This window comes from Lepisma saccharinum, chromosome 26, assembly GCF_977018435.1.
Source record: "Lepisma saccharinum chromosome 26, izLepSacc3.1, whole genome shotgun sequence".
Taxonomy (NCBI): Eukaryota; Metazoa; Arthropoda; class Insecta; order Zygentoma; family Lepismatidae; genus Lepisma; species Lepisma saccharinum.
In genome coordinates this window covers 61851642-61923730 of record NC_139254.1, presented here as the reverse complement: position 1 = coordinate 61923730, position 72089 = coordinate 61851642, and the positions used below count along the sequence as shown (strand labels likewise).

The following is a 72089-nucleotide window of genomic DNA, read 5'->3' as shown; positions in this document are numbered from 1 at the left end:
CTGGCTCTGGCTCTGGCCGGTGTACATATTTAAATTGTAAATGCTCAATTTACGCCTCAACTAATTGTCAGTTGCCTAACAAAGTAAAATCCATTGTTGCTTAAGCCCCATGGCAGTTTACTTGGTCTTGGATTTATCATACTTGTCATTCCTTTGTCTGAAATCCGATTTGCTTGCGGTTGGCTTATGCACAGGGACATTTTGAAGTGCCGGCCGCTGCACGCATGGGCAATTTGCAGTTATGGCGGTAAATTATAAAATTTACAGCGTTTTGATCTACGTTTCGTCGTATAGCTAAAGATAAAAAGTGTATTCCAATATGTATTGCAAAAGGATTCTTAACACTTCCACATGCATGTTAACGTGAGGTTACTTAAACATGTAAATTGTTGAGTTGTCAAGGAAAATCGTGCTGTGCACAAAGGAACGGGGAAACGAGTAGTGGAACAAGAGGAAGAAAGTGGAAGAGGGAAGTGGTTCCCGCGTAATGAACGCTATTGAAAGCGCACCGGAATGAAAAAGTGGGAAGAAAAATTGGCGGGTTTCGGCGTACAGGCTTGAACTGCATGGTGAGGACATGTTTCCTTAGGATGAATAATGGCTAGTGAATGATACCACAAGCACCGAACGTTGGTGGTGACGGTTGAACTTTGTCAGCAGTGATTAAAAAAATGCAGGTAGTATGGAAATCGGAGATACGACTCGTCGCGGGACAATGGAGGTAAGCTTTATCTCAATCCTGGTATTGCATGAGCTCATGTGTAGACATTTGTAGGTAGATCTACAGATTATCAACGTGAATATTAGCATGCTAGCGTGTGTTCGTTTGCTGCTTAAGGAAAGATTATTTCTTCGCTTTGTTCGGCGTGGTTTGGCGTGGTTTGGCGAGATGGTTAAGGACGCCATTGTTGTTCAAAAATAGAATTTTGGTTGTCTTGAGAGTAAAACGAGTGAAATCAGACCCCAATGCTGTGATTTGGGTGTACTTAATATTGAGCGTTAATTTCATCACAAACTCACAAAGCATGATGTATGTTTTATGCTTTTAAATTCGTCAAGGTCACATGACCATATTTGGCAAGGCATATGAAAAGCTGGTTCACAGCTGTGTAGGCAAGTTCGGAGAGTGGTTGATAGCTTCATGCAAAGGCATTGCTCTCGACACACGGAACAGTTTGTAATGTAACCTTCGTTCGTCTTACCTTATTGATTGTCAAAAGAATATAACATTTAATAATTTCCCAGTTGCTATCTAAGAATTAATTTGTCAACTTGAAGTTGATTTCCAAATTCGAAGCTACGCATCTGTTAATTTGGTGGATTTAGTGTTAATAAATCTTCTAGTTCAATTACGAGACATAATTCTCAGAACTAAATATTATTTGTTATTGCCAGACTTGATAAGTTCATTTTGGTTATATTTATAAATCAGCTGACTGGCAATACAAACAATGAAACATATGTGTAAAATGTCAACTCAATAAATTGGCTTATTGTTTCTCTGTGTATATATTTCATGTCTATAACATTTTCTCACTCATGTATTCTGGTTAATCGCGACAGTGCATAGATGTTTAATTCTTTCCTTTCAGAAATGAGGGTATCCCGTATGTGTCTGTCAATTGGTATAGTGTTGCTATATTCCTAGAAATAAAGATTTCACTACTGTGGTAACAGTTTGGGTTAATATACAATTAATTTGGTTTTGATTCCTGGATAATCGGTCATATGATGTTTAACTTAACATGGACAAACATGACATTATGCAAATTGGTCATAATACATGCAGTAACATGTAGCTAATACATTTTAGAACATTTAGGTTAATTGTGAAGAAGTAAAATTTATTTTTACTTGAACAGGAATATTCGTAGGTTGGTGTGATATATTTGCATAAATATTCGAATATTGATAGTGTGTGTTGTTGTCTGTAAATTAAGTATTTTCAACCTGGCCTCCTAAGATATAGAATTTTCATTCCGTAGTAATCTGCAGGCGTTACTGGCGTTATCAGACAGGTCGTCCTGGAAAAAGGAAAGAAGGGTGGGTATAACGGATATAGCGGTATTAGGCATAATGGTTTATTGAAGGTTTCTAGCGACGTACAAGGGTTTTATATTCAAAGTGTAATTTTTGAACTTGAGCTTCACAAGATTGGTGAGAGTTGGTCTATGTAGCAGTATTCCGAGACCTGCTTAACAAGTTCATTGTGACTCAATGGTTGTTGCTGCTGCGAAAGATCATAGTCTCTCAAATCCTCTTTAGCTCTTCACACATCATGTAATTGATCTTCAGCAACAGATAATGGTAGTCTTGGTTTTGACACAGATAATACCATACCAATTTTCTCACTTCTTTTATTTTTTGGAAAAAGTGTTTGGCAGCATTAGGTCCTCTGTATATGTAAGGCTCATCATGTTTCAATAAATTGCACCACACAACTACATAACCATAACTACAAACCACATGGAGTGGATAAGGTGTAGTAGAAGATACTTCAGGATCAGGATCTGAATAGTTGATTGGTTTGAGACATGCCTCAAAATCTGCTATCGTTATAGCTGGATGCTCCAACAGAGCCTTGTGTTGTTTGAATTTCTCAACCTCTTTTGGTTTGGGCATAATCATACGCAGAGGCTTGTACCACAGTATAGTTTGTGTTCTTCAAGTTTCTGGTTAGCAATTTCTGGATTATTAAATTTGACATAGTTCTGTTGAACTTGATTATCAAATATGGTCAAACACCTATGACAAATCTTTATTTCCCCCTTAAGTTTGGTTATTTGACTTTAACCAGACGAGAGATATTACGAATAAGACAGTAATGGAAATTCTTGTCATCTGAAATAAGTAAGAAATCAATCTCAGTAGCATTATTATTGTTGTTGTTGCTTATTCTGAGAGGATATACAAAATGATTCTCTGTATAGCCATACACATTGATTGCTAAGAGTTATTTTGCCTGTTTTTCAAATTTTTTTGTATCAGATATAGCAAGGATACTGGATATTTGACATAATATGTTTATACTCTGTCTCATACTTCATATAATGATGAACTAGAACTGGATTACTATCAACTGGGTAAAGTTTTGCCAAGACACACCACAGAAAACACTTGTTATATTTATTTTTTATATTGACTACTGCTTTCTTATTTTGAAAATTCACGGGAATAGGGACATAAGTAGAAGCAGAAAAGGGTGAGAATTTACTTATTTTCAATTCTAGTTTATGTTGAGTCACTCATAATTTTCATCCAGATCCTTTAGCCTCAAATTCCTCATATTTTCTAAGTAATATGTCCATACGATGGGCATAGATTTGTTCCAAATTATCTATATCACTCAAATATAGAGTCTGAGTCTTGGAACAATTGTGATGTATATGATGTGTTTCATCAGGTTTCTCATATTCCGAGGATAGAGTAGTATTAAATTTGATAGATTTATTTTTAAGTTTATTTTTAGGAGTTCTATTATTAATGATTTTATGTTCTTCAAGAATTGTTTATATCACAGTGTTTCTCTGATTTCAAGGAGTAATCATTGAGACGACCAAAAAAGCTCTTGCATTAGGTGTAGTCAAAAATCTACCTTGTTTTGGTTTAGGACCATCAGTTAGAGATATATCTGCTTGTCTTTTTCTAAGATTGGTCTGGCTGGTTGATGGTTGAGATTCACAACTCTTCTTGTCTGTTTAAATTAGGTATGCTAATAAGATTTCCACAATTGGGACAGGGTTGGGTTGGTAATATAGGATTTTTGGGTTGACCAGTGCATATTGCCAAGTGTTTTGACAAATTTGTTTTAGATATGAATTTACCACAAATGTGGCACTTAGTTTTACAAGTAGGATGTACCATTGTTTTTATTTGGTACTTATATATAATTTTTTCTGGTATATCACAACTCTAGAGGGTTTCAATATTTCAATCTCACTTGGAGATAATATATTTATCACAAATACTTTTAGAAAATTGAATAGAAACTAATCTTTGCTTAAGTGTATCAAGAATAGTAAATTATTTTGGGTAATGGTTGAAGCTTAGACATTGCAGTTATGTTCAAAACAAAAATGTCGTTCAAATGTCCACCACGGCTTTGAACACACTGACGCACACGATGGCTCCAATTGTTAATCACTCTGTCCAACATTAGTGGCGTTATGTCTACGATAGCCTGACGAATGTTAGCCTCCAAATGCTCCAAAGTTCGTTGCTTGTCAGCATAGACCTGGCCTTTGATGTAGCCCCAAAGAAAAAAATCCATGGGTGTTAAATCACACGACCGTCGCGGCCAATTCACACATCCACGTTTTGAGATGATCCGTTCGCCAAACTTCTTCCTCAGCAAATCGAGCGTAGCATCAGATGTGTGGCACGTAGCGCCATCCTGCTGAAACCACATGTTTCCAATATCTATGTCTCAAGTTCTGGCCACAGTAATTCGAGTAACATGTATCTGTAGCGGTTGCCATTGACGGTAACGGTTCTTCTTTCATCATCTCGAAAGAAATAAGGTCCAATGACGACGCCACGCTATAAACCTCAACACACAGCGAGTTTTTTCTGAATGCAATGGCACCTCATGGGCCACTTGTGGGTTCTTCTCGCTCCAATATCGACGATTTTGCGTATTGACGAAGCCACTAAGATAAAAATGCGAATCATCTGAGAAGATGATGTTTCCACTGAAATCAGGATCAACTTCCAACTGCTGTACGGCCCAATCAGCGAACTCACGACGCAATCTGTGACCGTTTGGCTTCAACTCTTGAGTCAATACAACTTTGTATGGATGCAGGCCCAAATCCTTTCGCAAGATTCGCCAATTTGATGTCTCAGATAGCAGCAACCGTTGAGATCGTCTTGAAACTGACACATTCGGCTCTTCCTCAATACTGACCGCTACTGCTGCGATATTGTCCTCACTTCGTGCTTGACGTTGTCTTCTTGGTGGCTTCTGGTCGTGTAGAGTGAAATCCCTTTCAAACTGGGCAACAGTGCGGCGTATAGCATGAATAGAGAAACGGTGATGGCGACCCAATTCTCTGGTGAACAAGCGATGAGCACCCATAACAAAGCTTCCACTTTGGTATTTTTTTTAATGATTTCTAAACTTTCAGGAAGAGTGAGTCGCTGCATGATGAAACTGCAAATTGTGCTGGATATTTTCACACCTGGAAGCACACAAAAAAATATATTAGAAACTGGAAATTACAATTTTAAAAAGTATAACTCTTAATGAAAGACCGATTTTGCTACAGACACTAGTCTATGCTTAAGTTTATCAAAAATAGTAAAATATTTTGGGTATTGGTTATTATATTATTATTGGTATATATAGAAAAAGAGACCATACAGACCAATCTTGGCAATACTGGCATAACTGGAAGTAGGTAAAGCCGGAAGTAGTAAAACCGGAAGTAAATAAACCCGAAAGTAGGTAAAACCAGAAGCAGATAAAACCGGAATTGTGCATGATCATAAAATTCATGAGCTCATAAAATCTGCAAGTGTAGAGGGGAGGAGAAGAAAGAAGCATACTTATATATATATATAAGTAAATAAACCCGAAAGTAGGTAAAACCAGAAGCAGATAAAACCGGAATTGTGCATGATCATAAAATTCATGAGCTCATAAAATCTGCAAGTGTAGAGGGGAGGAGAAGAAAGAAGCATATATATATAAGTATGCTTCTTTCTTCTCCTCCCCTCTACACTTGCAGATTTTATGAGCTCATGAATTTTATGATCATGCACAATTCCGGTTTTATCTGCTTCTGGTTTTACCTACTTTCGGGTTTATTTACTTCCGGTTTTACTACTTCCGGCTTTACCTACTTCCAGTTATGCCAGTATTGCCAAGATTGGTCTGTATGGTCTCTTTTTCTATATATACCAATAATAATATAATAACCAATACCCAAAATATTTTACTATTTTTGATAAACTTAAGCATAGACTAGTGTCTGTAGCAAAATCGGTCTTTCATTAAGAGTTATACTTTTTAAAATTGTAATTTCCAGTTTCTAATATATTTTTTTGTGTGCTTCCAGGTGTGAAAATATCCAGCACAATTTGCAGTTTCATCATGCAGCGACTCACTCTTCCTGAAAGTTTAGAAATCATATATACACACACACTATCAACCAATCAACAGAGTGTCACTTGACTCTGAGAGTAGAATTTTCCCAAGCCAGACATTCAAGAATAAAACTCTTGTTAATCATCCTAGTACGAGGATTTAGATTTCGTAGCATGATTAGACAATTTGCTAAACTTAGAAATTAGCTACATCCACAAAAAGATATGAAAATATAGCTTAATTTTGGCCAAAATAGACCATATGTCAATTTACCTTGGACAAGGTCGTCCGCAGAATTCTCTCAACTCTTCTACTGGATACCTATATCCTGAAATGCTGGGTTCATTGTAATGCGTTATGTGTGTTGTTCAATTCAACGGCGATTAACCAACTTCAATTGCAACTTTTTAGTCGCCGTGGAGTTAGGCGACACACATAACGCATTGCAGGGAAGCAAGTATTTCAGGATCTAGGTGTCACATTTTCAATGCCGGTGACTGTACCTTACTGTGCCTCTACACTAGCAAACTCAGAGAGCTTATTTTCTAAATTCAAAATATAATACCCTATTTACGAAGTACTGTGAGTAGGGAACGTCTTAGCGGTTTGGCACTATTTTCAACTGAAAATGACAGAGCCAAAAAAATCAAGATTAACAAAGTAATCGATGATCTTGCGTAAATGATAGTAAATTAATAATAATGTAAGCATTTAATTTTAATTTGAAATGAGTAAAGAATGTATTTTGCAGTATCTATTTTATTAGTTACTAGCTGATTGCTAGTAACTTAGAGTTGAATAGGCATTGGGAGTGTCACTATTCTCTTCATCTCAGCGGATCCGAAACTATGGACTCCACACTAATATCGGTCGTTTTACATGTCACCCCTTCCCACCCCCACGCCCTAAGGGTGGCAGGGGTGTCTTGGAGTTGAATGGCATTGGGAGTGTCACTATTCATCTTAGCGACCCAGATAACTATGGATCCCACACTAATATCGATCGTTTTCGATTATTTTTACATAATGTGGGGTGTTTTATCCCCACATTATTTCTTTCGAGGTTACAAGTGATACGTGTACCAAGTTTGGTTGAAATCGCTTCAGGCCTTCGAGAGTTATTCCGGAACAAACACACATATATACACACATACATCCATTTTCACATACAACTATTATAATAGCAGTAAGAAAGTTAGAGTAAGAAAATAATAAATAGAAAGAGGATGGAATGAGAAATGAAAGAAGAAAGAAAAGGAAATAGGAATGAAAAATGGAAGAAAGATAGAGGGTAGAAAATGGAAAGAAAGAAGGAAACAAATGAATGTAGAAAGAGGGAAAGGGAGAAAGAAGTAACAAATTAAAAGAAGTAAAGATCATTATATTTTCTAGTGACATTAACATCACATTAATAAAGACCATTCAAGAAAGAAAGAAAGAAAGGAAAGGAAGGAAGAAGTAGGGAGGAATGAAAGAGAGAATGAAAGGAGGAGATAATGAAGGAAAGGGAGAAGGAAAGTAGTAAAAGAAGAAGAAGGAAATAGACAAGTAAAAGACATAGAAGGAAACAAAAATATTGAATTAGAGAATAGAAAGAAGAAATGAAAGAGAAAAAGAAAGATGGAAAGAATGATGAAAAATTAGAAAAGAAAGATGGAAGAATAGCAACGTTGAACGTAAACAAGAAAGAAATAAAAGATTTAAAAGAGAATAAAGAAGGAAAGAAAACATAAAGGGAAGGATGAAGGAAGAAATGAATGAAATATAAGGAGAATTAAAGCAAGAGAGAAAGAAAGACGGAAAGAAAGGAGAAATGAAAGAAAGAAGGAGATAGAATGAAAGAAAGTTAGAATGAAAGAAAGAAGGAGATAGAATGAAAGAAAGAAAGATTGAAGGAGAGGGAAAATGAAATAAAGAAGGGAGAAAAGAAAGACGGTGGTATCGGTATCATCTCAGCCCTAATATTTACTAAATTTTGACACGTCTTTCAGGACGTGTGGTTGACTGTCACACGCATGTCTCGCGAAAGATGGATGGTTAGATAAACACATTGCATATCATCTGTTATTACATTCTCCTCCCAACCCCTCGAGACATCATGTCGCACGAGGGTTTGAATTAGTAAACAGCTAGGGTAAATACAAATGTGCCCACGTGCTGTATCTATCTTATGTACGCATCTATCCCTCTAATCATCACCAATCGTTACTATTGAGTATATTTGAAACATGGACGAAATTTATGTCTTTGTAATCGGCAGTTGTATTATAACAGCATACGCCTTTTACCAAAGCGCAAATGGCTCATTTGCTCTAGTTATTCTGTGGACTTTGCGAGTAACAGAACAGAAGGGTAAGTCGAAAATTTCATAGAATTTCATTTATGTTGTTAATTCTGAGAAATTGAAGAAATCTTATCAGGCATAGGAGTTTCCGTCAGACAGTACATTATCCAGCACCTTTTAAAACATTCAATCAACATTCACAGATTAAACGAATTGATTCTTTCAGGGTACTTTTAATAACAATTACTGGATGTTCAGTAGTGAATGTTTCTCAACATGTAACAATGGTTCAACGTCTATTCCGTACAGCCTTGAGTGGAGTGGAAAAAACACCTCCGAAGTCCTCTCTAAAACAAAATATGCATTTCCTATAGTTACCTGTTTTTATGGATCATTAAATATTACACAACCATTATAATACAACACATTCTTTGCTCCTTCCTGCAGATGACTTGAAGGGTCAGCCTTGTGAATATCAGTGAAAATATTTTTAAAAAATGCAAGATGTCTCTAAAGACAAAAATAAATATTCATTTTTAACGTCATAAACTTTACGTGTTGAATTTTTGCATAGTATATATTTTGATCACAGACACATAAAGTTTATATTACTATAATTAGAAACTTGATTTTGGGACATATAAACATGGCATGCCAATGAAACTGCGGCAAGTTTGAGTTATCCGTGATTAGTAACACTGCCTACCATCCAGAATCACATCGTGACAGTATTTCCACCCGGCTTTGTTTATATTCGAGGAATATTCGTGGCGAAACACTATAATTTATGGGGGGAAATACCAAGAAACCTCTTGGCATGTAAAGTTGCACAAGTGCTGGGACGAAACCAGAACAGCGTGTTGAGAAAAACTGGAGTAGTTGGTTAGCGCATGCGGCGTGTAAGCTCAGCCTGGCATTTTCATCGACTACATGAAGTAGTATTCCACAAAACTCGATACTGCTCTCGACGTCGCTAGTTCCATTCTGACAAACGGCCATTGCAATCCTTTCCGGATTTATTTACTGTTTGCTTGATCTTCACTCTATCCGTGATTGTGGCATCTCCAGAACTGAATAGTATTTGTTTTGTGTATTAGGGTGCTTAAATAATATATGGAAACAAATAACTTTGAATTTTTGCTGATCTCACCCTCTCATTTCGTTTTAATATATATAAAGATTATTTGTGTAAATTTTCAGTAAAACAGGTTAATTTTTAGAGATCCCGCAGCCGCATTCAAAGGTAATACGTACACTTCACAACACCTTATTTCCGCAGCCCGAAATAATTCCAAGTCCTGAATTTGTAAACTTAGCAACATTGCACTTCAGCGCCAGCTGAGAGTAGGCAACTTTGAGTCGGTCCCTTAACTAGACGAAAAACGTTGCGGTGAAAACTTTCCAATTTAGTATATTTCATGAACTTAGAAACTATAAACTTCTAATAAAATACACTCAAACAGAAATAGTCAATTGGATTAAGAATCTTGAGGAATTTTTACGATTCTGCGTTATCGACCTCAAATCACCGAATTTCATCCACAGAACACTTGCAAAAGTCCATTCTTCTGAAGATGTTAAAAATCCAAACTCCTCACGAGAGACATAGACTGGCAAACCATATATTCCTGCATAAAATAGTGAATGACAACATCAGAACCACCTTCTTCAGGAATGCCCTTTCGAGTGCCTCCCCTCTCAACAAAAAGCACTTAACTTTTCGGTTCTTAGAAGCCAGGATTATGTTTCAACCAGCGTTCACTGTTCCAGCCAATATAAAAATCTAACAAGATTGTTGACTGTTGGCTAAAAGTATGCAAGGGTCTTAACCACATGTAAGTTCAGTTCATGTTATTATTTTTGTTACTTATGTTATTATTCTGTTGTTATTTTCTGTTGTTAATACGTTCTAATGTAAAATGGCTAACGCTGTATTTAGAATCATCCATTAAATAAAAATAAATAAATAAATGAAATATAACTTACGGAATTGCTGGACCTCTCACTGTTTCCTTTCACTTCGTCAAATAAGGAGACCAACTTTAATTTCCAAGCACGGTGGATAAACATTCGTCCAACGCTATACTCCAGATAAAATCTACCTCTATGTAGAATCGAACCTACGACCACCCTCGTCAGGAACAAGTACTCTACCTCTTCTCCAAGTAACTCACACTAACATTAGCTACCAATTTGAAGAAGCCAATGCACACATTATGTTTTATCTATAATTTATTCATGCCATTGTTTAAGTAGAAAGCATTCAACAAAAATCTAGAAACGCTGAAAGGGAAGAATGATAAATATTTCTATTGGTGTTTCGTCACATTTTGTAAATGGTGTGTAAATTCAGTGTTGTGAACAAGTAATCATTTAGTCACGAAGTTTTTCTGTTGAAAATACGATTTAGAAAGCGAGAAGGAAGCACTTGAACCAGACCCCGGTTGCCAAGAAACTTCAACCCGTGTCCAAAGACTGTAGAAAAATGAGAAATGTGTGAAATGAAAAGAATAATTAATCTTACAAGTGCATATTAAGAAACTACAAACTAGGAAACCTATCTTCGTGGTGGAAAATGTTATTAGTCTTCAAGTTACTTCCGAAATGTGAACCTGATTTTTCTGTACTAGAAAATGAGACGAAACTATCCCTCAGTAAGGAAAATATCCGTAAGCCTTCGCATTGCCTCGAACTTATGCAATGACCATAATATTTAATCCCACATATATTCTCCATCGATCAAACACCCCCATCCTAAGACTTTCTACCTCACACTACGCTACACCACTACATAAATGTGTATGTGTTCATCTCTCGAACAAAATGCTTAAAATAACGTGAGGTATGGTGCAGGGGGATCGTGTTTGCTTGCCAGATGGAAGGTTGTGGGTTCAAACCTCCCTCTGTGCAGAAGGAGTAAACGGATATGGACGAAAATGCTAAACTACATTTCTGGGATATATCCGTTGCTATTTATGCAATTTACATTCAGCATTTCGGGAAGGCATTTGAATCGTACTAAGCAAAGTGCAGCGTGGAATACGCAGAAACATGTGAGGTATATTTTAGGTGTATTTTAGGTCCGCAGTGAAGAATATTCTGTTTGTATGCATATTTGTATTGTTACGTCCACATTATGTTTTAACATACTACTGCCCCAGAGAAAAATAAAGCAAGCTGGGCAAAAGCATTATATTATTGCAACACTTCGTACCCTGTAAATAACAAGAAGAAAGAAACATTTGAAATCACGATGTTTTGTTCTTGACGAGAAGTATGTATAACAGGGCGACCGTATAACCAAATGTTCCATTTTTGAGGACCTGATCAGTGTTTCAAACTAAACATAAATTTCCCTATTTTCAATTTCAGAACGAAGAATTTTCAATACTTTTCAACAATATCTACTCACGAATTTTGTATTATATTCCTGGTTTAGGGTTACTAATTTCATGGAAAATGAAAGAGTAAAAAAAAAACAAGAGCTTTTATTTAGAAAGAAGAACTGTTCCAGAGTTGGTTACTGCATGTTGGCTCAGAAGTGCTATGTTGCCAAATTTTCGAATTCAGGATACTGAACTTTCTCAGACCTCGCAAATTAGGTGTTGCGAAGAGAGCAAAGGACGTGAAAGATACAATGCACACAAAACATTATACTCCTCCAGTACTATGTTTCTGTTTCAAATTAATGTATTGTAGATTTAATATAAACGTAAGCATCTCTAATTTCAGCACTTGCCCGACATCCATAACATCGAAACATGATTAACATGAAAGCATTCACCTTCCTATTCAGTGTTTGCTTTCAAATTAGTAGTTCTCTGCTCTTAACACCGACGGACACGGAGATGTTCGACCACATCCTAGCGACTGTGTCATCTGTATGTCAGAAGTACCTTCAAGAGACACAACGACTTTCCATCATAGATTCAACTTCCCAAATCACAGCAATCCCCCTCCTGCGACTGTTTCACGAGATGAACTTGGCTTCCCTTATTCACCAGCTATCCTCTTCGCCCGAATTCAAAATGACTAAAGACCACTACATGGAAAATGAAAACCTTGCAAAAAGTGAATTTGTGTTTGTATTATTGGATGATATCAGGTATATTGGTAAGATTTTCTTCAACGCACAGAAAGATTTTGACTGGAATTCAGGTGCAAAATTTGTATTCATCCTTATGGTGAATGAATTAAAGTGGAATTCTTCAGGTGAATTTCAAAATATTTACGATGTGTGTCAAAGTAAAAGAGTGTTCAATTTTATAGTTATTTCAGGAACCCCTTGTGTGAATTTCTACAATTTAGTGAATGGTAGTTCCAACATGAACTGCATTTTCGTTGCTCTGAAAGTGTCACCTATCGAAGTTGTATATTTTACAAGTAGCAATGTAACAGAGGTCAGTGACGTAATAAGGAAAAGAGGTTTTCCTACAGATATGATGCAGAACCTGCAAAGGTTTAACTTAATTGCAACTGGGTATCGTTCACAAAACACCTCATTATCGGGAATTGAGATGGTAGCTAATGAAAGGCATATATTTACCGGTCCTTACGGCTGCCTTTTTGAAGAGATAAGTCATCGAATGAACTTCACCACATCTTGCACGCATGTGCATAAGCAACTTGGTACGCGATTGCCGAATGGAACGTGGACCGATCTGCTGGCAGACATTGTCGAAAGTAGCGCTGATGTTGCATTAAATGGGATAGTAATGACTGAAGAGAGGTATCGCAACATGGCATTTTTCCACCCACTGAAGATTGAACCACTTATGATAGTCGTGTCGAAGCAGCAGCGACTGCCATTATGGAAAACAATATACTTGCCTTTCATGCCACACACGTGGCTATGGATTTTGGTTGTTTTCACTCTCATGTCAATAGTATTTTATTTGTGTGAGCGATTCCGCAAAGAAGAGAACAGAAGTTTCGTTCAGAACATTCTAACACTATTCTCGGTTGTTCTGAAAATCTCAGGCAGGCAGCCCAATTCTGGTACACTGAGAACGATGTGGATCTTGTGGGTATATTTCTCCATCGTAATAAGCAGTCTGTACGAAGCCAGTCTCTACAACTTCCTCACAGTGCCCCACTTCAGGAAACAGATCAACACCTTCAAAGATATGGCTGACTTAGGATATCACCTGGTTGGGAAAAGTGTTCATCAAACAATGTTGCAAGACTCTTCCAACTATTACCTGAAGAAGCTGTCTGACTCGTTTAAAGTTAGAAAGTTATACAGCATTCATGAAATGAAGACGGGAGGTATCGGACTAATAACGAGCTCCATATTCGTGGAAATAGCCTCAGCAAAAGACTCGTGCTTGAACTGTGGCAATCCATTTCACGTTTTGAAGGAAAACATGGGAATAACTCTAGTTTCAATGTTCGTCCCCAAAAGTTCTCCTTTCATTTCGCGGTTCAACACACTCACAAGGCGAGTGGTGGAGGCAGGAATCCTGCAGAAATGGTTTCAGATCCACAAAGACTCGCTCGTTTCCAGAAAATGCTCCGTAAACTGCAAGACAAAATCAGCTTTCACGCTGACTCAGGTTGAGATGCACTTTCTAGTTCTGGGTTTTGGTTCGCTTCTAGCACTTTTAGTTCTTCTGTGTGAACTCCTATGCTCCCGACGAAAGAGACGGCGATGTACAATACGCATATAGTTTACATTAAGTCTCTACATATTTAAATAATAGCCATACAATACTTGAATGTAGAAAAGAAACGTGGCGTCATACTAAACTGAAAAAATTCAATAGTAAAACCTGGTGAATGCAATATAGGTCTTCATTCCCATTCTTGATATTGCGGATTGGGGAACAAAATGACATCGAAGTCATTTTTATTTTTATTCATCTTGTCTAAAATGGGCGTTCTACTCTTCACCTGTCGTAAGAATGTACAAACAAAAGTGTACAAAAATATCACCATTAAAATATTTTTCTCTTGAGAAGTCTGTTCACAACGTAACTGACCTTATTTAATTATAGAAACCAGTTATCGTCGTTGGCTTGTAAGCAAGGGGTTCCGGGTTCGATACCCAGTGGAGGCACAAAGTGGTTCGGATCCCACTTTAAACTGTAGGTCCAGTTCCGATTAGCCTTACTGTGCATAAAGTGGACTTAAAACACAAAATCAATAAATCAATAAAAAATACAGTTAGCCACAGTGTAGTAGTGGACCTTCTGCGCGTGTGGTACAGACGGGATCAAATGAAATGTACTTCCCATTTCCTACCAACTCAGAAGCAAGTTGGAAACTCTTCATTGCTCCTGTATAGATAAGAAAGTGGGGGAGGGCAGTAGCAGACAAGGCCAGCACGCAAACTTGTTTCCAGCAAGCTTTCTGTTGGAGTCTTGGCAGTTTGTGGAAGGATTTTGTGTTCCTATCCCCCGGCCCCTCTCTCTCTGTCTCTCTCTTTCTCCTTGTGTTTGTGTGTGTGTGCGTGTGTGTTTGTGCGCGCGCCGACACCTGTTTCATTTTAAGTTTGACGTATTTTATTGCATTGACTAATTGCTGTTGTGACTGGGTATGAACCAGGTTAGCAATGGAGACATACTGAAGGATCAAAAATACAAAAATTCCTGGCATGAGTAGTTAGTAGTAGTAAAGGTAAGGTAAAGTTCGTCGTCCGTATAGAACCGTGCCATGAAGGCACATTTAGGGGATGTGTCAGTAGGGCGCCGCATATTCTCGAGTTCGGCCATTTTGGAGGTCAATGATCAGCATCACGCTCCAGCCGTTTTTACTCCCCAGGGATGTAGTAGAAACGAGAAAATAAAAATGTTTTACATTTTGCGTATGTGACAGTATTCTTTGGATATTGTCTTGGAAGTGTCTGTTAACATCCTAACGCGCAATTTTGTTTAAGGATAAAACTGGCTGAAGGCCGCGAGTGTTCCTGAGAAGTACTGAGCATATCACATAATGCGCAATAGTTTGGCTCGCGTTTTTCGAAAATAATAATAATAACAAAATATACAAATCAATTTTACGAATGCTTACGTCATTGTGACAATGGAGTGCATTTTGCACACTAACGAGAATCTGGCGTCTGAATATAAGGTCAGTATAATGGTCTGTGGGGTTTAGACTGTGTCCTATCCATCTACGTTTGTAGTTGTCCTTTCACAACTTTCATCTTAACACACCTTTCATTACCCAAAAGTGGAAGAAAAGCGAAATAAAATAAATAAATAAATCGATCATTGTGTCCCTGCGTTTTTCAATTTATCACCATGACCGAAAATTAATGTTTCACTGATGCAATGCATTACTATAATCATGTTTGATTTGATTGGAATTTAAAATTTTGGGTGCGTCAGCACCCGTCACATTATACGGGGTCCAGCCCCTTATCGTTACACATAACAACTCTAACGTTGCATAACTAAAATCATAAAATATTAAAATCTTCTGACTTTCGTTAAAAGCTGAGGCTGTAAAGGAGCACTCAGCACAAGTAAGGACAAAACACAGGACAACACAAACATAATTATACTAGCTATGGGTCCAGTCGCGAGAACCTCGTTAGTCTGCAGTCCAGGGTGTACTACGTTGACTATTGGGTGCACTACGTGGAAGAAACACCCCTTACACCCCACTATAATGATGTGAATTATTTTCCGTCATCATCGTGTGCTTAATCATTCCTTAAAGCATAGACTCCAATGCTGTTGTCCTTAGTGTAACTGATCTTATTGTGTGAAAGTTTTGATGTAGGCAAAATAATGGTTAGGAATAAATCTCAATTGATTGTTCGAAATTTAAAATATAATAACTCCGAGGTGACGCATATTAACTGTTCTTAGTTCGATGTCAAAGAACGATTTTTCCTATACATTAAAAAGGATTCCGGCCTCCGTGGTAGAGTGGTTAGCACAGCTTGCTTAATGACCGGCCTTGGCATTGTGTTCATTGTGAGTAATTTCATCATTTCATCGACCATCCTCATCGTCGCGTTTAGCCAAAAGTGGCACCAGAAGCAAATTAAAATAAAGCAAATCAATCAATCAATAGAACATAGGGTCTCCGGTTTCATAGAGCAGTATGCAAAGCAGTCAGTCATGAAGGCCCTCAAAATTGAAATAATAATTGCAACAGAAAACCTGATATTAGAGTATTTTAAGAGTTTAGGCATATTAAAAATTCAAGTCAACCAACAACAATTTCACCTGTATTGTGTGATGTATGGTTCTGCCCTAACAATTGATTGATTGATTTGCTTCTATTTCACTTCTCTTTTTGTGCCACTTTTGGCTAATTTGCGAAGATGGGGAAGAGTGATGATATAATAAAATTGATGAATGGACACTCAGAAACATCCATGCCCAGGCCGGGATTCAAACCCGGGATACCTGGTCTTGTGTATGGAACCGGTGGCCATCCATCGTCGTGAAGAAATTGGGAGCTACAAATGAGTAGCGTGACGTTGTCACGGAAACCTACAACGACTGAAGACTTGTCTTGCTGACAACACGTCACCCCATAATTCCCACCTCGGCAGGTGGAAGTGAGGCCGGCAGTCGGTAGGTAGGACCTGGCCCTCACGGACTGTTGCGCCAAGGGTTATTATTATTATTATTACCATCTTCAAATAAAGCTTCATCGTTATATAGTACCGTATTTCAGATAGAGGCGGGAGGGGGGGTAGGAACACAAAATCCTTCCACTGCCAAGACTCCAACAGAAAGCTTGCTGGAAACAAGTTTGCGTGCTGGCCTTGTCTGCTACTGCCCTCCCCCACTTTCTTATCTATACAGGAGCAATGAAGAGTTTCCAACTCGCTTCTGAGTTGGTAGGAAATGGGAATGATCCCGTCTGTACTTCCAATCTTCCCAGGTGAATCAGATGCTTCCCGCCGGTCAGTGTGTGTTGCTGTGGAACACTTGACTGTTTCATTCTCATTTCATGCAAGATGGTGGGATGCACTAAGTGGTTATAAATACTACATCAAACTTTGAGAAAACTTAGGAATACCAAAGCTGCAAAGTTTGTGGCATTCAACAGACGTTCTCTAATGATGTTATGATGGTTACACTAATTAAAGAATGGTTGAAAGGTTTACATAATATCTAAGAAACTAAAAGTTAAAATATGCAATGCAGTAATTTTTTCTGTAGTGTGGATCTGTAAACTTCATTACATTAAATTAACATAAATTATTAGGATTTGAAAATAAAAACCTTAGAAACATATTTGGACCTAAAAGAGATTAGGGGACAGGAGAATTTTACAATTTAGAAGTGCGTAATATGTATTCATGTCCAGATATTATTAGAATAATTAAATCAAGGAGACTTAAATGGGCAGGCCATGTAGCACGAATGGGAGAGGAAAGAAGAGTTTACAGGATCCTTGTTGGGAACCCTGATGATAAGAGACGTGTAGGAAGGCTAAGACGAAGATGGGGGGATAAAATTGAGATGGGCCTAAAGAAAATCAGTAAGGATGGAAAATATTAGATTGATCTTGCCCCGGATAGGAATAGATGGAAGGCTTGTGTTGCTGCAGCCATAAACCTTCTGGTTTAAGAATGTTAGGGAGCTAGTTAGTTAGTTATTTGAACGCTTTTAATAGGGCAAAAGTTTGGTTCTGTATTCCGGTAGGCAATAAATGCGCCGAAATCTAAATGTGTGGGAGAAAGTGCGTAATTGATGCTGTTGTCCAACCTCGAAATTGCTACTGGCACTGGGACAGTCCGAGCGACGCGTGCAGGTTATCATGTCGATTCGGTTAGGGAGGTTGCATTAATTACTGAGGGTTCGCTTCCAAGAGACAATTGTCGCTTGTCGTTTAGGTCTGAAAGCTCTCTTAAGGTAATGATAATTCTTCTGCATTCCGTTTGAAATCCTTAAATTGTATGAAAGTTGTCTTTGGAAGAATTAACCCGGGAGAATGGGCGTAGCGGGGATTTGACCGAAAATTTATTTCTTTGCTTTCCTTTTTGCACATGCGCGTTGGTTTTACTCCGTTTACCCCAACTTATTCATGCTAGGCATGTGCGAAACGCGCTGGTCAGCCAACAATTTTAACAGTGGGCATTTAAAAGGCACAGTTAATTTCTTCTGCAGAGTGTTTGACCGTGCACGCTTTCTGGTGTTATAGATTTAACGATAGATATTCATTGGATTTTCTTGTATCATTATGAACCTGCAAGAAGAGGTTTCTTGAAAGTATATAGAAGGAGGAGCAAAGTGATGAAGAGATTGGAAGGCGACACAATTTTGGCGGTGAAGAATGTGAATCAGAAAAGAAAAGAAAATGCATCCACTGTTCACTCTACATCTGCCGTGAGTACATAGTTTTTAATGTATGGAATGTGCAAATGGAAATGTAGATGGCGATGAAGAGGATGTGGAGTAAAGAGGTGAAATGAATTTAAAAACTGGAGTAGTAAACGTAGGAAACATATCTAGAATTGTAAATATCTTTTAGTATCATAATTTTGTTCTCTCTATAACCTTTGTATCAAACTTGTGTAATATTACATTTGTTTCATAATTATATTGTATTCTTTCAATAATAAAAATGATTAAAAGAAAAACAATTACCTATTAAACATTTGTACAATCGTGTTTCTCTTGCCTACTATATTCTTGCAAAAAAGAACAAAGCGTTTCAAAAAAAAGTGTATTGAACTTTTGAAAACTCATACCAGCTGTATATATTATACTAAAAAATATATGTAAGGGAAACAAGAAAAAATACAAAAAATTAATTAAAAATATGATGAAACAAGCATGATAGACCTAAAAATTCGAGACCGGTCATTTTGACTGTTCGGACCTCCTCAAGTAAGATGCCCTGCATCACTGGGTTCGCAACTTGAACCACTGGCAATGAAGTTTGGAAAGTGAACCTTGGATATCAAACCTGGGGTCCAGAACTTCGGGTCCGTCTCCATTTGGCCAACCTTACCCTGCAGTACACACACAATGGCTGGCACAAGACAAGAAATGAAGTTCCATGAGCGAGCAACATACGCAGCTTCACCACTGTCAATGCAGAGATTTATATCGAGGAGCGGTTCGTAACTTTTTTAATCTCTAATACTTTCCAATTGGAATTAAACTAATTTATAGGACTTGCCTATAATCAACCACAATTAAGATTTTAACTGCCTCTCTCTCATTCAGCATGTTCCAGAATAGCAATACTTAAATAATAATCTATGGCACAATTTTCTGAAAACATCAGTAAACATATTGAACAGTTATGTAGGAACGAAACATTCACTAGAAAATAACATTTTCAGCAAGGATATTTGTTTATATATTTCCCTATTTCCCTGGATAATAAATATTTGTTGTTAATATGAGAACATGTAGATATCATGCTGTTTACAAGCTAGGGGTGAAGAAACTTTTGAGAAGTTGTTGTAGAAAAACTGAGTGTTGTTGTCTGTGTTAAGCAAAACTCTTCCCTCTTCGCACCATTCTCAACTGACAACGAACCATCGGTAAATGTCAGACCTCTAAATTGTTGGATGTCCCATCATGTTAGAATAACGTCACCCTCTCATTCGTCATAATTATGTGTCATACAAAAATGTTTTTATGGCACAGTTGCTGTGATTATGTCGAAGCACCCTGCATAAAAGGAAAATTCACAAATAATTTACGGCAATGTTATATACGCGCTTGCGTGTGTGTGTATATTGTTACTAGGTAAATATCATTCCATCAAGCAAGCGTGTGTATTACAACTCGCATCTTCGTTCTGAGCTGGTATGTTGCAATGAGCTATTCCAACCTGTCATTAAACATATTCTTTAACACAATGTAAAAATATAAATGTATATTAAAAAGGGAATAAAGATATGAAAGTCATTGTTCAAGGAATTGTTCCTTAACAAGTAGGTACAATTCTCCCTCGCTCTCCCCAACACCCCTGTCTCCTCTCTGAACACATGGAATGAAACACAAAAACATAAGAGAACCAAATAAGGAATCAAACCAGAAGAAAACAAAAGCGAAGTAGAGCCCTGGCCTCAGATTTACGAAGATATCCTTTGCAGAGTTCATAATCGCTAAATAGCATATTTTCTACGAATAAACTTGTGAGGAAATCATGGCACATAATTCTGGCGGTGAGCTGCTAAAACATACTGTATCGGTAACCCAAATGTCAGAGGCTCGAATTACACCATCTGTGTTAAAGAAAAAGCATGAGAAGATATGTATCGGCAGGGAGGAACTGGGAATTTTAGAACGCATAATTAAGATTGCCTACAAATGGCATATATTAGCTTTATACTCGGCAAGCATTTTGGTTACACTGTTGTTCCAATCTAACCATATACCTTGCGAAAATTGGTGTAATTAAAATGAAATAATGTTTGACATTTCAAAGTAGAAGTAAAGGCGCCGTAGACATTAAAACATATCACAAAGTTGATAGTAATTGTTATCTTAAACCTGTTACATGTTTCTCGATCCCATTAAGACAAATGTTTTTCCCTTGCGTGATATGTAATGGCTTCGATCTTTATCTTGAAACAATAAATGATGGGCACGTTGCAATGGAGCTCATTAGTATTTCACAACAGACACGTGTTACTCGCAGTGAAAGAGTAAATTGTTCCCTAAGGGAGCTCTGAGTCATCAAAGCGGAGTTTGTCTTGTTAACAACTTCCTATTGCTGACAAAAATCTAACAGTGTGTTTGTCTGCAAACTTTGCCTGGCTGCCTGTGACGGTGAATCAGGCCAAGAAGTTAGATGAAGTTGGAAATTTTCTTCAGGCGGATTGGTGGTCCATTTTAAAGAAAAAATACAGTTAACAGAATCAATTAACAAAACACTTGCTTGATAGCATTCAGCGCTGATGTCTAGATTCTATGCATGTTATCCTTATGGGGAAAATAAAAACGCGTGGGACACGGCGGAAAATGTTCCTCGGATCCCAAATTTCGTGCGGGATGTTTTTATGTTCATTTTATTCCAGACTTGCTAAAACAATCACTTGAAGAGGAAATATTGTGAACAATTCTAGATGGAAACCGTAACTGGAAATTTCGAACATTTTCCGTCCTGCACACCTTTAGTTACTGCATGATTCTAATGTCTCTTGTGTAAACGTTCTCTCGTTCTTTTGTTGCACATGCGGTTAATTACTGTAACTCCCAGCCTATAAATCGCTAGAAACAATATTCTTTATAATAATATATCGCTACAATTTCACCATTCCAATTACATCAACTTTTTTTAGATATCTCGGGACGCCATTGGCCCTCTGAGTGGCTTATTTGTGGTTTCAATTTGGGAAGTAGGATTTTTGGTGTGCTAATTTGTATATATATTACCAGTCAGTATACTGCGTTTTAAGTATCTTAGACCATTGGTTGTAACCCTGGTCATTAAATTTTACTTAATACATTTATGACATAATTTAGAAACAGAGTATTTACATTCTAAGAAAACCAAACTCATACACAAGAGGAGCTATCGAAATAGTATCACCGAAAAATTTACCAAATTTCCATCCCCATAGACTTAATGTCTATTTAACCACCTACAAGTTTCTCGTGAATACTTGAATACATATTCGGTGAGGTTGGTCAGTTGCAGTCCTCCTTTAATTCTCAAGACTGCATATGTATCGCCATGGAAATCTTTGATGACTAGGTCTTAATGGGCATGAATGATTTTTCAGTTTTGTTTGTTACAGTTATAAAATGGTATTCTGTACGTTTTCCTAGCAGGAATAAAAAAATATTTTGCCGGGGATAAAATGTTTTGTGGGGGGAAATCACCGGCATCCCCCCCGTTACTTCCCACACTGCCTCTTGGGGAAAAAATGTAAAAAGTACATTCTTCCTTCTCAATTTTCTAATGTAAACTACAATATAAAAAATCAGTATAGACTGTTGTTTATGACACTAAAAGGAAAAAAGGTAGATACAATTGATTTTGCTATGAGTTGAATATATGTCAATTTCCATGTCCACAATTTGAGCTAATTTCTGTTTTGAGATAGCCATGGGAGTTGAATTACGGGATAATTTTAAAACACTGATCTAATGAACATAGGAGACTTTCTAACAGAAATAAATTTATAAATACAACATATATTACAAATTCACACATAGAAACTTAAAATAATATAAATCACGTAAACATCTTTAAAATAGTGTCCAAGTAGGAGCAAACACTTCTCAGTCGATAGAAAGAGCTCGGAAGCTGCCTTCCATGCCAAAAAGGTCATCATAGTTATTTGGTTTTCCAATTCTTTTACTTTCATCAGTGATCTTATTTCCCATATCCTTAATCCATTCTTTATTTTTTATCAATTCCTTGTACCACATGTCTGCGGGAGAAAAAATAGAAAACTGAAATATAATGTAAGGCAAAAAAACAAAATATTTTATTGTTACAATATAAATAAGTACTGTATCTTCGTTACTTTGAAATTTATCTTTAAAGAAATGTAATTTATTTGAGACAAACCCTCCCTCTACCGCTGAATGTGCTAGATTATGCATGACCTGTGTGCGAGTGTGAGGGTGTGTGGGGGAAGAGGGGTGTTTTTATTCTTATGATTTCTCACACATAACTAAGAGGCTTAGTTGAGTGTTAGTTATTGAAATTAACAGATAACATTAAGTCCTGATTTCTAATAATATCAAATTATTAATAACTTGCAATTATTATTTAAAAAATTACATGTGTTAGATAATTCGATTCAATTAAAAAGATTGTTATGTCGACTTTAGTCAAAACACTTTTATACATTTTCTGAAATTCACTTTAAAGTTTTAGAATATGCAAAAAGTTCCTTGAGTCCACTTTATTATCAGCTGGACTAATCGGGACTTAATGTGGAGTCCTAACCACTGTGTAATGTGCCTCCAACGAGAATCGAACCCGGGGCTATGTGATTAGATGCAACAGTGTTTTTAATAGAAAACACGTTTTCATTCCACTTTTGTATATTTTAAGACGTTTTTTCTACCCTTCTTGTTAACCCGCGATCGGTCGCGCTCACTCAAGTCATGCCATCGGTCGCGGGTGAGCGAGATGCTCACTCTTGCTTTTCAGGCATATTTCACCTTATTTTATTTTTCTCAATTTATTTTTTGTACTTGTAATGATCTGTTTATTATAATTCGTCTTATTCCTTACATTTTTGTTTCAAAATGTTTATTTGTTTCCAAACGTCAAAGCCAACAAGTCTCACCGTTAACAAAAAGCGCACGTTCCTTTGAGGTAGTTCCATCTGATCTCCAGAAATCTGATAAGATATAAAATTACTGCGACACTGTTCGAATTTTCTACTTACGACAAGAACATATAGGTACGAAAACTCACTAGAAACAGGATAGACCTATTGACTAAATAATGCACAAATGTAAATAAATAACGTAATCTGTTGCGTTATAGCTCTGCGCTCATTCTGACAACACTATTTCCACAACAATTGTCTCTCTAATAATGCCGTTTACGTCATCTCATACAAATGTGATCAGGTCGCTCGTGAAACTCTAAAAGTCAGATAGAGAGCACCACAGGCCAATATTTTAAATACTGTTAAAATGGCACTTCATGAAAATTTAAAGTGGGCACGGTGCTCACCCGCGACCGATCGCGAGTTAATAGTGTTAATCGGGAATAATAACAAATTCAGGAAGTTAGTAATGGAGCAAACACGACGCTCGACAGTATCGAACCTGCGTCTCCCGCCTTCGTTGCACGGTGCAGAGCAAAGAGAAGCTACAGTCGTCAATGCTCGAAAGATAGAGATTGAATTTCTCCGTAATACATCTCCTTACCATTCAGCTCTTCCATTGGTCCAGCGTCTCCACCCACTTCCAGAGGGAGATACTCCTTCGGAACAAGGTCGTAGAGACCTTTGTAATTGTCTCCAAAAATTCTTACCTGCGAAAAGGAAGGGCGAAATTTACTACGGTTTATATTCAAAATGTATGATACAGGGAAACATTAGCATTATTTTTAAAAAATCGCATGAAATTTCAGTTCCTTATAGAAGCCTTTCACTTCTCTGTTACAATATTAAGGCGACCGATGCAGAAAGATTATCAATTTCCCGTGTATTTCACCCACTGTGTGTGTGAAAAATGAGGTTTGACTTTTGTTTGTATGGGAACGTGGAATGAAACAACTTTACTGCATCTACACAGCACAGACAGTCAAGGCATCCATAATCATCTACCTGTGCTGGTGTGGTTTGAACGTCCGCCCAGTAGGGCAGCCAGCCTGAGCATTGTAAAGAGGTGAAACTTGCTTGCATAAGCTATCTTTATTCAATTGACGATCAGTTTCTGAGACCCAACCGAGTACACAGATTCTAATGTTCTGCTTAAGCGTGTGTTGAAGGGCCCGAGGGTACAGTGGATGTTCGAATAAGAAAGTGCAGAACGCACAATTTTTTTTAGGATTTGAAGCTACCGTGCCGAAGTTACGACGCACTTCAAGGTCCGCAAGGCACCTCACCGGTAAGTATGCGCAAAAAAAGAGAAAACTACCCGAATTTCGTGTTCAGGAAAAGATGTCTGCAAAATCCCATTTGAATTAAAGTTTAACAAAACATAGGAGAAACACATTCAAAATTGTTCTCAATAGCCGTAAGGAAAAATGACATATATGTTATACATATACTTACATCAAAATACATCTACATGTATTGCAAGGCTAACCATATTGTTTTGTCTTTTTGAATACCTCAATATTCAATCGGAATACCTTTCGTGGTATCTCCATTCTTTTAATAAAAGAAAAGATAGAAAGCATTGGTTCGAGAAATTCAAATTCAACAAATCGTTTATTCTCTCATACATTTGGTACCAACAATATTATCATAACAATTATTAATGCAATTCTCCTATAAAATTACGTGCTGAGATGCACCCACGCCTCAATAGATAACGTGCGTGTTTTATAACAAGTAACAACAATACTAAAGTTAATAATGAAGGAACAATATTACGTAAAATACAACATTATGTTCGTACAAAGAACTTTACTTCATAAGGTTAACGAATACGACAATGTGCAAGTGTACGGATTTATTTTACTTGGGAAGAATTTTACTGATGACAATTCAATACGTTAATATTCTCCACAACATTACTTTGACATATCACCCTAAACCATGGGCCAACTGTAGTTCACGTGTGTTTATTTACTTAACAGAGCTACCTGCCTGGAATCAATTTGTTTTTTGTATTTATTACTGGTTCTGTTTCTGCTTGAAGTATTTACATCCAGTACAGATTAACTGTAAATTCCAAGGCTCCTTTTAAGGTTTTTATACAAACGCTGATCGAATAACAATTAATAACAGTCTGTGTAAAGAAACGTACAATTATCAAGATGAATTTTACTTTCAATGTTATCATTTTTATCGTAAAACTTATCGCAAGTGTCAGCACCTTTCTACCAAAAACAAGGAAAACTTACAATAGTGTGAACATACGAAAAATTACCGCTATAATTATATGAAACTATATGAAAACTATATGCAGACGACAGCAACTTAAACTCAAACATGCGAATCCTGACGTCACATGAAACCAGAGAAGCCTTTCTAAGGTTGGAAACACTGCACTCGGCAGTAATCCATCTCGAGGAAATTGCTCTCAAGTCTGAGCCTAGACTCCCATAATTACGATGATTTTTTACCTGTGGTGAGAGTGAGGCCAGCAGCCGGAAGGTAGGCACTGGTCCTCAAGGGCTGTTAGTTCACTAGTTATATTATTATTATTATTAATAGTAGTAGTAGTGGTAGTAGTAATAGTAGTTGTTATCTCAGCTAACGGATTATGGTGTTTAATATTAATAATTTATTTCCATGTACCTAGAATTTATTTGTATATATAGAATAAATTTGCATATCATTAGAAAAATTTACAACTTCTGTATTTGTATATTTATAACTTTTATGATTATATAATTATTTATTTTATGAAAAAGGTAATTAGTGGTACTTAAAGCTGTGCATGTAATGTTATATTCATTACTTCAAGTAATGTTATATGGTTATAGTGTACTATGTAATAATAATGAATGGTATATGTTATGAAAGACGGAGGTCCAACACGCTAGACAGAAGACGGTGAACTCCGCACAGGTAGACGAGAAAGGAATTAGGGGGATGTGCGGTCAAGGTCAAATGACGTAAGAACTCCAGAACAAGGAGAAAAAAAACATTTGACCAATCAGAACCGGTTTTTCCAAGGTCAACTAGAACGCAAGAACAGGAGAGAGGTATGCAACGCCGTTGGGTAGGGGAGGGATTGAACCAGACACGGAAGGATGTCTGGGACTGCGCGGTCAAGGTCAAATCCCTGAAGCTATGCATCGCTTGTAGAACCGGTTTCAGCCGCCAATTAATATTCCGCTCAGGATTGCTCTAGGGCACAAGATAGTGCGGGTTTTAGGTTAGAGCACTTGCATGTCAGAACAGCTTTATCTCAAAGTAGCACCAATGTTACCGAGAACACAAGATAAAAGAATTTTGGGATACCAAACTAGATTGGAGCGAGAACTTTACTTTCAACAAGGAGAACGAAGCGTAAGGGTTTTCTATCTGTACTAGGAAGAAGGGAGAGCTATCTGAGACGGGGCATAAAGTTTTCACTATTTGCTTTCATCATAGGGTAACGAACCTAGTACCCCTTGATTATTCATTTGGTTAGTAATTTATGTTACTGCGTGTTCTTAACATAATATTGAGTTTATGTTTTACCAAACTTTGATTTTATGTCAAATATTTTACAAGTTTTATGTGTTTTTACTCAAATAACACAATTTCATCTATTCAGGCAACATTTTTTATTATGTTTTAGACTCAAAGGGATATTCTTTCAAATTTTAACTTATTATTTTACAAGTTTATTATTATTTTTACTAAAATAACACAATATCACCTATTCAGGAAACATATGTATTATGTTTTAGAGTCGCAGAGATATTTTCTCAAGTTTTAACTTATTATTTTAAAGTTTAGACCTATTTTTACTCAAATAACACAATTTCATCTATTTAGGCAACATTTTTTATTATATTTTAGACTTAGAATTTTTAACTAATTATTTATAAATTTATGTACATATAGCTTTCAGTATTTATTTTTATCACAGGGTGTTGATTATTGGTTTATAACCAACAGGATGTTTGTTTAACTAGTAAATCTCTGTTACTGTGTGATTTATAATATAATACTGAGGTTTTTTTTAGCAAACTCTGACTTTATGTCAAATATTTTCTCAGCTTATCCTTATCTTTACTCAAATAACACGATTCGAACGTGTTTCTTATTACATTTGGACGCACAAAGTGTGTCTTGTAAAGTTTTGTCAATTTATTTTACAAGTTTATAACTATTTTTACTCTAATAAAACAATTTAACCAATTCAGGCAAGATTTGTTATTATATTTTGGACGCACAAAGGGTGTTTTCTTAAGTTTTACTTTTTATTTTACAAGTGTTTGTATTATTTTGTATTTATTTCGTTTGGTATCCCACATTTACTAATTTTCAACTTAGAGTTCTTTTTTATTAAAATCTTTTCAAAAACTCTGAAGAGAAAGTAGTTTTAGATAGAAGTTATTTGATAGTTTACGGTTTTCATATTTTTTGCTATGCTATTTTTAGGTTTGTATTTCTATATGTATTTATTTTGGTCAAGTTATGCCTGCTACATAGGAAAGTTTGTTTATTTTAGAGTTTGCTGAGTACTTCGTTACTCTTATACTAGGTAAAAGTTTTCTAAATATATGCAATAGGGCTCTATATATTTTGAAGATGATACGATCAGCACTACTCTCCATCTGCTTTTTATCTCAGGTACCCAATATTATTGAGGCTTAGTGAATTTTAGAGCCTATTTATGCTGGAGAGAGGGCTTGAAAATTTCGATCTCAGATAACCCATAACTATCTGTCGGAGTATTTTAAGGATATTTTATATTTATTATGTGCCACTAGAGTATCAAAGCTTGCTTAATATTTATGTCTGTAACGCTGTTTATGTATTTGTATTTTTAGCTAAGTACAGGAAATGTTAAACATTTCGATTATTTGCCCTTATACGAGGCCAAACGTTTACTGTAACGAAAATTATTATGTGTCTATGAGGATTGATACCCATTTACCGAGACGCTTACTAAAATTGTTTTTTCCCTTAAATATATCAATTTAACAATATAATAACAATACGAAGTTAACAGACGGTTTTGGTGGCCTAGGTCCACTTTCCAAACCTTTCTTACTATCCTAGAATAATTATTTAGCCTTATATCTCTTTTCGTGGTACTTTTGAAGTATTACTGGCTTTTGTGAGTGACTGAAGAATTATTTTTGGTGCGTGAACACCTGGGTTACTCGCATTTGTTATATTATACGAATTTTTGTTTTTACTCTAAGATCACTATATGTCTGCGAGGACTAAAATACACTTACTGAAGTTAAAAGCTTAGGCTGTAACTAGGGACTTAGCACAAGACGAACCTTACAGAGGACCACACTCCAGAGCGTTGTTAACCTGCAAGAAGCACTTACAACTAATTCTACGGAAATGAAGTTGATTTTTTACTGTTTCACAAGAATGCTATCTTTTATACACCCAATATTTGCTTTTACAAGTAACTCCATGTACCAGATGCACTTACAGGCCAACTCTCACTTAACTTCTATTTATTCTTCATCAGGTGCTAAATTTATAAAGAACTATGATTGTCTATATTTCTGAGAAAGTACAAAAAAGCAGATTACCCAATTAAAGTATCTGAAAAACAGATTTTTCTATGTAAGTATATTTTTATTGACTGGATTGTTTAACATATTAACAGGAAGACTACAAAATTCATTAAATGTACTTCTATTGTATAGGTGGTTTCAGAGATATAAAAAGAACAAATGTAAGATTATGCATTCTTTGCTTCTGAGGCTAATCGCGACGCTAAAGGTAAGGCGAGGAAATGTAACGGAGAAGAAACACTCCCAAAAGTTATGGGCTGCATATAAGTTAATACCAGAGAGATATTACAATAGGTTTAGGTTCTACCACCAGAACATTTCTATCATAAAAATACTGGTTATGCTGTACTGTTAGCTAAAGATGCTGATATTTGATAAACTTAAAAGCTTATTTGCGAAATATGAAGATAAATAATAATCAGTTAGTCTGTAAACATATTTTATATCCATTCAGCACAAGATTCGATGACAAAATTTAAAAATTGTAATCGCCCAGATAGGGACTCGAACCCTGGACAGATAGGTTAAAAGCCTAACGCTATACCAACTAAGCTACTTACAGGCCAACTCTAACTAGAGTATTATTTTCGTGAAAAGTTAATTATGTTTAGAAATATATTGAAAGACTTGAGAACACTCTTGGTCTGGTTCGACAGAGAAGGAGACAACATTTCCAATTTTTTACAGACTTGGTGTATTTTACCACTATAGAGGCCTTCACTATATGTAATTCCAAACGCTAAAGTTCAGCTATCTTTCAAAATTGAGGTAAAGATTGTGTTTGGCGAGATTAACAAGTTACACTTATATGCAGTTACGGACAAATAAAGCTAAAACTCTCAGATTTACTGTAGTACTAGCCAAGTTTTAGTAACATTTTCCTTGACTATAGTATAAATACCAAAGAAATAGGTATTTTTGATTTATAATTTTACAAAATGGACTAGTATTTCATAAAGTTAGGTAAAATACAGTATTTTTAAGAAAATATTGTTACTGCCGTCAAATGTTATGTTTTTTATGTCATTTAGCCACTAACAACTGATTTAAACTGTTTGGCATCCTTTAAATAGCAAAAGAAAGAAAAATTGGTTAGTATTTTTACTACTTGATATTTATTTAAGAAAAGAAAGCTAATTATTTTTAGTTTAACTTAATTTTTAACAAATTGTTACTTATTTATATATCAAGGTTTTGTTATTTAGAGTGTGTGAAGGTGTATAAAGTTAATTTTTGTACCTATTAGTGCAACTAACAATTATATTTTACACACAAAAGATAATATTTACAGGTAAATAACTTGAATCAGACACTAATATTTTATAGTACTTGAATTATTTAACCCTAGTTAGTACTTTAATGCATCAGAAAATTTCTTAATTTTCTATTATGCATGCTATTTTGCGCTTTTCTTAAAATGTATTTTAAGGCAAATTGGTTTAATTTTCTGCTTATAATGCGAAGTTGACACAGTTACAAACCAAAAACTAATGCTTATTTAATGTACAACTAACTAACTATCTCTCTAGCATACTTAAACCCGAAGATTCATGGCTGCAGCAACACATGCCTTTCATCTGTCCCTATCCTGAGCAAGATCTATATACTCCTTTCCATCCCTACCAATTTCCTTTAGGTCTATCTCTACATTATCCCTCCAACTTTGATTTGGTCTTCCTATTGGTCTCTTACCATCAGGTATCTCAAGAAGAATCCTGTAAACTCTTCTTTCCTCTCCCATTTGTACCATATAAGCCTTCTTGATTTAATCATTCTAATAATATTTGGACATGAAAACAAATAATGTACTTCTACATTATGTAACCTTCTCCACTCATATGTCTCCTTATCCCTTTCAGGCCCAAATATTTTCCTAAGGATCTTATTTTCAAATACTCTCAATTTATGTTCCTCTTTCAATGTAAGTGAGCAAGTTTATTTACTGTATTTAACTCCTATTTCTTGTAATTAACAAACGAATCTAATTACTATGATATTTTAAATATCTTATACTGTAGTTACTATATATTTTTCTATGAGTCTATTTTCAAAATAATATTATTTTAGTCTTTGATTTATATCTATATTGCTATTTTTTATTCAATTATCTAAGACAAACACATGTGTACACCATTTTACGTATGAAGATTGCACTTAGCTATTCAAGCAAGGGTAGGAAAGGTAGGATTTCTGAGAATTTGTTGCAGGATTTTGTTATCCAAATATAGATGAGAACTAAGACTTAAGCTGGGAGACGGTTTTGAGCCTTTTCATGAGAGTTGCATGTGAACTGTATGTAAATTTCGCACTATTGACTGTGAATGCTTCTAAGTTTTGCTGTTATTTTTCTTCAATCTGTGAGACTGTAGAGAGTTTTCTCTTTTCAAGTTGTGTTCTTATTGATTGTATTTGTATATGTTTCGGTGACTTAGCAGTTTTATGTTATGAGGCAGTTTGTTGTAGAATATTTTTACCTGATTGTTTTGAGATATTGAGTGGTTGCTGTTCTACTTGTAATTATCTTTTCTTTTCTTGTGTTGTGTATTTGACTATATTTTGCCCAAGTTCATAGTATTTAGAATAATTGTTATTGACTTGTAGACGTATAGAGTTCTCCTTGAAAAATCCTTTGTAAGATGCCATATACTTTAGTCTGAACATTATTCTTAGTGTTCACTTTTGAATCCTTAGTATTCTGGTAGTATTATTAATGTAGAGGTAAATTAATATGTAATATATGCACTTTCTGATAAATTATACTCACTTAGTTGTTTCAGCAGATATACTTTGCATGATGGTTTGTGCTGCTGATGCTAAGTTGCTCCTCTTATGTACTACGTATGATATAGCTTACTTGACTAATTGGAACTTTGTACTGAAAATAGGATTGGCTGTCTATCTCATTTCTATGTTGTCGAGTTTCTCCATAAGCAAACCATGTTTCTACTCCATCCTATGCCTTGGAAGGATCTAGATGTATTGTGTTTCCAGTTTTATGTATCTCTAAGGTTTCAGCTATGTAGTGCATTAACTGTGCTATGGGTGTGACTATTGATTTCTCTTTCTGGATTCTATGTTGGTTTCTGTTTGTTCTTCTTGTGCTTGAATTATCTGAGTTAGATTGTTTGTTTTTCTTTGTTTGTTTGTTTGACATTTTTTGTTTACTATTTGTAAAGGTTTAGTACCTGATATAGAATAAATCAAAGTCTAGTTAGAGTTATCCTGTAAGTGCATCTGGTACATGTAGTTACTTGTAAAAGCAAATATTGGGTGTATAAAAGATAGCATTCTTGTGAAACAGTAAAAAATCAACTTCATTTCCCGTAGAATTAGTTGTAAGTGCTTCTTGCAGGTTAGCAACGCTCTGGAGTGTGGTCCTCTGTAAGGTTCGTCTTGTGCTAAGTCCCTAGTTACAGCCTAAGCTTTTAACTTCAGTAAGTGTATTTTAGTCCTCGCAGACATATAGTGATCTTAGAGTAAAAACAAAAATTCGTATAATATAACAAATGCGAGTAACCCAGGTGTTCACGCACCAAAAATAATTCTTCAGTCACTCACAAAAGCCAGTAATACTTCAAAAGTACCACGAAAAGAGATATAAGGCTAAATAATTATTCTAGGATAGTAAGAAAGGTTTGGAAAGTGGACCTAGGCCACCAAAACCGTCTGTTAACTTCGTATTGTTATTATATTGTTAAATTGATATATTTAAGGGAAAAAACAATTTTAGTAAGCGTCTCGGTAAATGGGTATCAATCCTCATAGACACATAATAATTTTCGTTACAGTAAACGTTTGGCCTCGTATAAGGGCAAATAATCGAAATGTTTAACATTTCCTGTACTTAGCTAAAAATACAAATACATAAACAGCGTTACAGACATAAATATTAAGCAAGCTTTGATACTCTAGTGGCACATAATAAATATAAAATATCCTTAAAATACTCCGACAGATAGTTATGGGTTATCTGAGATCGAAATTTTCAAGCCCTCTCTCCAGCATAAATAGGCTCTAAAATTCACTAAGCCTCAATAATATTGGGTACCTGAGATAAAAAGCAGATGGAGAGTAGTGCTGATCGCATCATCTCCAAAATATATAGAGCCCCATTGCATATATTTAGAAAATTTTACCTAGTACAAGAGTAACGAAGTACTCAGCAAACTCTAAAATAAACAAACTTTCCTATGTAGCAGGCATAACTTGACCAAAATAAATACATATAGAAATACAAACCTAAAAATAGCATAGCAAAACATATGAAAACCGTAAACTATCAAATAACTTCTATCTAAAACTACTTTCTCTTCAGAGTTTTTGAAAAGATTTTAATAAAAAAGAACTCTAAGTTGAAAATTAGTAAATGTGGGATACCAAACGAAATAAATACAAAATAATACAAACACTTGTAAAATAAAAAGTAAAACTTAAGAAAACACCCTTTGTGCGTCCAAAATATAATAACAAATCTTGCCTGAATTGGTTAAATTGTTTTATTAGAGTAAAAATAGTTATAAACTTGTAAAATAAATTGACAAAACTTTACAAGACACACTTTGTGCGTCCAAATGTAATAAGAAACACGTTCGAATCGTGTTATTTGAGTAAAGATAAGGATAAGCTGAGAAAATATTTGACATAAAGTCAGAGTTTGCTAAAAAAGAACAACTTCAATATTATATTAAAAATCACACAGTAACAGAGTTTCACTAGTTAAACAAACATCCTGTTGGTTATAAACCAATAATCAACACCCCGTGATAAAAATAAATAGTGAAAATGTTATGTACATAAATTTGTAAAATAATTAGTTAAAAATTCTAAGTCTAAAATATAATAAAAAATGTTGCCTAAATAGATGAAATTGTGTTATTTGAGTAAAAATAGGTCTACACTTTAAAATAATAAGTTAAAACCTGAAGAAATATCTCTGCGACTCTAAAACATAATAAATATGTCTCCTGAATAGATGATATTGCGTTATTTTAGTAAAAGTAAGCATAAACTTGTAAAGTAATAACTTTAAAGTTGAAAAAATCTCTGTAAGTCGGAAACATCATAAAAATGTTTCCTGGATAGATTGAATTGCGTTATTTTGGTAAAAATAATAATAAACTTGTAAAATAATAAGTTAAAATTTGAAAGAATATCACTTTGAGTCTAAAACATAATAACAAATATTGGCTGAATAGATGAAATTGCGTTATTTTAGTAAAAATAAGCATAATATTGTAAAGTAATAAGTTTAAATTTGAAAAAATCTCTTTGAGTCAGAAACACCATAAAAATTATTCCTTGGATAGATTAAAGTGAATTATTTTGTTAAAAATAATAATAAACTTGTAAAATAATAAGTTAAAAGTTGAAAAAATATCACTTTGAGTCTAAAAGATAATAAAAAATATTGCCTGAATAGATGAAATTGTGTTATTTGAGTAAAAACACATAAAAAGTTGTAAAATATTTGACATATAATCAAAGTTTGGTAAAACATAAACTCAATATTATGTTAAGAACACGCAGTAACATAAATTTACTAACCAAATGAATAATCAAGGGGTACTAGGTTCGTTACCCTATGATGAAAGCAAATAGTGAAAACTTTATGCCCCGTCTCAGATAGCTCTCCCTTCTTCCTAGTACAGATAGAAAACCCTTACGCTTCGTTCTCCTTGTTGAAAGTAAAGTTCTCGCTCCAATCTAGTTTGGTATCCCAAAATTCTTTTATCTTGTGTTCTCGGTAACATTGGTGCTACTTTGAGATAAAGCTGTTCTGACATGCAAGTGCTCTAACCTAAAACCCGCACTATCTTGTGCCCTAGAGCAATCCTGAGCGGAATATTAATTGGCGGCTGAAACCGGTTCTACAAGCGATGCATAGTTTCAGGGATTTGACCTTGACCGCGCAGTCCCAGACATCCTTCCGTGTCTGGTTCAATCCCTCCCCTACCCAACGGCGTTGCATACCTCTCTCCTATTCTTGCGTTCTAGTTGACCTTGGAAAAACCGGTTCTGATTGGTCAAATGTTTTTTTCTCCTTGTTCTGGAGTTCTTACGTCATTTGACCTTGACCGCACATCCCCCTAATTCCTTTCTCGTCTACCTGTGCGGAGTTCACCGTCTTCTGTCTAGCGTGTTGACCGCCGTCATTCATAACATATACCATTCATTATTATTACATAGTACACTATAACCATATAACATTATTCCTTAGTACACTATAATTATTATCATTAAAAATCGGGGGTTCGAGTTTCGGGACCATAACTTCAAACATAATCAGACCTTTACCCCCCTTCATAGCGTTTCGTAAACCATAAACTCTTATTTTCAATATTATAAACATTAATATTATCGTTTCATACATTACATACTTTGAAGTAATGAATATAACATCATATGCATAGCGTTTAGTACCACTAATTACCTTCTATATACATATTTTTCATAAAACAAAACCCGATTGTTCATGGATGCAGCAAGACAAGTCCATCTGTCCCTATCTTGAGCAAGATCTATATACTCTATTCCATCCCTACCGATTTCCATTAGGACAATCTCAACGTTCTCCTCCATCTTCGTCTTGGCTTTCCTACAGGTCTCTTACCATCATGTTTCCCAACAAGAATCCTGTAAACTCCTCTTTCGTCTCCCATTCGTGCCACATGGCCTGCCCACCTAATTCTAATAATATCTGGACATGAATAAAAATTATGTAGTTTTAAATTATGTAACCTTCTCCACTCACCTGTCTCCTCATCCCTTTCAGGTCCAAAGATTTTCCTAAGGATCTTATTTTCAAATACTCTCAATTGATGTTCCTCTCTCAATGTAAGGGACCAAGTTTCCCACCCATATAATACTACAGGCAAAATTACTGTTTCTTAGATATTAAACGAGAAGACTAAAGTTTATGAAGAGAGAAGTAACATGCATTTCCTGAATTAAGCCTACTTTTTATTTCCTCTTTAATATAATTTTCATTTGTTAATATTACTCCGAAGTATTTGAATTTGGAAACTGCTTCAAACGAGTTGTTATCAATAATTATATCTTGATTATTACCTAACACTTGGTTTCGGCCTGTAAACATATATTTAATTTTCTTTTTGTTAACTTCCAAACCTATCTCTTTAGCAGTTTTGAAAAATATTTTAGCATTATTCTTAATTGTATTTATATCATCCCCTAATAAGTCTACATCATCTGCATATGCTAACAACGGAGTCACACCATTTATTTTTAGTCCTTCGTTAGTTTCTTTTACCTTCCTAACAGCATATTCTAAGACAAAATTAAAGAGCAATGATAATAATGCATCTCCTTGTTTTAACCCATCATGAATTGTAAATTTGTCAGACACGAATTTTACTTCAAACTAACGAACAAATATTTGAATTCTTCAGACATCTGTAAAATATTGATTATTAGCCCCTCGAATATTGTATGCCTCAGGCCCTGCAAACACCTGGGACGCATAATATAATAATAAAGTTACTATTTGAACCAGGGACGCTCACCCACCTGAGACCCGTTCTGCAGAAAAGAATGTGCTTGTGATTTTAAAACCGTATAGTTTAGTTGACAAGAATTTTGAGTTTATTACTCAATATACAGAATATTTACTGACATTTGCTACGAGACTCGGCGGCAAGCGACCCGGCGTCTGCGCTTGTATTATCTCTAGGCTGTAACTCTGTAGGAGTGGGGAAATAATGAAGAAAGAGCCTACATCGGTTCAGGATTTTTAATTACTGAAGATGGATATATTATAACCAATGAGCATGTCGAAGATGCAGATATAATTACTATTACTGAATATCCGGGGAGATGAGTACTTTTTTCGAAAAAACCGACGATAAACCCGGTTATTGATTAGGAGATAAAAAGTTCGCTCCTTTGCTTTTTCGGTGAACGGGTCCGCAACAGTCGCTAGAGTCGGCTATTAAAATTACAGTTTTCATATTGTGTACTAACCTTGACTACAGAATTGTTCAAAATGATGTCCCTCTGATGCAACACATTCCTGGCATCTCAGAAGGAAATTGGCATTTACACGTGCAAGTTCGTCTACTGTAATTCTACAATACTCTCTTTAAATCCAGTTACAAAAATTCACACGACTCGCATTATCTCTAGGCTGTAATTCATGCACTATTGTCCAGTGGCGTCTCGTGGCCTCAAATTTGGCCACATGAATTACAAAAAATAGGTACTTTTTTCTTCTAGAAAACAAAACTGGACTTACTTTTTTGAAAGAATTTAAAATGTAATGACAAATTACATGAATTACAAAAAAACGGGTATTTGTCTTCTTCTAAACTACAAAACTGGACTTATTTTTTTAAAGAATTTAAAATAAAATGACAATTCACATGATTACAAAAGAAACAGGTATTGTTGTGAAACATACCTTTCTACGAACGTTTAGTCCTGTTCTTCTGCTCAGCAAATTTTGTTATTACTTTTTCGTTGAATCCCTCTTTGTTTGAAATGTATTCTATCTCTATTGTAAGCAAGTGCCAAGGCATTTGGTCTGTCTTGTCCCATTGCATTTCTTAAGCAGGTTTTAATACGCTTCAATGTGCTGAAACATCGTTCAGATTCAGCTGTTGCCACTGGAGTTATTAAAACTATGTTTGTCATTTTTACTGTTTCTGAAAAGATACCCTCTAAATAATTTTAAATAAAAAATGAATGCAATGAAACTGATTGAGTTTATGTTTTTCAACTCTTCACTACAATAAAGAACACGAAGTTCCCTCTTAACTTTCCCTCTTCTATGAAGGAATAATAAATCTGGGAAGATGCCTCTGTTTAAAGATTGTTCTCTTTCATTATGTCCTCGTAGAGAAAGTTCATGTCGACACAGAATCGATAATTCTATTTAATATATGCCTATTTTTCCGGACAAATTCATTGTGTCTTGTAATTGACAGCCTATGTCCTTCATCAATTTGTGTTCGAACATCAACCCTGCCAAACTCACTCAAACATAGCGAATGAAAGCCACCACAACACTACAGAATACAGAACAACACGCGAGATCGAAAGCGACGCAAAGGAGCTAGCCCCGAATCAGCACTCAAATCCATTGCACTCTTCCCTCCTCTCTCTGCTAGCATGTGACCTTCACTGTAGCGTAGGTGGGTGTAGGCCACGCCTTCCTTTGCGACGTGCCCCGGAAAACGATAATTGACATCAATGCCGCTAGGAGCGCTTTCGTATCCATTGCAACAGACGATGAATTTACGTGGGTAAAAATCGCCTTTTAAAAGACTGTGTGATAGTTATGCGTTATGGTGATTTATAATTACGTGAATACGTCCGTTTTTCTTTAGGGGCTAAGCCCTGGAAGCCCCAAGGGACGAAACGCCACTGCTATTGTCACTCTGTAGGGCTTAAATGTAAGAATTTTAGCGGATCTAAATGCTGTGGTTTTTGAAACACTGGTTTCTTGTGAGAGGCGGCGGATAGATTTCCGAGGAGACTGTTCTAACCTTTGTCCTATCCATCGAGTTTTTCTTCAGTAAGTACACTTGGGTTTTTTTCCATTTTTATTCAGAACTGACCCTGTTACTCTAAACTTTTTTACGAGGTTTAATATAGTGGTCCTCTGTGGAACGGGAACACCAGAAAATTTCGTTGCAAAACATCGTCGCACTTCTCCACAATTCCTCTTTCCGAAGTAACACTCGACAAGATAAATCCTTTGTTGTAATATAAACTTTTGTGGTGTCATATTAAGCAACAATCTTCAACAAACGGACACGATACAACATTACTTCCGAGGGAGGATTATACTGGCGTCAGTCTGCAACGTCAACAGAAAGGGAAAGAGAGCGAAGGCAAAAAAGTAAAGTAAAGTGCTCCCCTGTGCTTAGCACCACGCCATGTAGGCGTATAGGGAGTGTTGGGGGTAACGCCCCACACTTTCTTGATCCGGTCATGAGTGGGGATGATGTGATCAGCACCACGCCCCTGACCGCCTTTACCCCCCAGGGTTTCCCCCAGGTACCCATGTTATTCGACGTTGGGTGGGCGCCGGGGCCGCTTCCATCGTTAGAAAAGTTCCCGGATTTGAACCGGCCGGGGATCAAACCCGGGACCTTGAGCATGGTAGTCAGACGCGTTACCGACTGAGCCACCGCGGCCACATAGCGAACGCAGGGAGAGCAAGAAAACAGACTGTAGCGTGCGACTGTCGCGGACCACGTTCACCGGGAAAGAGAAGCTCTGACGCAGGGGCCGCTTGCCGCCGAGTCTCGTAGCGAATGTCAGGGAATATTAGTAACTTCCTAATTGAATGGCTCGGGTGTAAAACATGGTAATTGACATTTTGGTCATTTCTGAGTTCATTAAGAAAAAAGGTTATTAGAAGCTATACTGTAGATAAATTGTTTTCGTTTTGTGTTTACCAATTTCAGAAGGCTTCACTGAGCCCAATGCAAATTATATGATATGGCAATTTCACTCAAAAAATTGAAGGATGGCATGTTTTACTTTGTAACTAAAAAAATTACCGAAATGTCATTTACCATGTTTTACACTCGAGCCCATATAAATCATTATTTACAAATATTGGATAAAGTGACGTAGAGGGGCTGGTTTGCTCCTTTGACGTTCAAAGTCGATAAATATTCAATTAATGTGGAGTATTAGTAACTTCACGTCAATTTTAAAAAATAAGAATGAAAGATGCGATTTCCAGGTGAACGAAGAATTGTAGTTGCCCGTAATCACAGCTAGCAACTCCAAGTGGAATGGCAGATAGGCTACAGAGAGCAATTCCGTTCCCTCAGAAAGGTCGTTCATCCGTCATTGATTTTTGCGATGACAAGAGGCACCTGTTTTCAAGGAACAAATTCTTTTAATAATATAAATGACAAACATAAGTTGGAAAAAACAAAATGGTATTTCCTTGTAACATTTCTTAGTGGGCTGAGTTAAGAGAAAATTAACAACATTCCACTCCCAGTCCGTCGCTGCTACATATTCAAGTGACGTATGTCAATATTAATAACAGATGTGGTAAGCAATTCACTTTTGCTGTATTGTAATCCAGCACTTTCCAACTTACCTTTTCGGCTAATTTTTCCGGGACGAACGACTTGATAATATTAATCACATTGGACATAGCAGGATTCACGTTCACGGCTACGATGTATTTTAATCTGTCAGGAAAGCATTCCTGTAAAAGGAAAAATTTTAAATACACAATATTGTCATTTCTTAGAAAATCATTTAGGCCAAGGATAATTTCAAACGTATTTAACATGTACCTTCACTTGTATTAAAAAAAGAAAACAGTTTTTCATTTGCTTTATAAATTAGTTTCTTTGGTAGTAGCAATCATAAGAAGAATATAATAATATAATTCAAGAATTATGTATAAACGTTTAATGAAGATGCTGCGGGTCCTACATCTACTGACAAAACTCTGCACACCTAGTCTTTGGAACTAAGATCATGAACCATTCAAATGTCACTTTTTATTCGGATCACTCAATCGCTATTGCCAAACTTTCAAGTGCTGCATATGACCTCTATCGGCAGAAAACCACTGAATATCACCAAATCACATAACTGCATATTTTGTCCCTGCGATACCTTATTACAATATCTTCTCTCCTGACACTGGCATGCCGGGAAAAAAATACTCCCATTTAACCATTATTTAATTTCTATAAATTCCGGTATGTAATAACTGGCAAACTTATGTACGCGTATTAAAAAAAATACACGGTTGAGCCTTTATAATGCAGAAATAAAAGTGTGATCGAATATCTACCCGAGTTTTCATGCTGTAAGCGATCAAAATTAGGGTTGTGTAACTTTTGAAATACTCCATAAACATTGCAGAATTCCCCCCGTATTCCAGTGAAAATAGATTTTAAACCAGACATTTGAAAAAAAAAGGCAGGCTGAAACCTCATGGGATATCTTGAATACCAGAATATCACCAAAATGCCGTGACGTGTTTTCCCCATCTTGATTGATTGATTGATTGATTTAATTTTTTTTGGGTGCGTCGGCACTTAAGGCCATTTTGCACCCTTCTATATATACGGGGAAATATCCCCTTATCTAAAATTCTGACTGAAAACTTTAAAAAGGGGTGTAAATAGCCCCTTGGGAAAAACTAAAAGTGCAAGGTTGTAAAAAGACCTGCACGAGACAAACACAACACATTAGAAAGTGAGAAGAAACAAACTAAAAACCTCCTTACAGACAGTGGAAGAGTCCAGCTCTTCGCAAGAAGCTAAAAACATTTGATAAAATACTGCTGTCATCACCCAAGAGTGGCAAACAGCCGGAAAGGTTAAAAGTCTGCCGGAGGTAAGCAAGATCGACACATTCAACGAGAATGTGTCGAATGCTTAAAATCACATTGCAAACACGATACAACGGAGGGTCCAGCCCTTGCAGCAGGTGGCCATGCGTTAGACGGCTGTGTCCTAGACGCATGCGGGTAAGAATAACTTCTTCTCGCCGAGAGGGACGGGACGAGAAACGCCAAGCACCTATGGTGGGCTTAACAGCGTGAAGCTTGTTCCCCGTTTCCGCATCCCACTCGGCCTGCCAAGTGTCAACAAGGCAACAACGGAACACATTCTGCAGGTCGCTAGCTGGCAAAAGGTGGACGAGAACGTCGCCATCTGCATCAGCAGACTTCGCGGCAGCATCAGCTGCTTCGTTCCCCTGGATGCTCACGTGGCTAGGGACCCAACAGAAGTGTACATCGGCACTGACAGATAAGGACACAATCCGTCTGAATATGCGTTGTGCTACCGGATGTCGGGAATACGGCGAATCCAGAGTATGCAACACGCTGGTCGAGTCACAGCACACAAGGACTTTCTTCAGACCATTGACGTCTGCAAAGTCCAGTGCCTTTAGAATTGCGTACAACTCTGCCGTATAGATGGAACAGGCAGGATGTAGCGAGTAACTGGAACTTTGAGAGTCTAGGACGAAGGCGCAACCAACTGATTCGACTGTCTTGGACCCATCCGTGTAAAACACATTAAAATTGGGGTGCTTCGCACGAAGTTCTATAAACCGTTGCTGGTATACAACCATTGGTGTTTCTGCCTTTGGAAGGGCAGTCAGAGAGAAATCGATAGAAGGTGCAGGAAACTCCCAGGTCGGGAGAGGCGGAATGAGTGGAGACACGCCAGGAAGATCACTGTCAACACCAAGTGCTGACAGGATCTCGTCTGCATGAACACCAAATGGTCTAGTCACACTAGGGTGGAGCCGATACCTTGCCAGCCTACTCTCGTCTGAGATAGTGTGAAATGAAGGATGTGAAGGCATCGAGCGAAGATGGAGGAAGTAGTTAACTACCAGCCGCTGTCTTCGCAGAGACATGGACGGCTCAGATGCCTCTACATACAAACTGGTGACTGGACTGGTACGAAAGGCACCAGTGCACACACGTATACCAGCATGGTGGACAGTGTCTAGGATGCGAAGTCTAGATGGACGGGCAGAAGAATACACAACACATCCATAATCTAGCTTCGACCTGATGAGTGCACGGTACAGCCGAAGCAATACCGTCCTATCAGCACCCCAAGCATCAGTTAAGTTTTTGGCCAGAACTCCCAAAAGAATGATCATATACTCTGTCCCGGATTTCTCTGAAGCGAGCGAATGGAAACAAGTCTCTGCGCAAGTAGTGACGCGAGATGGCTCCACCAATGAAGGATGATAGGGAATGGGATTGCGTGGAAGGGAGAAAGCGACTGCGGTTACCAACATTTGCAGCAGCATGTACTACTTCGCTCTGCCCACTCGATTTCCCCCCTTCTCTGCCGCCATGCGCGGCCTCGCTCCAGATGGCCGGAACAGAGTTTACATATTTCACCTTTTAACTCTGGATATACGAAGCTGAAAAGTACCTTAGCAATACAAATGGGGCACATTAGATATCGCATCGACTTTTTCCTTTGTATTATTAGTTTGAAACATGTAATCAGCGTAGAATAAATGAAACATTAAAAAATCATCAATTTTTGTTATTTGAATGATTTTTTATGTAAATTGATTTCTTCTTTATTTTAAAATTGATTTTTCTGGTAAACTACCCTGTAAAATATGAACAGTTTGATTAAGGCAAAAAAAATATTTAAATATACACTTTTCTGTTTCTGATACTGTATATATTATGGAAATATTTGTTAAGTGTGTTAACGAAACGAAAATAATTTCAGTAACTTTTATTCGAGTGAAAATAAAACATTCTGGATTTACAAAATAATTGTACCTTGATATATTTTTATAGTCTTTATATCTGAATTTTGGATTTATTAACGATAAAATGTTTGCTGTTTTTGCCTACAGAAATTATTGAGTTTTTAATCAAGAGAAATTTAAGTGTGTTTGCAGTTTACATATTACGTTTCTCTTCGTATGAGCTTCACCCCATCAGTACAATATTTTGTCTTCTTTCTTTTCCTTTCTTAGAGCCTAATAAACATCATTAATTGATTATGAGATTAATGAACTTTCACCAAAAGTTGTTCTGATAGCTACAAAATCCTTATGTACATTATTATATAAATTATTTCTTTATAGTGATTTAAATCGCGATTTAAACCAATCTGATTTAAATCAGTCTGCGTTTGTGTGAGAAATATGTAAATCAAAACCCTTATCTAGAACAACAGACATTCCAATTCAAACCTCATGTAATACCTAGAACGAAATCACATGATAGGGTACATAATTTTCCCCTTTAATAATTAGAGGGTTACAAATGTCTTATTTATATTACGTAGACGATCTTCATTTATTTCTGTAATTGTTCTCTTAATTTCTGAATGAATATTTAAAATATTTTAATTGAAGGGGTTAACACCAAAGGATCTGTCCCGTTCTCCGATGAATCGTGATATTTATTGATACTGATGTTGGCCACTGCTGCCTTCTGGTGTATTTTGTGAAAATTACAAGGCTGTGGGATACGTACGTGTAGAATAGCCTCTGGATGCCTGAGTACAAGAAGAGTGCAGTTATTGTTCTCCATTTTTAAATAATGTTACATATGTGTTGTGTTAAGCCCTTCAATTTATGATGAAAAATTAATATTCAATTGAGAATAGTATTTTGTAGATAATACATACTCAAAACGTTCAAAGAAATGTTGTTGGAAATGTTATAACCTATATAGTGACATTTGATAATAAGTAATCTTGTCCGACATTGTAGTAATTTACATGTTAATAATGGCTAACGTAAAGTAAAAAATCATATTAGAATTTTTCCAAATGTTTACACATAATGAGTGGTTATAACACTCTCAAATACTTACATATAACAACGTTAGAATCTTTTTCACTTGGCCTAAAGGAACTCGCACGGAATGCCCCACAGTGAAATTGGATGCGTCGCACACAACAATGAAACCCCTTCGAAAACTGTCCGCTTCGTACAGCAAGTCCAGCCCCATGGCAGTGTTCTTGCACATGGTGTCGAAACTAAAGTCTGCTGGATCCTTAGTGAAAGTCTTGAAGATCACTCGATAGCCGTCAGGCGTCAATTGTGGCAGCGGCATCGAACACCTGGAAAGCAACAATTTTACCTTCTGAAAATCTTGAAACACTCCTCAACATCTTTTGAGTGAAATGCATATGGCCCCTGGAATCCCAAAGCAATTTTGATCCCTGCTGGCGATGAATTGGCTCCTTCCTTTAAAACTGTAGAACTAATTACAGAAAGTTAGACATTCAGATCAGTGGAACAAACAATGTAATCAAGAGATCGCGGGTTGGAGACCCGGTAGAGGCGCATGGCACGGTGGTTCGGATCCCACTTTAAAATGTGGGTACTGTCTCGATGACCTGTCCTTTCTGGTCATCAAGTGGACTTAAAACAACAATTCGACAATTCGAAATTCAAATTCAATTTTTAAAGAATGCCTATGAACTAATTCTCCCAAGAGACTTACCAAGTGCTAATAAATAATGAAATATACGTATTTGTTGCATAATAGATGGTTATATATTTTCTTTGAACTTGTTGGAAGCCAAGGATTATATTCAGATCATACGACTTTGAAGGACATTATGCACAGCACTACTTATGATAATATGCATGCAATATTCATGACTAACTTTACTTTTCGTCAACTGGATGTGACATTCTATATTTTTATTCAAAACTAGTCCATTCTTTATCTATTTGACACTAATTTATTTGTCAGGCCAGTTGTTTTTAAACAAATTAACACCTAAGTAGCTAATGAACACGTGCTGTTATACCGTCTTTCTCTCTATTCAAGTAATAATAAGAATACATGATTGATTAATTTACATAATTTAATCAATATTATTTTAATTAAATTGTAATGTAATTATTTTGATTTAATCATCTATATTATTGTCAGTATCTATTATTATTAGTAATAGTATTATATTATTCTATTATTATTTCTGAGACAGTTTGGTCGGGACCCTCGATACGTAACTTATTCCCTTCGACATTAACCAATGGAAATATATACAATATATTTGCACCAAAAATTATAGCTTGTTATTGTTGGTTATTAGAAGCAGTGTCTGTTTACAATTTTATAGATGTTCTTCTTCTTTCATCGATTGTGCGTTAATTTTACGTCGCTCTTCCACTTGTTTACGTTAATTACAACGACGAAGGTGTTAAAAGGATTGATTAACGACGGTCCTTTCTGAGATGACGAAGTCTCTTCTATCTGTGACGAGTGAGAGGAGGAGGAGAAGTTGCTGCTTTGAACAAACAGTTTAAAGCGGGATCCGGAACATTACGTTCCTCCGCCAGACGTCGTCAGTGGCTTAGCCTGTAATTACAAGTTAATCTAGCACTACTCTCCGCCTTGTAATCAAGGGGTCCCGGGTTCGATACCAGGTGGAGGCAGATAGTGGTTAGGATCCCACTTTAAACTCTAGGTCCAGTCCCAATTAGCCTTACTGTGCATAAAGTGGACTTAAAACACCAACTTAATCAATCAAAAAATACTACTGTCACCATTAGCGTACGTAGGATCTTTTCGGAGGCATTGGAATTGTAATGATAGATATTAGCTACATTCAGTTAACTCTTTGATTCTTCTGTTTCTTTTTTTTACGTTTGTCGCTGCGTTCCTTGGTTATAAAAGTTCTTGAAAGATGAAAATCGTAATCGGGGTCGTTCTAAGATGGGTTTTCATTTACCACTTTAATTGTCCCGAATTATTTACTGCTTTCATTCGAAATTTTGATTTTCTCAAAATTTCTGGAGGGGCTCTAGCCCCATCAGATCCCCCTTTTCGCCAGTAGTCACTGTCGCCAACTTCTAAAAGTAAAAGTAAAGTGCTCCCCTTTTCTTTGCACCACGCCATGAAGGCATATAGGGGGTGTGGAGTTAGGACCCGACACAGCCGAAGGTGGGGGTGATCTTAAAACAATTATTTTAATGTTAGTGTACTGGCTGAACTGTTTTTTTTTTTCTTTGTCATATGCATATATTTTATGTATTACATAACTTCTACACTACGAATGATAATTTCTTGGTAAGGTAATATCTTTCAAATTACTCGGGAGAATACGTATTTGGCTTGTTTCTGATGAGCTGCAGACGGTACTGAAGTTCAAATACTCTAATTTGAAGTCCGCCCGTGACGCAAAATATAAGGAAAATAGCATTTATTTTTTTAAACTTATTTCCTGAATATTTCGCTTTCGATTACTGTTCGTTTCAAATTTTTGAATGTAATTATAACGATTATAAACACAGTCAAAAAACTTTTGCATCACAACGAAAAATGACAAAACATGTATGAAACACAAGGTTTATTGGCAATGTCAGTGGGAATACAAAAGAAAAGATGAAGAACAAGACATGTTGAATGAGAAGGGAACAAAAAACGTACAATTTTCTCAGAAATGTGTTTAAAACGAAAATGGCACAATTCATGATGGAAGTGAAAAAACAAAGAACTGCCACAAGAAGACTGTTCGTCATAGCGGATCCACCAGAAACATTGTCTACCACCTGGTGTGTCCTCCCCTGGCTGCAAGAAGGTATTGAACACGCTGTGGGGTACTGAGGATGAGACGATCAAGGTGATCTTGCGGTAAGCGATCCCATTCGTCCTGTGCCGCAAGAAGAACTTCACGAAGATTGGTGGGAGCCACAGGACGGTTTGCAATTGCATTTTTGAGCATTGACCATGCATCTTAGATGCAATTCATGTCGGGACTTTGCGCTGGCCAGAGCATGCGACGGATATTCGCTGCCTGCAGATAATTGTGCACCATCTGCGCGCGGTGTGGACGGGCATTGTCATCCACCAAGACAAATTCGTCAACAATTTCCTGATGAAATGGTTCCACAGTCATCTGGAGAATGCCCCTGACATAACGAACAGCTGTTTGTGTCCCTCTAATTGGAATTAGGGGCGTTCGACATCTGAGCATGATCCCAGCCCACACCATGATTCCTCCTTCTTGGAAGCCGCCACTGCAGTCCAGGGCCTCGCCACACCCGTCATCTTCGTGAATCTGGCCTTAGACATAACCTACATTCATCGGTGAAGAGCACATGAGCCCAATGACCGGGTCCCCAATTTCGATGTGCACGGGCCCAATGCACACGGTCACCGGAGAGGTCTTGTGGAACGTAAAGCACTTTCTCGGAGTCTGTTACGGACAGTTTGGTTTAACACACGCACACCAGAGGCTGCCTGGAGGGCAGTCCTTGCCGTCATGGTATTCTGTCGCCGAGCTGAGAGTCGTACATATTGGTCTTGTGCTGGTGTTGTGATCCGTGGACGACCTGTCCGTTGACGATCTGCTACTGTTCCTGTGTCTGTATACCGCTTCCAGGTCCTACAGACATCGCTTTGCGCCACTCCAACAGCCCTAGCTACAGCCAGTTTTCAGTAGCGTGATGACCCTGGCCCGATCAAACTGCGCTATCGTACGCCTAGGCATGCCTTGCACACAGCTAAACTCGCTCGCCTTTGCTAACTGGACACAAGGAACACCTAACTAACCTTCGCAGACTAACGTGGTGCTACGCTCGAACACACGCATGCGCTTGCGGACTCCGGTAGTCGTCTGTGGTGATCGGTATTGCACGTCGACCGCGTTACTTTGCACAATGAGCTCTGCTTCATTATTTCTTGTCTGCTTCGGCATGTTGCGGACGCTATTTTCATCACTTCTCGGGTGATGCAAAACTTTTTTGACTGTGTTTATCAAATACAGTGCACTATTTTTAATTCGATCTCCAAGGGAGCACGAAAAAGTTCTAATTATTCAAAATTCGAATTAACAAAAACATGTATCTTTAAGGATGGTTTCAAGGGGAATAAACTTCTGTTCGAATTAAAAAGAATCCACGGAGGGTGTAGTTTGCTGGGTTCCTTCCTGGATGCTCTGTAGTTGTGGACGCAGACAAGGGTTTGGGGGACTCCCGGTATGTAGGACACAATCTTTGCAATGGCTGGTTTACGTGTAAAAGTACAGTGTACATCGTTTCAAAGCTACGCTTGCATGTCGTCTCTTTTCCAGTCAATCCTAAAATGTTATACATCAAATTTAAAGTTTTTTTTAATGGCCTTTTGCTGAATATTATTTTCGCTAATGTATGACGTGTAAGTCTTTCTTTACCTTACAGCTTTCGGGGGGGAAAGGCCGTTCAGTTAACTCTTCGATTCTTCTGTTTCGCCTTTCTGCGTTTGTCGCTATTGAAATTGAACGTCAGAGGTCGATACGTGTCAGATCCTCTTTCCCTCGCTTTGCAACCGCGAGCAAACTCGTTCTGTCTACCTGAGGAACGCGTTCTTCTGCCGATGTACTCGAACTGTAGCGGAAAGACCGAAGTGGCCAAGCAGTTGAATTGGTTTCATGGCAGGAACTAAGCAGTTGACTTCTTTCTCAACAAGAACATGAGTGGTACGTAAATTGACTTTATTTATAGTGTGCTTAGTGCATCAAAGAGTAAATGCGAACTCGGTAATTGCCAGTGGCGTAGAGGGGTGTGTAGGAATCCCGCAACGTTCTCTCTGTGCTTGTGAAATTTTATAATTCCAGAAATTCAACAGATAGTGTAGTTTCTTAAAAAAAATCGATTTACGAAACAGAAGTGGGTGAGTTCGAAGTTCTTTGAGGTGAGCAGTAAATTGAAAGACCGATGTTTATTTTTCTTGTCGGTGAACTTAGAACTGAGACAATTGACAGTACACATAATTCACGACTCTTTCATTATTTTTTTAAACTGTTCGAGTGCGTTCTCAGTAACATACCATAAGACGATGTATCCGATGAGCAGGGCCGTACTGGCTCGGCCACAGGGACCCCGGTAGCTTGACATGTGGGTCCCATCTGAAACTGTGTATTAAATTAACTTATTTTTGGTAAAATTCATCAATAAGAGAATCCATCATCTACACCGTTGTCCTAAACTTAAACGAGTTTAAATCGTCTACAGATATCTAGTAGGAAGATTCAGTTTCACAGTTAGCCAGCCCTTAATGCTAGACAAAAAAAACAATTTTTAACTGTTAAACACTTCTAAAGGGCCCAAAAACTTAGCAGGAAGTGAAATCGAGGGGGCAAGGGCTGCATGAAGCGTCTCCCTTCCTACAAGAAAATCATGATTGCGCCACTGAGTTGAGTAATAGAATGTACTCGTGGGCGCGGTGGCTCAGTCGGTAACGTGTCTGACTACCATACTCAAGGTCCCGGTTCGATCACCGGCCGGTTAAAATCCGGGAACTTTTCTAACGATGGAAGCGGCCCCAGCGCCCACCCAGCGTCGAATAACATTGGGTACCTGGGGGAAACCCTGGGGGGGGGGGGGGTAAAGGCGGTCAGGGGCGTGATGCTGATCACATCACCCCTACTCACGACCGGATCAAGAAAGTGTGGGGCGTTACCCCCACACCCCCTATACGCCTTCATGGCGTGGTGCTAAGCACAGGGGAGCACTTTACCTTTTTTTAACTCGTATTTTCATTTTCTCAGAGAATACCGACTAGGTACTAGTTACTATTCGGACAGATTTCTTCATTTCTACAGAAGAAACTGCTTACCGTAATAAGTTCCTGTAGTATTGCCTAACATCGGGAAGGTGTTTTGTGCGATGTGGGAATTTACGATAAGGGAAATTCATGTTCATTGTTGAAAATTAAGGTATGACTTGAGATGACCGCACCCCTCTCCGATTTTCTTCATATTTGACATACTCACTAATTGTCGGTCACGTCTAGAAATTGCGAACCATTGATGCTAGCCCCACAAACCATTGGCGCTAGCCCCACGAACCATTAGCGCGTGGTTAGGTTAGTTCGGTTGTTAGGCAAACATAGTTAAAATTTGGTGTCGTGGTAGTATCTAACTAACTAACTAACTCCCTAGCTTTCTTAAACCCGAAGTTTCATGGCTGCAGCAACACAGGCCTTCCATCTTTCCCTATCTTGAGCAAGATCTATATACTCTTTTCCATCCCTACCGATTTCTCTTAGGTCCATCTCAACGTTGTCCCTCCATCTCTGTCTTGGCCTTCCTACAGGTCTCTTACCATCAGGTTTCCCAACAAGAATCCTGTACACTCCTCTTTCCTCTCCCATTCGTGCCACATGACCTGCCCACCTAAGTCTTCTTGATTTAATTATTCTAATAATATCTGGACATGAATACAAATTATGTAGTTCTAAATTATGTAACCTTCTCCACTCACCTGTCTCCTCATCTCTTTTAGGTCCAAAGATTTTCCTAAGGATCTTATTTTTAAATACCCTCAATTTCTGTTCCTCTTTCAATGTAAGGGACCAAGTTTCACATCCATATAACACTACAGGCAAAATTACTGTTTTGTATATTTTAACTTTTAGTTTCTTAGATATTAAACGAGAAGACAAAAGTTTATGAAGAGAGTAGTAACATGCATTTCCTGAATTAAGCCTACTTTTTATTTCCTCTTTAATATAATTTTCATTTGTTAATATTACTCCTAAGTATTTGAATTTGGAGACTGGTTCAAACGAGTTGTTATCAATAATTAGATTTTGATTATTACATAACACTTGGTTTCGGCCTGTAACCATATATTTAGTTTTCTCTTTGTTTACTTCCAAACCTATCTCTTTAGCAGTTTTGAAAAATATTTTAGCATTACTCTTAATTGTATTCACGTCATCGACCAGTAAGTCTACATCATCTGCATATGCTAACAACTGAGTCACACCATTTAATTTTAGTCCTTCTTTAGTCTCTTTTACCTTCCTAACAGCATATTCCAGGGCAAAATTAAAGAGCAATGGAGATAATGCATCTCCTTGTTTTAACCCATCATGAATTGTAAATTTGTCAGACATATTATTACCCACACGAATTTTACTTTCTGTTTCACTGGTGCATATTTTTATCATACTAACAAGCTTCTTAGGTATTCCAAACTCTACTAATATATTATATAATTTATCTCTTTTCACCGAATCATATGCTTTTTTGAAATCAATGAATAGCTGATGGACATTTTGATTATATTCCCACTTTTTTTCAAGTGTCTGTCTGATGTGAAAAATGTGATCTGTAGTTGATCTGTTACGTTTAAATCCACATTGATAATCACCTATAATTTCATTAGCATATGGGGTTAGTCTTGTTAAAAGAATGTTAGACAATATTTTGTACGTTGTTGAGAGTAGAGAAATTCCACGGTAATTATTGCAGTTCATTTTATCACATTTTTTAAACACTGGAACAATTATGGATTGTTTCCACTTTTGAGGGATTTCTTCTTTATTCCATATTAAACAAATTAATTTATGAATTTTACATATTAATGAATTTCCACCATATTTAATTAACTCAGCAAGTATTAAATCAATGCCAGGTGCTTTGTTATTCTTTAGCCTTTTAATAGCATCTTTAACTTCAGTCAAGTTAGGTTCTGGAACTAAAGGATCTGCTGTGTGGACTTCATTTACTTCTGATTTATCTCCTATATGAACATTTAAAAGGTCATTAAAGTAGTTCTTCCATCTATTTAGAATATCATTTGGGTCAGCTAGAAGATCACCATCTTTATCTTTTATCAAGTTTACTTTAGGTTGCCACCCCTTTCTAAACTCATTTACACCTTTATATAAATCTCTGATATTTTTATTTTTGCTGTTTGTTTCAATTTCGTTAATTTTGCTTTTCAAGTAATCTCTTTTTTTACTTCTAAACGTGCGGTTAACTTCTCGCTTTATTCTATTATAATTGTTTAGATTTGTATCATCAGAGTTATTTAACCACCTAAGTCTAGCCTGATTTCTTATTTCTATTAGATTATGACATTCATTATCAAACCATGGCTTACTTTTTCTCGGTTTATGGTATCCTATACTTTCTTTAGCTGCTGATTCTATTGCATTACGTATGTGCTCCCAATTCTTATTTACATCTGTTTCATTTATATTTTCATTATCATTTAAATCCTGCAAAACATCAAATCTATTTGACAGTTTAATTTGGTAATCTTTCTTAATTCTTTCATCAGTAAAATTTCCTGTATCAAATTTTAGAACTTTTAGATTTTGTTGCTTATGATTTATCACTGAGAGTCTTTCTTTTAATTTAGAAATTACTAAATAATGGTCACCGGCACAGTCAGCACCTCTATGTGTACGAACGTCAATTATACTTGTATGTCTTCTCTTATCAATGAGAATATGATCTATCTGATTATGAGTTTTACCATCTGGAGAAGACCAGGTATATTTATGGATATTTTTATGTTTAAAAGTGGTACTTTTCACAATTAAATTCTTTGAGGTTGCAAAAGTAATCAATCTTATACCATTATCATTACTTAATTCATGAAGACTTTCTTTACCAATCGTGGGTTTAAATGTCTCTTCTTTGCCAATCTGTGCATTACAGTCACCTAAAAGAATTTTCATATCATACTGAGAAAATTTATCAAAGACCTGTTCTAACTCTGTATAAAAATCATCTTTAGTATTATCATCTTTATCTTCCGTTGGTGCATGTATGTTTATTAAAATAATTTTACACCACCTACCCTGTAAAACTGCATATGATATCCTATCATTAATAAATTCTACTGTTTTAAGAGCCGAGATAATTCTATTATTTATGAAAAAGCCTGTTCCAAAATTATGATTTTCAGTACCACCATAGAAAAAAGTATAATTTTTAGTTTTACAATTCCCTTCTCCTGGCCACCTAACTTCCTGGACAGCTACTACATCTAATTTATACTTAACTATCTCATTAACTGTACACTGAAATGCCCCAGGCCGGTAAAGGCTCAGAACATTCCAGGTGCCTAATTTAATATCCTTATTCCTAACGTAGATCTTATCCTTAGTCCAGGGACCTCCCAAAGTAGTCCCCACCCGGAGATCCGAACGGGGGACTATTTTACCTCCGGAATATTTTACCTTGGGAACATCCATGGCCTTATATTGCTGATTCTTGACATGGCTTTTTACAGTGCAGAGTTGTCAGCTCTACGCCTAACCCCCAATATGAATGGAGGAACTACTTACTACACAAGACAAACACAAACACATGTTATACATGCATAAATATGATATAGCTACTTACAAGTCTTAAGAACTCATTTGCTTCCAGCTTTGCGAGGAGATCTGGAAAATAGTCACCACATTCTTCATGAATCGTGGTAGTATCAGGAATAAATATATTTGGTTGTGAAACAAAAAATTTCGCGAAAATTGACAGTTTCCATTCCGAAAACTAACGCCTTATTTTCGCTTATTTTGCAATTTCTAGACGTTTCCGACAAATTTTAACTTCAGATTCGTGATTAGGAGTCCTCAGTTACTGAGTATGCCAAATATGAAGAAAATCGGAGAGGGGTCCGGTCATCTCAAGTCGTTCCAAAATTAATTCTCCGACGAGCAATAGCCTTTGCGCGTACACTTTCGTACATCATCACGCGTCGTGATTGTGTTTTGTTCATGTTCATTGGGTGTCCAGTGTTTCGAACTGTCTGTGTTTGCAACGAAAGTTAGAAACATGACGTGTCGTGGATGCGTGGTGAAATTCGTACCGGGTGTGGAAGATCCAGTGGATTTTTTAATTTAATTGAACATGGGATCGTGAAGAAAGGAAAGGAATGTCGAAAATGTAAGCTACTCGTTAGAAGGAATGGGCTGTGGGTATATGCCTAATATGATGTGTCGTGGATGCGTGGTGAAATTCAGGTAAGTTTCCGTATCCTGGAAACGGATTTCTTCAAATTTAAAAGTTTGGGGCTCATTTGGGGGCAGGTGACTCCGGCCAATTTCTAACATGCCTTTAACAGGGACTCTATAGACAAAGCTGGGGACCCGGAGCGGAGCGGAGGTGGGGCCTCGTTAGCGTTTGGGGGCGGTAGGTTAATTACCCCAGGGGCGGAGCTCGGAATCGGTGGGAAATTTGGACTCAAAAATTTCAAACAAAATTAATTTTTTAGTTTAAATTTCCCACCGATTCTGGGACGGATAGCCCCAAAAACCATTCACAGATAGTGACACGAAACATTACAATTATCTTCGTAAAACAATGCGAAAAAGTTTTTAAAAAAATAGATCAGATGAGCTTTGTTCAAGGGTATTTCTTGGGTTCCGAAGATTGAAACACTGCATAACGAATGAAGATCGACAAAACACAAGCACGATGCGCGATTATGTGGGAAGGTGTACGCGCTATGTTGTGTCTCAGGCAAGTGAAAAGACTACGAGGAAGAAGTACTCGTAATGTGAAAAATTGCAATTACTTTGATGAAAAAAACGTCAATACACCTTAAGGAATGTTCCGCAAAGCAGATAGGTAAGTACGAATTTCAAAAATTGACGAAACTAAGAAGTTATAGGTGTCCAAAGATAGTACATTTTTACCTTTTAATCCACTGGAATTTAAACTTTGGGTTCGTTAACACAAAATAAGCACCTATTTACTCACAATAGCTTTAGCGCAAATTGTTGTAAATTATGGAAATGGCAAAGGTTTATTAAATTATTGTGGCGTGCTTATGTGTGTATGTTCAGAGGGGATGTCGATGCCATAAATAACCAAACTTCAAATTCCCAAACTAATTGTTTTTCTTGTTCGCGTAATTACGATGCCGCATAAAGAGTATTGGAAAGGGATTTTCCAGGAACATATAGCTAGGAATGAGTAGGGTAACCCGGTCCCGGAATTCTATCCTTCTTCAGTCTTTACTGCAAACATGTGACTTCGACGAGTGAAGTGGAGCGGTGATTTTTCGCAGCAGTAAAAGAGTGTATTTTGACTTTTGTAAGCTGGTTGAGACTGAGAACACGTTAGCACAACGTTGCAAAATTGACAGGAGCAATTCTTTTCAAAACTACCCTGTTGTTGTTTTATGGCTTTTTTAAAAATTACGACATGAAGTGAGCGAAAATTCCGCCGTTATGCGTGCCGTGTTTCAGACTATTGCTTTTCCAATTTGTGCTGTAAGAAAATAAATTAACCACTTTGCGCGAAACGAAAATTTGAATTATTTTAAGAAATAAAATACTGATGAACTTGCCCTTGGATACTATTGTTGCTACTATTATTAATAATATTTTGAAATATTAAAACAAATCGACGTTATTTTAAGTGTATTGCTGAATTGAACTATTCAAAAAACTGTTACAATAGATTGTTGATGACTGAAACTAACGATCTTGTTTTTGCTGATATTCTGTTTTCTAATTGCCACAGTCGATTAGATGAGAGCTTCATCCATGACCTTTCAAAATAGATCTCGGTGGATTTGTTGAACAAATCCCGACCAGCTAGCCTGTTCGTAAGGGGCCGGCATCAAATAAGAATTGTGTACCCCTCTAGTAGGTTTCTTGCTCCTACTGCTTCGTTTATAGCATCCTTTACTAGTATCAGAAATCTAGCCGTCGCGTCACAAATGTTACTCATTTTAATACAATCCATTTGAAACAGGTGTCATTTATTTAAGGTTCTTTTTATGTTATTTATATTTACTTACATTTTTTTGGAACAACAATATGGAGACTGTAAAATATAAACTTTTTATAAAATCTATACACAATTTTCCCTACTGGTTGATATGATCCACATTTTTATGTGACGTCACCAGTAGAAAATATGTCACTAATATATTTATTTTTGTGAAGGAAAGCGTAATTTCTTTGTTATTATATGTAATAATGCACCTTGTTTGTAATGTATATAATTTGTTTATTGTTTATTGTATTTTATGCTACATTATGGGTAATTTAATGTATCTTTCTTTGAGAGAGTGCACTATACGAATTTGTATTTCTAAACATGCAAAGATGTCAGTTTTGTTGGTAGAATCTTTTTATAAATAGTGAGTGATTCATCCGTACTTGAATCTGTGTTCTCGAAATAAGTATAAAAGCGAGGATATCGCGTAAGAAACATCACACTCAAGGTACCTTTATTAGGTGTGCCATTCCCGAGGTTTCGAGATTTTTTCCCATGATTCTGTGCGCACTATGACGTCATTAAGAGGACAGAATGGAACTTACTTCGTTAGCATATACGGAGGCTTGAGATAAATGGGTCGATTATTTACTTATACACACCTTTTCTTGAATGCCGATAGAATGAGAACAAATCACCCTGTTTGTGCTCTTGCCACGTGCAATAATAATAGAAGAAAATCGCCTGGAATAAAGTAATCATCGCTTCGCAAAAAAGAAGTTGCTGCAGCAGGATTGATTCAATTTGTTCCTCCAAATTTCGGACTTACTCAGTGGTGCAACCACAGGGTGGGCAGGGGCATTGCCCCCCAACCTTCGACGGAAGTCAATTCTAGGAGCGGCAAATATTGATGGCCAAAGGCACCTGCAGGGGGCACAGAGGGGCAATTGCCCCCTTCTATTTCAAATTTTATACAAATAAAAATACATTTCGTAAAATTTTCTTGCTCCCTTCGCTTGCAGTGCCTGCTTTTCTCAGTCTCGTCAAGTTCACCGCAGCTAGGGGGCGGCGAGAGTCGGCCATGGGCTGCAAATAATCTAAATTTAAAAAAAAAAAGTTGTGAAAGAGAGAATGGCTTGGCGCCATGTGATATTATTTGTTCCCTATTAAATCAATATTGTTTTAAATTGCAAAAATTGGATCTAAAAATTTTCTTTCTCGCTTCGCTCGCAATATAATTGTTTTCTGTAATGTGATGTATTTAAATAATATGTTTTGTATATACGTAATGAATAAACTTTGAATACTTACATAATTTAGTGTTAGCATTTTGCATATGTATTTTCTTATTTTATGTCGCTCCATGTTGCATATGTGTAAAACATATGAAAGTTATACATGTTACATGTACAAAAAAAATATCTTGGGCATGCATTTAACATTCATTTTCCACCATTCAAAAATACAGTTTGTGTGCTTGTTTTCAATTATTAGCTAATGTAAAATTTCTGGTGTTGAAAAAATATTTCAAATCGTTTGTTCCAAATAAATGCTTTAGCACAGACATCTACCTCCCTTTTGCGTAATTTGTGAGGATAATAACGTCTTTGATACTACGACTACTACTACCAGTAGTAATAATAATGCCATTATTAATGTTATTATTATTACTATTATTATTATTATTGGTACGTTTATTCTGGCACTTGAACCCTCCAGACAAAAATTCGTGGTTGCGCCTCTGGCCTTACTTCCACACTCGCCTTCCATATCATCACGTATGCAACTTTCAAAAACCTTTACACAATCCGAACTCAGTTTCTAAGTATTGCTTCATTGAATATTGAGTGCAAGATAAGATTTATTAGCTTTGAAGTTGAAACATTGCCCGCGAAAATAATACTTTGAACATGTCGTAGGTAGCCAACACTAATTAACAATTGCACTGTGTTACTTTACTTTATGTGCGTTTGTTGAGAAATTGTGCTGGAAATATAATGTACGACTTACGGGACAGACGTTTTGCCCTTCCACATCCTTCCAATCTTCTCGTCAATCAATGAAAACAGCTGTCACGTAAATAATGCCCAAATAAGCTATTCAATGTAAAGCATACTTATCAAAGCAAGGAAAAAATTATCAATGATTTTTGCATTATCAATTAAATGTGTTGTATACACGTCTATTATATTATAATTTAAAGATATCGTACAAATATAATACTATTTTGCTGGCTTTAATGTATTTTATATGTGCTTTAAAAAGCCTCGTTGGTTCAGTCGGTAAATATTCTGACTGTCACGCTGAAGACGAGGATTCTGTTCCCAGGGTGGTTGGTCTCGAGAGGGAATTTCTCAGCAACGTCCTTGCATGAAATCTGCTGTGAGGTTCACCAGGGGTTTAAAAAAAATACTATTTTGAGGGGCCGGAACGTGATGCTAACACCACCTTCGTAAATGGCCGGGATGGTGAATCATAATCTCCATATTCATTCATGGCATGTTACAATGTGCAGAAGGTACTTTTGCTTTTAAAACAAACTTAGTGCATATTTAGTCGCACACCGTGGCCGTTCTGTCTAAGACGTCATGCTTTGGGCTCTGGCTACGGAACGGGCAGGTTCGGGTCTCCTAGGGGAAGCGTACCAACTTTCTTTCTGAGGTTTCGGACTGTGTATGGGACCGGTGGCCATCCACCATTGTGAGGAAATTGGAGAGCTACGAATGAGTAGCGTAATCCGGTCATGGAAACTTACAAAAATGACTGGGGGGTCGTCGTGCTGACCACACGCCACCTCGTAACAGGTTGGATGATCTCCCGCCTCGGCAGGTGGAAGTGAGGCCGGCAGTCGGTAGGTAGGCCTTAGCCCTGTATTAGTACACATTTGAATACATGCCGCGAGAATACACATTATGAAATTTGTTTGACTCAACTCAAACATACTGCAGAAACTCTTTCCATGTAGATTTAATAGCCGGCATCCGTGGCAGAGTGGTTAGCACATCGCGCTACGACGCCAAGGATCCCAGGTTCGAATCCCGGCCTGGGTATGGATGTTTGTGAGTGTCCATTCATCAATTTCATCATCATGACTCATCCCCATCTTCGCAATTAGCCTAAAGTGGCAGAAAAGTGAAGTAAAATAAACCAAATTAAAAAAATGATTCAATATTTCATATTTGTGTTGCTTGATTGAATTGGCGTCTTAAGTCCGCTTTTTGCACAGAAAGGCTAATTGGGACTGGACCTACAGTTTAAAGTTGGATCCTATCCACTATGTGCCTACACCGGGTATCGAACTCGGGACCCCTTGACTACAAGGCGACGGCGCTACCACTAGGCCATCGGGGAAGCCATATTTGTGTTGCTTCACAAGACTTATTTTCTAATTGCGCACTGTATTATTAGTAAAACACATTTTATGTGTGTGTTGGAGATTTAATTAGTAAAAGCGATGGATAATGTAATATTTATACAAAGTAAATGAATGTTTATGTTCTTACAACACATGTAACTATTACAGAATAGGAAGCCAGTGCCGAAATTAGCCGTAAGTTTCTTTTTAAATCCTCGCAGTAGTAAATATTGTTACAAATAAAATCTAAAAATTTAGATCCTCAACTCAGGTGGATAAGAGACCAAATTATAATTCTCAGTTTGCATTTACCTCCGATTATTAGAAGTATCATTCGACCGAAAAGCAATCTCTGACTGTTGTCTGATAAAACTTTCGGGGGGGCTCGAGCCTTGGATACGTGCCTGTTGCGAGTGTCCCTTCATCAATTTAAACTAATCATCACTCATTCTGTTCGTCGCGATTAGCCAAAAGTGGAAGACGTTAAATAACAAAAACAAATTTATCCTCATCGTGGCGATCAACTGGAGAATCTTAAAAGTAGGGTAAAAATATTAAAGGGAAATTCCAGGACATTCAGTAAAAATTCATATCAGAATATGCCCGGACAAGAACTTTCCTTAGAATTAGACATTTAAAATAAATGCAATAGGTTAGCTGGAAAGAAAAGCCGGCAGTGGACTACAGCTTACATGGACAAGATATCACGCATAATAATGTCTGAAAAATAAACTATTCATTGTTTTGGAATAAATGTATTCTTCTATCGCGTATTTCATGTCTTGTTGTCAAATTAAATTAACAGCTTTGGTGTATAATATCAAAAGATGCATGAAAACACAGCGTTTCATGTGCCATCTGCTACATTCTAGGCATAGCTTTCTTCCGCTCGTGTCCTCTTGGTGACGTCACAAGTTCTAGCCAATAAAGTGCAAGTCGCGGAGTGGCCCCCCTCTGCATCACACTTTTTCGCCACGGATCGACGAAGCTTTTAAAACTTAAAAAGAACTCCTCGGTGTTGTGCATACATCTTGGTATGGTAGTTCGGGGCGCAAGCTAGGCCTATGTGATCATAGGTACGCCGATAGCCATGCATTGATGATATGCACAATACTGCAACCATTCTACGTTAAATAATAAAGCTAGCCTAAGGATTAATTTGGAAATAAAAGACTAAAGAGCAAATATTGGCTCAGTTATCATTGCATATCTCTTGGTGTGGTAGTTCGGGGCGCAAGCTAGGTCTATGTGATCATAGGCTTGCCGATAGCCACGCATTGAGTTTATGCGTTTTAGTTGAGTCAATTCATCGACAAAGCGAAGTCCTCGCCTTCGTCTCAAGAACATTTGCATTATAATTGCAATAAATAAAGAATAAAACCTTTCAGTTTATACATACTGGAGTAATGTGGTTTTATTTCTCTGTGCTGTGAATATTGTCTTTGCCTAACACTATCCCTGTACCTGAGAGGAGTCTGTGTACTTCACCGAGTCTCATCGTTCACCACTGAGTATTATTAAGTTAATTTTAATAGTAAAATAATTCAACGCGTCTAATTGCAAGAACGTCTCATGGTTGTTGAGAAAACTGCTTTGAAAGAGACCGATGTGGATATGGCGTTGTATTTCCAATATGTCGCAAATAACCTTTGGATCCTGCCCAAAAGTTATTTTGTGTGTAGAAAAGTTTTGTGATCCCCTCCCGCCGAAAAACACTTTTCAAATTCCTACAATACAACCAAAGCTATACCCTATCATAAAATGAATTCCTGTACTCACAGCTTTTTCCTCTCGGCCTGCAGGGAGGGATCCAGCGGGTCTCGGTCGTGGAAGATTTCAGGCAAGGCTCCTCTCGCTGTGAAGTTGTTGTCCAGTTTCGTCTTGAACTTCTCAAAGCTGTATTTGCATTGCCTCAACAAGCACAGGAGAAAGTTATCTCCTGGAACAAAAAAATATTTTTCTTTAACCTTACTGTACTGTCTTTGATTCGGAAAGTGGACCTGTCTCTAACTTCACGGACAAGTATTTGAGTGTAGGAAGTCATCTGTCATTGAAGAACAGGAAATCTCAACTCCAAGCTTGTGTTCTTGAAAAGTACTTCATGTAGATCTGTGTGAAAGATAACGTCCGGAATCCAGACAATTTCGATTACGAACGATTTCAACCAAACTATTTTAAAGAGTAAGGCCCTCACGAACAATTGCGATCACATTGGGCAGGGAACATGACGGAGTGGACCGGGGGATGTGGGCTAATCGTAATCCCCAGAGGCATCTTGGATTTGCAATACTTTTCAAGTAACTTCCAGTACCTTTCTGAAAGTCAAAACATCAATTTCCTTTTCTGAAGTGATAATAATTGGTTCAAGCTTTATTTACATCACTTGTGGATATTTAGTAAGATAGGGGCTTCGAATCACCTTTCCAATAATATATCTCATAATATTATGGGATGGTAAAATAAATAACAGGCAAAACTGTTTCATCAATTTCATCATATCATCCCTCATCCTCATCGTCGCGATTAGTCACAAGTAGCAGAAAAGCAACGTAAGAAAACCTAATTCAATCAAAGAACCAAGAGAGAGAGAGAAGAGAGATTCGTGTGCGTAACGTTAGTAACGTAATTGTTGATATGTACTATAATTTTTACAAATACATTTCAAGGATAAATTGTAACACTCGAATTTTCTATAAATAATAAAAATTAAAGATATATAATTTGTTTAATTAATAAAAAGTAAAAATAGACACGAGCACCTGAAGAGGGAAACAGATCACACGTCCGAAATGTCGGAATCGGATTTCGATACCGAATCTCCCGGGTTCCAATTCCGATTTTGTGGTCAACGTTCTGGAAACATGAATAAAGTGAAAATTGAAAATCAGACATTTCTTTAAGCATAAGCTGTGTATCAATGGTATGATATTCCGGAGACTTAAATTCGAGTCCTGGTCCAGCCTATGTTTTTTGTTAAGTCTCTACAACAACATATATGCTCTGACTGGAAAACACAATTTAAAAATACGTGTATTATTGCATTAACTATTATTTTGCAAGCCAAAATAATTGTATCAAATATGCTACATGTAAATTAGGATAGAATAGGGAGACGTAAACAAAACCAAAAAGAACTTGGAACTTTTTTCCGCAGTGCAGTTTTGTCTTTATGCAAAATCCTCCCTACTTCAGCTAGTTTCTTGCAAAGTAACACATATATCTGAGACACAACTGAGAGGCTATTTCATGGTATTTCAGGTGGTTCGCCCTGATTTTGCTACGTATTCCTCACGGGTTACTGTTTTTAGGCAATATTTAAAAAGAGAAAGAAAGGAGGTAGTTGCGTACGTCATACAGGTGGTGCCTGATGCTACTCGTATTTCATCGTGGGCGAACAAATATCTACCTGTGGCTCTGGGAGAGAACTTCAAATTTAGGGTGTCGCTCGTATTAAGAATTTAAGAATGTAATGAGAAATTGGTTAGCTCTTTGTTTAATGTCCATACTAATCGTTAATTGGCATAATAGTTTCATAATAATTTTCTCTCATGGCCATATGCACCATTTTGTCCCAAGGTAATATTTTAGAAATCAACACCCCAACCCAACCTGTTTTGCTTGAAATTTTAGTGTTTCGTGGCTTATACCTAACTAACTCTCTAGCCTTCTTAAACCCGAATGTTCATGGCTGCAGCAACACAGGCCTTCCATCTTTCCCTATCTTGAGCAAGATCTAAATGCTCTTTACCATCCCTACCGATTGCCCTTAGGTCCATCTCAACGTTGTCCCTCCATCTTCGTCTTGGCCTTCCTACAGGTCTCTTACCATCAGGTTTCCCAACAAGAATCCTGTAAACTCCTCTTTCCTCTCCCATTCATGCCACATTGCCTGCCCACCTGAGTCTTCTTGATTTAATTATTCTAATAATATCTGGACATGAATACAAATTATGTAGTTCTAAATTATGTAATGTTCTCCACTCACCTGTCTCCTCATCCCTTTTAGGTCCAAACATTTTCCTAAGGATCTTATTTTCAAATACTCTCAATTTCTGTTCCTCTTTCAATGTAAGGGACCAAGTTTCACATCCATATAATACTACAGGCAAAATTACTGTTTTGTATATTTTAACTTTTAGTTTCTTATATATTAAACGAGAAGACAAAAGTTTATGAAGAGAGAAGTAACATGCATTTCCTGAATTAAGCCTACTTTTTATTTCCTCTTTAATATCATTTTCATTTGTTAATATTACTCCTAAGTATTTGAATTTGGAAACTGGTTCAAACGAGTTGTTATCAATAATTAGATTTTGATTATTACCTAACACTTGGTTTCGGCCTGTAACCATATATTTAGTTTTCTCTTTGTTTACTTCCAAACCTATCTCTTTAGCAGTTTTGAAAAATATTTTAGCATTATTCTTAATTGTATTCACATCATCCCCCAGTAAGTCTACATCATCTGCATATGCTAACAACTGAGTCACACCATTTAATTTTAGTCCTTCTTTAGTTTCTTTTACCTTCCTAACAGTAGATTCTAAGGCAAAATTAAAGAGCAATGGAGATAATGCATCTCCTTGTTTTAACCCATCAAGAATTGTAAATTTGTCAGACATATTAATACCCACACGAATTTTACTTTCTGTTTAACTGGTGCATACTTTTATCATACTAACAAGCTTCTTAGGTATTCCAAACTCTACTAATATATTATATAATTTATCTCTTTTGACCGAATCATGTGCTTTTTTGAAATCAATGAATAGCTGATGGACATTTTGATTATATTCCCACTTTTTTTCAAGTGTCTGTCTAATGTGAAAAATTTGATCTGTAGTTGATCTGTTACGTTTAAATCCACATTGATAATCACCTATAATTTCATTAGCATATGGGGTAAGTCTTGTTAAAAGAATTTTAGATAATATTTTATATGTTGTTGAGAGCAGAGAAATTCCACGGTAATTATTGCAGTTCATTTTATCACATTTTTTAAACACAGGAACAATTATGGATTCTTTCCACTGTTGAGGGATTTCTTCTTTATTCCATATTAAACAAATTAATTTATGAATTTGACATATTAATGAATTTCCACCATATTTAATTAACTCGGCTGGTATTAAATCAATGCCAGGTGCTTTGTTATTTTTTAGCCTTTTAATAGCATCTTTAATTTCAGTCAAGTTAGGTTCTGGAACTAAAGGTTCTGCTGTGTGTACTTCGTTCACTTCTGATTTATCTCCTACATGGACATTTAAAAGGTCATTAAAGTAGTTCTTCCATCTATTTAGAATATTGCTTGGGTCAGCTAGAAAATCAACGTCTTTATCTTTTATCAAGTTTACTTTAGGTTGCCACCCCTTTCTAAACTCATTTACACCTTTATATAAATCTCTGATATTTTTGTTTTTGCTGTTTGTTTCAATTTCGTTAATTTTGCTTTTCAAGTAATCTCTTTTTTTACTTCTAAACGTGCGGTTAACTTCTCGCTTTATTCTATTATAATTGTTTAGATTTGTATCATAAGAGTTATTTAACCACCTAAGTCTAGCCTGATTTCTTATTTCTATTAGATTATGACATTCATTATCAAACCATGGTTTACTTTTTCTCGGTTTATGGTATCCTATACTTTCTTTAGCTGCTGATTCTATTGCATTACGTATGTGCTCCCAATTCTTATTTACGTCTGTTTCATTTATATTTTCATCATCATTTAAATCCTGCAAAACATCAAATCTATTTGACAGTTTAATTTGGTAATCTTTCTTAATTCTTTCATCAGGAAACTTTCCTGTATCAAATTTTAGAACTTTTAGATTTTGTTGCTTATGATTTATCACTGAGAGTCTTTCTCTTAATTTAGCAATTACTAAATAATGGTCACTGACACAGTCAGCACCTCTATGTGTACGAACGTCAATTATACTAGTATGCCTTCTCTTATCAATGAGAATATGATCTATCTGATTACGAGTTTTACCATCTGGAGAAGACCAGGAATATTTATGGATATCTTTATGTTTAAAAGTGGTACTTTTCACAATTAAATTCTTTGAGGTTGCAAAAGTAATCAATGTTATACCATTATCGTTACTTAATTCATGAAGACTTTCTTTACCAATCGTGGGTTTAAATGTCTCTTCTTTGCCAACCTGTGCATTACAGTCACCTAACAGAATTTTCATATCATACTGAGAAAATTTATCAAAGACCTGTTCTAACTCTGCATAAAAATCATCTTTAGTATTATCATCTTTATCTTCCGTTGGTGCATGTAATTATTAAAATAATTTTACACCACCTACCCTGTAAAACTGCATATGATATCCTATCATTAATAAATTCTACTGTTTTAATAGCCGTAATAAATCTATTATTTATAAAAAAAGCCTGTTCCAAAATTATGATTTTCAGTACCACCATAAAAAAAAGTATAATTTTTAGTTTTACAATTCCCTTCTCCTGGCCACCTAACTTCCTGGACAGCTACTACATCTAATTTATACTTAACTATCTCATTAACTGTACACTGAAATGCCCCAGGCCGGTAAAGGCTCAGAACATTCCAGGTGCCTAATTTAATATCCTTATTCCTAACGTAGATCTTATCCTTAGTCCAGGGACCTCCCAAAGTAGTCCCCACCCGGAGATCCGAACGGGGGACTATTTTACATCCGGAATATTTTACCTTGGGAACATCCATGGCCTTATATTGCTGTTTCTTGACATGTCTTTTTACAGTGCAGAGTTGTCAGCTCTACGCCTAACCTCCAATATGAATGGAGGACCTACTACACAAGACAAACACAAACACATTAGACAGCACAATTACTACACAATTTGTGGCTTATATCGGCATAAAATTGTAATTTCCATCAAATTAAACATACTATTCCATTGGAAATTTACACATTTCTTTTCTTAGGCACTATTGTCCTGTATGCCTTACTGACACTCTTAAAACTGCGACACTTCGTCCACAGTACTTTTACTGCCTTTACTTAAAAATCACCACTTCCTTAATTTTCCAAGATTTGAACAGTTAGAAGAAACTTTTGGATACTAGGAACGTTAATGCCAGCGTGATGATACAAATTTATTGTTCAAACACGTTGCGTGTAGAAGTCTTAAGTGTGTTCTCACTGAGTAATGCGTAATGGTTGGTTACCTATATCCTGAGGCAGGTGGGGCTGTTTGGCGATCCACTGTTTGATGGATGCGAGGTCTTTTGTCGTCTGTTTGGGGTCTTCGTGGTGTCCCTTCAGCAGCGCCGACTTCTCTTCCGTCGACAGAGCCTTCAAGTACATGACGCTCACCATTTTTTCCTGTTTGACAAAGTAAAGATTTGTTACTGGGTAATCCAATTAAAAATGAAATAGTTATAAATTCATGCGAAATTCTCTATCTGAAGTAAGGGAACTTTTCGTCAAATTTGACCTTTACGCTGTTTTTGGCATCGTAAAAATTGTACCTGTTCGTGAAACATCACCTACCTAACCAACGAAATAAAATAGTAAACTGCCAGTTACAACAGAAACAAGAAATTAGCAATGACGTGAGAAGATGTATTGGAGTGCGAACAAATATACTTAGAAATTTCATGTTATTAAAAAATATTATTAATATTATTATTATTATTACTTTTTTTTAAAATGAAGCATTTTCAAGCTTTTAAGTTATCTGCAGTTGCCTTACGTTGAGTAAAATCTTTCCGGACAGGCTTGTGTTGGACTGAACGAAGACTTATATTTTAAGGACGCTTTCCAGAATGCACCGGTGAACGGCTGGTGCATCGCTGATGCAAGCTTTGCCGTTCCATATTTCACCGGTGCCCACCAAAACTTTCACAAAGTTAAACCATGACGTCATCTTTTTGCACCGGCTTGCGGAGCTCTTGCGGCTGGTGAATCAATACAGGATGTCACTACAATTTTGTTGCACTGAGGGCGAATAAACTAGATGCAGTCAAATGTTGTCGACTGCTCCTTCTCTTGCAAGCAAAATGAAATAAAATATGCTCATGCATCAAAACGTTCGTAGTGTACCTGCAAAATGAAATGTCGTTACGAGATGATATTCATAAAATCTCTCTTGTGACTTTTTTCTAAGAAACGTAAATATACGTGCGCTTTCCTAATGTAGTTGTCATTTGTTCAGTTCGAAGCGTTCCAGATTTAAGCTAATTTGACCTGATTTATGGTTCACCAGTCTGATGCACGCTGGTGAATTCTCGAAAACGCGGTAAGATAGAATATTTTCGTAAGACCGCAAAACTGTATTATAATGTTAGGTGAACATTGTTTCATATGCTATCCAGTATAGCATATGAAATAATAGCCAGATGCACAACCCTTGGCCATAACTGCTTGGAATCTCCTGTGCATTGAAGCGACCAAGGTATTGCAGATGTCTGGGCTGATTCCTTCCCACTCTAAAGCTCCGACTCTCTTCCGATCTCCTTTCGACATGCACTCATGTTTATGGACACGTTTGTTCAAAACTGTCCATAAATGCCCAATCTGGTTCAGATCTGAACTTTGAACTAGTGTCTTTGCTGTCGTCATCCTGCTGGAACGTGGACACGTGGCAAGCCCATTTGCTCGTTATTCTTCAGAATATTATTACAGACATGTTCATCCATGATTCTACCAATGACTTGCATTTTCCCAACTCCTTAGTGGACATAAATCCCAGATCATAATGGATCCTCCACCATGTTTTACCGTAGGCGTTGCATTGGCAACATTGTCCTGCGTTTCTCCACAGTCTGATAACACCATCTGATCCGTGCAGGTTTATTTTGGTTTAAACGGACAAGATCACGTTGTCCCAAAACTCCGATTCCTTATGAAAATGCTCTTTAGCAAATCCGACTCTGTCGAACAACATTGTGAGTAACTGTAGCACCGTGCCATGAAGCCACATTTAGGGGATGTGCGAGTATGGTTGCTCCTAGGTAGCCATTGATTTGAGGATGGGTGACCCCTAAAGCCACTTTATGGGGTGACAAGGCCGGAAAAGTGACGACCTTTGGTCTCCACCCCGTGAATCGAATCCGAGTCTCCCGCGTGACAGTCAGACGCTCTACCTATTAGACCACCGTGGCTCTTCAGAGTGCATGTAGTGAAACGTTTAATTTAAGAAGAGCCTTGGATTTTGTCTACGTTCGGATTTACTTTACTTGGAGTAAATACGCTAAAAATTACAGTAAATGTACGCAGGAGAGTATACGTAAATGGCGGATTCGGACTTTCCCCAGATACGCCCCTGTTTTGTACTAATCGATACAGAATACGTAAAACAGTGACATAGGATGTGATTTTTCTTTCCCGACTCAACTTCCGGTGGCCTCCAGCATCGCTTAAAACAATGTGTTTGGAATAATCCTTTGAAAATTCCCTTTGGTGAGAATATGTGTAAATGTTCCTTTCGTGACACGTACTTTAAAGCCATGTTTGAAATTCTATCATACTGACGAATATTCTCCATAGTTTAGATTCTAACTCTGTCGCCTTGTAGTCAAGGGTTCTCTGCTTCGATTCGGTCGACATTCCACTTTCGACTGTAGGTCAAGTCCCGATAAGTCAATCTGATCGGGGTGTAAGGAGTGACCTTGCTATAAGGTACCGAAATGTCAACCGCCCCCCCCCCCCCCGTTGTAATCAAGGGGTCTAGGGTTCGATTCCTGGTGGAGGCACATTGCACAGTGATTCGGATCACACTTTAAACTGTAGGTCCTGTCGCGATTAGCCTATCTGTGCATAAAGTGGACTTAAAACATCAATTCAAATAAATTCACCTTGGCCTGCATTTGGTAGACTAGCGAGGCTTTGGCGTCTGGACTCAGTCAGCATAATCCTCTGTTAGGCTCGTGTTGCATTGTCCCTATTTGTTTGTGATTGTTACTTCATCTGTCATCTTATCATTCATCTTCGCGATTATCCAAAAGTGGCAGAAAAGCTGAGTAATAGAAAACCAACCAATGAATCTATCAGATCATAAAATGGACTCAAAATATACTGTACTTTGACATTCATCTATCTATAACCGAAGTACTCAATCGAAAGCGAGCTAAGAGTTGTTGGCCAGACAAGAGAATAGAGTCGGACAGCATATTTACCTTAAGTGGCGTAAGATCATTAACAATCCCTAAGAGGCAGCCTAGTTGTTGCCTGCTCCAGCGGCTGGCTTCTCCTACTCACCACTCACGAGTTCAGCAGATAAGCTGCAGCCGAGATCTGAAGAGCGACTGGAGTTTCCATAAAACGCGCGCATCAAAGAATCCGTGCCCTATCCAGTGTCAAGGTCCTAGGGTTAATGACGATCGCTGCTGAGAAGTTCCTCGCAGGTAAACAATGCGATCTCCCAAGGCCTTCCTGTTGCGTGAAGAATTCGATAATTGCCATGACAAAGACTTTGCATGGAAGATTCCATCCGACGCTCTGCCCGTTCCCCAAATACTTACAGGATAGAAAGGGACTTTTGCCCAAATCATAGGCCTCGGAACGGGAGCAGAGTCCCAACATCACCTATCCTTAAAAATGAACATCGTTTCTTTCAGGGTTACAAAAAAGATGAAAGGTTGTTCTTTTATGGTTAATAACGTAAATAAATTTCAGTTAGTATTAGAACAGACTAGACTAAGCAAAATATACTTTAGATGGAAAAAATAAATGTAAAATAAAGGAACAAGGTTTTCCCCATATTCTATCATTTAATAAAAGAAAGAAGTGCTTCCGCAGCCTTTAAAATGTGAGAGGTTATATACTGCAAAGGAAAAATATTGTGAAAAACAGTTGCGCTCGATAATTCACTCATCTGGTGGATCTAGGAAAATTTCTAGAAGGAAGTTAATAATAATCATTGCTTTTTCCCGGCGGTACGCAACGATGCCTTTATAATAAATGAAACTAATAGCATTTTATTTTATTTGTGTGTGTAAATTCTCGTATGTGGATTCTCGACCATTTATGTACTTGCGATAATATTTTCAGTAGTTTTTATAATGAATATTAGATTGAAGAGTACTGAAACCTTTCTTCCAAGAAAAAAAGCACGGATTATAATAATAATATTGGAAGAAAGTGGATATAATTTTATTAATTTATAATCATTACTATATATAATAATCAACGACCTGATCCCTCTATAGAACAATTTCTGGCGTCTTCCAACCCACAAAACCATGGGAGAGATTGTGACAGTCAGGGACACCCGGCATTTTCGGAGAGAATTCTCCCGCCCAACGTCCCTGCATAAGGGACCCTGAATCTCACCATTTCCTCAGTGCAGCAAACAAAATGCCCATCTCAGAGTATTCGTAGCATCAAAACAAGCAAAATGTCATTGTGACAACTTACTTGGATCAATGCCCTCCAGACGCTGTGAAAGTTTATGATGACCACTTTTTGTATGGATAGGCTAATCGGGACTATACCTACAGTTTAAAGTGATATCCGAACCACACTATATTCTCCACCGGGTATCGATCTCTGCACTCTCGTCCCCTGAAAAGAATCTACATCCGCCTGTGCTTTTTAGTGAGAGAGAGTCGTCCTAATTGGAGACAGTAACGTATTTCGGACCAACAATAGCAAAGTTATCGATGAAAAAATTTTGGAAAACTCTTCATTTCTGATTAAGTCCTAGACTATCAGGAAACAAGGTAATTTTATTTTCCAGAAAAACAATTTTCTGAAAAATGTGCAAGGTCCCATTTCTGTACAACCAGTTGGGTAAAATTGGGTATTCATGTGAGACAATGTAAATTCGAGGTCTAATGCAAATATTTCTTAGAATGTTTTCTTTTGAAAGATCAAAAGTCACGTTAATCATGAAAAATACAATAAAATTACAAGACAGGAAGTGGTTTTTGTCATTCTCTTAACCATCTATTCTAACAAATAATCTCTTTTACTCAATTTAAAAGTTTCATAAACAACAAAATATCACAGATTTCTCTGAGAATTAAAGCATAGGCCTGGTAGGTGTTCAAAACTGAGACAACCCCGTTTTGGACTACCCTCAATGTCCCCGTTTAGCAGACAGTGACGGGTGCTAGAAAGCATGGCGTCTCTTCACACAGATGCAAGATAACCTAAGCCGGACCCTGTGGCCGACTGGTTAGCACATCGCGCTGCGACGTCTAGGGTCCTGGGTTCGAATCCCGCTCGGGCTTGGTTGTTTGTGAATGTACATTCATCAATTTCACCATTTCAACACTCATCCCCATCTTCGCAAATTAGCCAAAAGGCACAAAACGCGAAGTAAAATAAACTAAATCCATCAATCAAGCAAGATAACCTAACAAGTACGTAGTATGTCAAAATCTAACTTCAAACTAGAAGAATCAACGCTGTACTTACCAAAAATTAATGTTCAAAGGTGGCTTCATAAGACCTAACACAATATAGAGGCAAAATCGGAACTTTTATATTTCACAAAACCTTGAAAAATTAGTAGATAAAAGAAGGCTGGGGATTCGCGGCCACGACTCGACTCAAACTGTCATATAGGCGGCCAGGATTGGTTGTACCGTTTTGGGTCCCAGCATCACTCAGTGAGAAACTGAGCATGTCCATTTGACACGCAGAACATGAACGCAGGACAGAAAAATCTGTTCTGTCTTGATTAGTGTAGTCGTATTTCACACAGATGGAATAGCTGTCTATCCCTTTGAACAAAGACATATTCAGAGGAGGGTCAG

At 37.0% G+C, this 72089-nt stretch overlaps 1 protein-coding gene across 1 annotated transcript; it reads right to left on the bottom strand.

The window, feature by feature from the left end:
- Nucleotides 1-22464: 22464 nt before the first annotated feature.
- Nucleotides 22465-69619, bottom strand: LOC145979530 (alpha-tocopherol transfer protein-like). Its single transcript, XM_083112480.1, has 7 exons — nucleotides 69504-69619; nucleotides 66552-66708; nucleotides 61151-61310; nucleotides 44418-44667; nucleotides 40179-40289; nucleotides 24148-24253; nucleotides 22465-22685 (listed from the first exon to the last, which is right to left on the bottom strand). Exons 2-7 carry the CDS (start codon nucleotides 66700-66702, stop codon nucleotides 22534-22536), a joined length of 930 nt encoding a protein of 309 aa, XP_082968606.1. The 5' UTR covers nucleotides 66703-66708; nucleotides 69504-69619; the 3' UTR covers nucleotides 22465-22533.
- Nucleotides 69620-72089: the final 2470 nt, after the last annotated feature.

Coding starts and splice junctions, on each gene's coding strand:
- LOC145979530 (XM_083112480.1), bottom strand. CDS start 66,702: ATGGTGAGCGTCATGTACTTGAAGGCTCTGTCGACGGAAGAGAAGTCG. Junction 40,290..44,417: donor AGATTCTAACGTTGTTATAT/GTAAGTATTTGA, acceptor TTCCTTTTACAG/GAATGCTTTCCTGACAGATT. Junction 24,254..40,178: donor CGGAAAAATTAGCCGAAAAG/GTAAGTTGGAAA, acceptor TCCTTTTCGCAG/GTAAGAATTTTTGGAGACAA.